We start from the raw sequence: 72,089 nt of genomic DNA, 5'->3' as shown, positions 1-72,089 counted from the left end.
CACGACAAGTCCATGGTTCGGGGCTGTACTGGGGTGTCTTACTGGGTGTCAGGAAAATTCTGTTGAAGATGATGCCAGGGGCCATTGTCACAAGGAACCGGCTCTGTAATGGAAGCTGGAGTTTTCTCACTTCTTGAGGCTCAGGGTGTAGATCCTCAGCCCAGAGTCTTATGCATAAAACTGACACAACCTGTGAAAAAAGAGACTAAAAAAAAAGTTTGCTTAGGTGTTCTGGAGTCAAAACACCCCTGAATTAGATGCGGTTCAAGAAACATCCTCAGGATTTTTGCATCTATGACCATCAGTGATACTGGGCCTGTCATTTTCTGTTCTTGAGATATCTTTGTCTGGTTTTGGTATCAGGGTGATAGTGGCCTCATAGAATGAGTTTGGGAGTGTTCCTTTGCAATTTTTCAGAATAGTTTCAGAAGTTTAGGTGTTAACTCTTCTCTAAATGTTTGATAGAATTCGCCTGTGAAGTCATCTGGTCCTGGGCTTTTGTTTGTTGGGAGGTTTTTAATCACAGAAGAGACATCCTCAGGCCAGCAGGACATGTTAGGCATTAATTACTGGGGAAAGTGATAAAGGGAGAAGGTGGATGGGATATATTGGGTGTGAAGAGTCTTGAATGCATCCTTCTGCTCAAGTATCTAATTTCCCTTACTATGTATGGCTCAGGGAATGCTGCAGAGATGATCATTCTACAAGCCTTCCCTTTGTATTGTACATGCAGGTGAAAAGGACCATTGGGAGTGAATGTCAGAAACATAGGGAGTGTATCAGGATGGGCCTTTTAGGCATCACCTGGTACTTGGCAGAGCTGACCGAGCTGAGATCCTGACCTCAGTCTTGCTGTCTCCTTACCTGCACTAACTCTGGACTTTAATTCTGTTGGCTAGTTTTGGGCTACTAGTAGTGCATGGAGGTAGCTTATGAGTGTGTGTGTATATGTGTGTGTGAGTGTGAGTGTGTATGAGTATGTGTGGGTGAGCAGGGCTGTAATCCCCTTTCTTCCATAATTACTATGTTCTGTGATATGGAAAACTGTTATCTTATCAACTTTATGTAAAATTCTATGTAAACACAGCCTCAAACTTCCCCTTCCAACAAGATTGCCTTCCCCAAATGCACTTTATATAAGAATTCTGGAGGAGTGATGTTCCCTGCACCTGGGTGTCTTTCTCCATAGACCTCCTGCCTCTTACCCCCATCTCTGGCTTACAGTTGCCAGTGTTCCTTCTGTAAAGTAAAAATCTGAGCTGGAGCTGCTTACTGAGGGACATCCATGGTGGTCCTTGCCCGTTTGGGTTTCCGTGTATCTGCCATTTCTGCTTGTACTGTTCTATCCCATGAGGACCTTCCTGGTAAACTCTCTGAAATTGACTATTGGCCTGGCTTCTTGCCTCTCTCTTAGAAGCTAAACTCTGCCTGCTGGGCTGGACTTCCTCCAAGCATCAGTAACTGGGCTAAGCTGCCCACCACCTGTCCCACTGCAGGAGGGAAGGGCTGGTTTTAAAGCCCCAGCCCTAAGTCTGACTGTCTTCAGGCCCCTCAGTCCACTCAACAAATTGAGTCCTGCCTGACTGTATTTCAAGATATAACCCAGACAGAGGAATAAGTTGCAATTCATTTGCAGGTGGATGGTTCTGTAACCAGCCTTGCATGACAAGGAACCTTGTCATGATCTAGCTACCATTCCAAGAATGTTATTTGACACCTCAAAAAAACTCCTCATAAATGAATTCATACATATTACTGCCGTTATACCCTCCCCTAGTCTCGATGATGTAATAATTATCAGTATTTCCAATTTGTAGGTAGGGGAATGATCTCAAATTTTTCTACCACTAATACTGCCTTAAGTTTATTTTACTGCATCTCAGTTGTCAGATTAATCTTGTCCAAGCAAAGAAATAGTCATATTTACTAGTGGGAGACACCCATGCCGAGATCTTTTCCCAACCCTGGGCATACATCGTGTAATTAATAGCGAACTTTGTGTATGCACGGTCCTTTTCATTCCAAAGATTCCCAAAGCACTTTTACAAGCTTCATTTGGGCTAAATATCCCCATTACCTCATCCAGCTCTGAAATGTAGCAACCTCTGGGGGAAATTGTGGCAGCTGTGTAACAATGCACAGACATACTGCATGCTACATGAATGCAGTTGGCTGCCGGGTTCGCAGCTCTCTTTTATTTTGTATGGCAAAAGACACAGATCGGGAGAAGAGAACCAGGAAACTGCCTGGGAGAACTACAGTGGTCCTTATGAATGTGCTCTTCTTAGAATCTCAGAGCAACAAAGCAATTTCACCCAAGGCTTGCATTCAGCCAAACAACCCTTCTAGAGCTAGGTCAAGGAGAGAAAGGATTAGGCAAAAAGATGTTTCCAAAAGGTAGCCTAGAAGGGTAGCACTTTGTAAAATTTCCTGGTCGTTGAGCGTTTAAACTTGGAAAATTGGTTCGTGTGTTATGGGTGCCGGACAGTTTGCATATTCCCCTCCAGATCTATTTTACACCTCTCCACTCTGTCTCTTTCCCTGAAAGGTTGGCCGTTATGGAGCACCTCACTGGGGTTCCCTTGCCCTCTGGTTTCTGGGCTCAGCCAGTAGTTGGAGAGGAGTGATGTTAGGGTCTATATGCCTTTGCCCTATGATGGGGTCCATTCCCCAAAGTCTGCCCCTCTTGTTATTCAGCCCTCTCTTTCCTTTGCTGGTTTCCCTTAAAACTTCTCCACCTAAAGTTGCCTTTTGTAAAAAAAACCCATTTATTACTCTCCTCAAATACCCTGTTTGAGTGTGCCATCTGCTGGGACCTGACAATTCATGATCGGAACATATATGAGAAAGCACAATGAAGAATACATATTTATATTAAGAGTTAGTTTTAATGAACATCTATCTTGTGCCATATAAGGCTTACATGCTTTTCATGTACAATCTCATTTAGTTTATTCTTCATTCAACATACAATTTGATCATATCTCCATATCAGGTATACCTCTAGGCTTTGGGAACTAGTATTGAAAGCAGAAGACTTTGAACTTGTGGAGATTAAATTGTACTGGACAGGCTCAGAAAGTATGAATTCATACTGAAGTGTCATGGAAAAAATCTGGGAGTAAGGGAGTGAGAGAAGAGCCTCATTTCATGGGTGGTCAAGGAAGGCTTCTGTAAGATGGTTCCAGGAGAATAGAACTGAAAGAAATGAGCCCTGTGGGAATCTAGGATAAGGCAAGTATAATTATTGTTTCTGTTTGATGTTTTGTTTTTTTAAAAAATGAAGCTTTGAAAAGTGAAATGACTTGCTGAAGGTCATATAGCTAAAAACTTATAGAGTCAGGACTATCTCATTAGAAAACCAAGCACAGATCTTCCTAACCACCTAATTCAGGAGAATAGTAGGTCTCAATAAATGCTTGTTGAAGAACTGAATGAATAATACTCAAAGCTTGTATATATGTGCCACACCTTCAGAAACTAACACAGTATTGTGAAGCAATTATACTCCAATAAAGATCTATTTAAAAAAACCTCAAAGCTTGTATGATAAATCATTACTAATCATAACTGATTATGTGTTCTAACTAATTTGAATGTCGAGGCTTTTTAGCTTAAGCAACAGGCTGGGAATCCCTGATATGCAAGGTTCAACATTAGAAAACCAAGCCATGTAATTCACCATATCAACAGACTAAAAGAGAAAATCCATATGATAATCTGAATAAATGCACAAAAGGCATTTTACAGACTTTAAGATCCATTCATGATAAAACTCTCAGCAAATTGGGCATAAACAGGAACTTTCCTAACATGATGAAAGACATGTAGGAAAAAAACTTATAGCTGACATTTCTAATTATTTTGTCTTAATGAAAGGTTGAATGCTTTCACTCTAAGACTGTAAACAAAGCAAAGCTGTTGGCTCTCACCACTCCTATTCAACCTTTTTAGTGGAGTTACTAGCCAATGCAACAAGAGAAGAAAAAGGAGGGAAGCATACAGACTGGAAAGGAAGAAATAAATATGTGTTTAGTTGCAGATCAAATGATGGTCTACGTAGATGCAATGGACTGAATGTTTGTGTCCCCCCCGCCCAAATTCAGATGTTCAAACTCTAATCCCAATGTGACAGTGTTTAGAGATGGGGCCTTTGGGAGGTAATTAAGTTATGAAGGTGTAGCCCTCATGAATGGGATCAGAGTCCTTATAAATATAATCTAGAGAGCTAGCTAACACTTTTTCTACCATGTGAGAATATGAGATGTCAGCTGTCTGCAACCCCAGAAGAGGGCTTGTACCAAAACCTGACAATGCTGGTACTCTGATCTTGGACTTCCAGCCTCCAGAACTGTGAAAAATAAGTTTCTATTGTTTATAAACCACCTAGTCTATAGTACTTTGTCATAGCAGCTCAAACTGACTAAGCCAGTGGAAAATCCTGAAGCATCTCCAAAAAAAGCTCCTAAAATTAACTGGTAACATTAGCAAGGTCATAGGATACAAAGCCAATATTTAAAAAGTGTTTTAAAAATTAAAATTAAAAAATTTAAAGTACCATTTATAATAACAAAACATGAAATACTTAATACAAAATCCTTAACTCTTAAAATACCTAATACAAAATACGTGCAAGATATGTATGTTAAAGCTATAAAACATTTATGAGAGAAGTCAAAGTAGATTTAAATAAAAGTGGGGCTATATCATGTTCATGGATTGTAAATCTCTGTATTGATAAGATGTTGGTTCATCACAAATTGATCTATAGATTCAGTGTCATCTCAGTCAACATCGTTTTTTTTTTTCTTTTTATTGGTAGAAATCAGTAAGTTGATTCTACACAGAAAAGCAAAGGACCAAATATGATCAAAACCATACCGAGGGCTTCCCTGGTGGCACAGTGGTTGAGAGTCTGCCTGCCGATGCAGGGGACACAGGTTTGTGCCCTGGTCTGGGAAGATCCCACATGCCGCGGAGCGGCTGGGCCTGTGAGCCATGGCCGCTGAGCCTGCACGTCCGGAGCCTGTGCTCCGCAACGGGAGAGGCCACAACAGTGAGAGGCCCGCGTACCGCAAAAAAAAAAAAAAACATACTGAAAGAGAAGGAAAAGTTGGAGGACTTATATTAGCTGATTTCAAGATTTAATATAAAATCACAATAATCGAGATAGCATGGTATTAATGAATTAATAGACAAATAGATCAATGAGATAGAACATATATACCAGACATAGACCTACACATGTACGGTCAATTGATGTTTGACAAGGACCCCAAGGTAATTAAATGAAAGAAATAGTCTTTTCAACAAATGGTTTTAGGACAATGGATATCCATATAATATCTTTCACTAATAACTCACACCATATTAAAACAAGGAAAAGTTAATATTAAGAAGTATTGACTTTATATTCTTTATATTCAGGGATTAAAGTAACAATGGATTGGCTTGTGAGAAATAAAGACACTAAACAATAGAGACATAGCAGATATCAAGATCAGCCACTGTCTCCAGGGCTGAGATATAGATGTTGTTAGGACATGGCTGTGGGTGCCTGATGATAAAGAGTCACTGTGTGCTGTGCTGGTGGGACATGCTGGAAAACTGCCCTCTAGGACCTGTTCATAGGGAGGCACTGACCTACACAATGGCCCTAGGGGTTGCCAGGGGATGTTGTTGGCTGCTGGGTGCCCTGACCACAGAGCACTGCAGGAGCTAGCCCTGGAGATGTTGTGTGTGTTGCAGGAGCCTGTGGTGTGAGCACTCTAGAAGCAGGAAGCAAACTCTTCTTTCCTACTGGATTTCAGAGGGAAGAAAATGTCAAGAGGCCAGTGAGCAAGGAGCCAGCCTGGTGCCAGGCAGATGAAGGGGAGTAGCAAGATCTCCACCCGTTGGCCTCCTGCTACTATAAATACAGCTAGTAAATACTCTCTAGTACCCTCTATTGACAAGCCTTCAGTGCCAAAAAGGCAAAGAAAAAATATGCAATGGGCCCAGATCCATTTTCACAGAGCAGGCAAAGAGGATGAATTTGGAGCTGAGAGGTAATTAACTGGCAAAGGCACAGACCTAAAATTGGTTATCACCTCCAAAAGAAAACACAGAAGAAAAAAAAATTTTTAAACATCTTTATTGGAGTATAATTGCTTTGCAATGGTGTGTTAGTTTCTGCTTTAGAAGAAAGTGAATCAGCTATACATATACATACATCCCCATATCTCCCTCCTGTGTCTCCCTCCCACCCTCCCTATCCCACCCCTCTAGGTGGTCACAAAGCACTGAGCTGATCTCCCTGTGCCATGCAGCTGCTTCCCACTAGCTATCTATTTTACATTTGGTAGTGTATATATGTCCATGACACTCTCTCACTTAGTCCCAGCTTATCCTTCCCCCTCCCCGTGTCCTCAAGTGCATTCTCTATGTCTGCGTCTTTATTCCTGTCCTGTCCCTAGGTTCTTCAGAACCATTTTTTTTTTTTTTTTTAGATTCCACATACATGTGTTAGCATAGGGTATTTGTCTTTCTTTCTGACTTACTTCACTCTGTATGACAGACTCTAGGTCCATCTACCTCACTACAAATAACTCAATTTCGTTTCTTTTCATGGCTGAGTAATATTCCATTGTATATATGTGCCACATCTTCTTTATCCATTCATCTGTTGATGGACACTTAGGTTGCTTCCATGTCCTGGCTATTGTAAATAGAGCTGCAATGAACATTGTGGTACATGACTCTTTTTGAATTATGGTTTTCTCAGGGTATATGCCCAGTAGTGGGATTGCTGGGTCATATGGTAGTTCTATTTTTAGTTTTTTAAGGAACCTCCATACTGTTCTCCATAGTGGCTGTATCAATTTACATTCCCACCAACAGTGCAAGAGGGTTCCCTTTTCTCCACACCCTCTCCAGCATTTATTGTTTGTAGACTTTTTGATGATGGCCATTCTGACTGGTGTGAGGTGATACCTCATTGTAGTTTTGATTTGCATTCACAGAAGAAATTTGCATGACTTTGGGTTAAGCAAGTATTTCTTAGGATACAGAAAACAGAAATCATTTTAAAAAATGATAAATTGGACCTCATTGAAATTAAAATCCTTTGTCCTTTGAAAGACACCGGTAAGGAAATAAAAAGGCAAGTGCAGATTGAGAAAGATTATTTGCAAAACACATGTCAGAAAAAGGGCTTGTTTACAAAACATGTAACTTTTACATACTGTTTGCTAGAAATGCAACAACCCAACGAATAATGGGCAAACGATTTGAACAGTCACTTTGCAAAAAAAGATTTACAGATGGCAAATAAACGTGTAGATGATGGTCAACATCATTATTTAGGTAAGGCAAATTAAAATCAAAATGATAGTACACATCATTTGGAAAGGCTAAATTATGTAAATGTTTACAGCAGTTTTATTCGTAATTGACCTAACCTGGAAACAACTCTAACATCCATCAACTAGTGAATGGATAAACAAAGAGTGCTAAATCCATAACAAAGGAATAGTACTAAACAGTGAAAAGGAATGAAGTACTGATATATGCATTACAAATTAATCTGAAAAGAATTCCGCTGAGTGAAAGATGCCAGACACAAAAATTCTACATAAAGTATGATTCCATTTATATGACAACCTAGAAAACACATAACTTTAGAACTCAGATCAGTGGTTGCTAGGGGCTGGAAGGAGGAAACTGACTACAAATAGCCATTAAGCATCTTTTTGGAGTGATGGAAATATATTGATTATAGTGGTATATACATTTGTCAAAACTTATGAAACTGAACAAAAAGGGGAAATTTTACCTCAATTCTTCCTCAAGAAACCTGATGTTTAAAAAATTCAGATCTAAAAATACTTACATACAGTTAAAATGCACAAAACTTCAGTGTAGGTACCACCCAGATCAGTTAGCCCATTTTAGTTAGCCAATTCTCTTACTAATGTACATTTTAAAAATCCCAGCTATAAATATAGCTCTATGGAAACTCAGAAACAAGGCTCTTAGTGGATATACACCTTTGATTCTTTTGGAATTGGAATCCACTCAATTCCTGAGTTGGAAATTGGTGGATTACAGTTTAGATATATAGGTTTGGTAGAGACTGGCAAAACATTTTTGTAAAGTGGTTGTAATGCTTTATGACCTGCCAACACATACGAGAATTCCAATTGCTCCATATTCTCTCCAATAGTTGGTATTTCCAGTTTTTTAAAAATAAGAATTGAAAATTCAACTATCACCATTCTGATGGCTCTATGCTGGATCTCATTTGGCTTTTAATATGGATTTCTCTGATGATGTTAGGCACCATTTTGATGACTTCTGTGAAATGCCTTTTCTTGTCCTTTGAACATTAAAAAAAAAAAAAGTTGTTTTTTCAGAAACAGACTCACAGACATAGAAAACAAACTTATGGTTACCAAAGGGGAAAGGTGGGGGGCAAGGGATAAATTAGGAGTTTGGGATTAACAGATGCACACTACTATATTTAAAATAGGGAAACAACAAGGACCTACTGTATAGCACAGGGAACTCTATTCAATATTCTGTAATAACCTAAATGGGAAAAGAATTTGAAAAAGAATAGATACATGTATGTATATAACTGAATCACTTTGCTGTACACCTGAAACTCACACAACATTGTTAATCAACTGTATTCCAAAATAAAATAAAAATTTAAAAAGTTGTTTTTCTTTTTTTCTTATTGATTTTAGAAATTGTTAATGTATTCAAGATGAGAATTCTTGTCAGATACATATGAATTGCAATTATTTTCTTGGTGGAAGTTTTGACTAATTATGGCTTAGATAAGAAGAGTATGCTGACCTAAGTGTCCATCGACAGATGAATGGATAAAGAAGATGTGGCACATATATACAATGGAATATTACTCAGCCATAAAAAGAAACGAAATTGAGTTATCTGTAGTGAGGTGGAGGGACCTAGAGTCTGTCATACAGAGTGAAGTAAGTCAGAAAGAGAAAAACAAATACCATATGCTAACACATATATATGGAGTCTAAAAAAAAAAAAAGGTTCTGAAGAACCTAGGGGCAGGAGAGGAATAAAGACGCAGATGTAGAGAATGGACTTGAGGACACAGGGAGGGGGAAGGGTAAGCTGGGACGAAGTGAGAGAGTGGCGTGGACATATATACACTACCAAATGTAAAATAGCTAGCTAGTGGGAAGCAGCCTCATAGCAAAGGGAGATCAGCTCAGTGCTTTGTGACCACCTAGAGGGGTGGGATAGGGAGGTGGGAGGGAGACGTAGAGGGAGGGGATATGGGGCTATATGTATACATATAGCTGATTCACTTTGCTATACAGCAGAAACTAACACACCATTGCAAAGCAATTATACTCCAATAAAGACGTTAAAAATAAATATTAGGACATTAATAAAAAACAGAAGAGTATGCTGAAAAACACAATCTGTGGCTAATGCACATTAATCCTTTAAAACACAGTCACTAATGTAGGAAGCAAAGACTTGTCAGTCTTGTCTACCCTTATCTTGGTATAAAAGAAGTTGACTAGGTGTTCACCAAACCCAATGCTTATCTTCTCATTTACTGCAAGACTTCATTCCTCGGCATCCCTTTCAGCTAGCTGTGGCCATATGACCAGGTATCGTGGATCCTGTCTACCAGCCGGGCTCATAAAACCTCCTGCATGATTCTCCACTTTGTCTTCTGACTGTGTGGAGAGGGTTCTGAGGCTCCAGAGGATGGAAGAACCACGAGACGGAGGAGCCTGGCTCCATGAATGACCTCATGGAGCAGAGCTTCCCTCCCTATTCCCTGCTCAGTTAACTGCCAAATGGACTTAATGTGAGTGAGAAACACACTTCTACTGTGTTAATTTGATCTGCAGTTTATCTCTGGAAGAAGCTGGTAGGACTCTAATGAATACATCTGGGTATTTATCCTCACTTCTATAAAATCAGTACCTGTTCTTACCGTGAAAATTCTGCTTTCCAAAGCAATGGGTGTCACCCTAACCCTTCACTCCCAAGCCATGGCTGTCATCAGCACCTCCATTTCTACAGTTACCCTGAGCTTCTACTTTTCATCAATGCAATCAGTTGCGGGAAAAGTGGAGCAAATAAAGAAACAGAGGATGGACGGAATCTGCCCACACTTCCTTAGTGCAGCCTCTAGTGGAGCTGGGGAAAGTGAGGGGTGGAATCCACCTCTACTTAGTTGTTGTTTTTTTTTAAATACATTTATTTATTTATTTTTGGCTGCGTTGTGTCTTCGTTGCTGTGCACGGGCTTTCTGTAGTTGCGGTTGCGGTGCGCGAGCTTCTCATCGTCATGGCTTCTCTTGTTGTGGAGCACAGGCTTGAGGCGCATAGGCTTCAGTAGTTGTGGCACGCAGGCTCTTCCTGGACCAGGGATCGAACCGTGTCCCCTGCCTTGACAGGCGGATTCTTAACCGCTGCGCCACCAGGGAAGCCCTCTACTTAGTTTCGTTTTGCTCCTGCAAAGGAGGCCTGCTTCCTTTTGGGAGACTGTGTAGGTACTGTGACCAGGGAAGCACTTTGATCACTTCCACTTGAGGGCATTACCTGCCAACCTGGAGGATATCGCGTCTGTCAGAAGAGCACCCTACCCTGTGGCTTCCCATGAAAGGGAAAATTGCGATCATAGAATGAAAATCGGTAGGTATCTGCCCTCAGTGATCAACTCAAAAACTTGTACCAGAAAACATAGCATCCACAGGAAAATTGTTCTAAGAATAAAAGCAGAAAAAAGCCAACTATTAATATGTTAAACAAGTAGTTTAATTTTGCTTATCAATATAATCTGAATTAAAAAACCAGCATTGGATTTCCAGTTTCCAATTTCCAATCTGGCATGGAAAGAGCTTGGAAGTTGTCACTCTATCATAGCATCAAGTAAAAAGCTGAAAAATTAAAAATCAACTACTCTTTCTACATCTGCTGGAGAATTGGAGTCACAGGGCGAAACCCCTGCCCCCAAATTGGAGACCCAGACAGGTGGATACAAAGAATCACAATTTACTAGAGTGGGGACCCATGAACAGAAACCCCCATGGGAACCAGCACCCGGGTAGGAAAATCTGAGATGTCATTGATGAACTGATGGAGGCTCAGTGTGGACAAGTCTGGGAAAACAAGGCCTGAGGGCACATCTATAAGATAACTGTTGTTGTGAGGCAAGGACTTCAGTATTTGTAAGTCTGAAACAATAGCGGTGTATTCTTTTTCATGGCCCTGTGGGTTGGCAGGGCTCCACTAAATGGTCTCTCTGCTTCTGTGGTTTCTGCTGGACTTCTCCCATTCTTGCTGGTTCAGCCAGCTGGTGCCTGGGCTGGGCTGGAAGTTTCTGGAAGGCCTCTCTCACACACCTGAGGCCTCAGTGCTGCTTGTGGGCTGGGATGCCTTAGTTCTTCTCCCCGTGGCCCCTCTCTCACAACAGAAGAGCAAGAACTTCCCTATCTATAACATGGCAGCTGAATTCCAACAGGGAACAGTTCGAGAGGACAGGACCCAGTGGGCAGGTGCTCATCAAACCCGTGCTTGCCTTACTCTTGCTAATGTCCCACCGGTCCAAGCAAGTCACATGGTCAAGCCCAGAATCAATGGGAGAAGGAATTACATAGGGATGAGGGTACCAGAAAGCATGATTCACTGGGGGTCACCAATGTAACAGTCCAGCACAAGCTGCTCTGTGGTAGAGCAGTGGACTCAGAGAACCAGATAAAAGTGCTTCTGACAGTGGGACTCATGGCTGAGTGTCTATATACAAGAGCAGAAGAGGAAGTAACATTCCATGACTAAACGTGGAGGCTGAAGGCATGTCTATTACCATCGCCCACGGTGTCCATCTGTGGCCCTTCTGTGCCATCCCATGCCATGACTCCCAGGAAGGCAGGCTCTGATTTAGAATATTCAAGTGTACAGTAAGTTCCCTACATACGAACCTTCAAGTTGCGAACTTTCAAAGATGTGAACGTGCCCCTGGATGCCAGCCGTTGTACTGGACTGATGTGCTTTTCAAGGTACTGTACTGTAAGATTGAAAATGTTTATTTTTTTGTGTTTGTTTTTTATGTATTATTTGTGTGAAGAGTATTATAAACCTATTATAGTAAGGTACTATATAGCCCATTGTGTTTGTTGGGTACCTAGACTAACTTTGCTGGACTTACAAACAAATTGGACTTGGGAACGTGCTGTCGGAACAGAACTCATTCGTACGTAGGGGACTTACCGTACTGCCAATGCCTGGTTTTTTCATCAGTTTGGGAACACAGGAGCCCACTGTGGTAGAGAGTGGCAAACCTACTGTTGAGGCCACAGCAGTAGGAGATGTTGCTTTGTCACACCAATATTCAGGACGGTATCCAGCTTGGCCGGTGCACAAGTGTTGGTGCCAGGGTAGCTGTCAGCAGCCTGGCTGAACCTCAGTGACTGGGGAACGGGGACTGCTCTGCAAGGACAGGGGGTGGGAGTGTTTGGGGGTGGGGCACATTCCCTATTCATGTTTCAAATCCCATCCTACCCTTTACATCCCAGGGAAGTCCCCTAGACTCAGTTATTTTTAATTCACATTGGAATTCCCTTCCTCTCCTTTTTATGCTAGCATGCATCGCTCTTCCCGATTTAATGTCTGTGTTCCTGCTGGCTTCTCTGCTCTGGGAATAGAGGACTCAAGTGTCTTGCTCATTACGGCATTTCCAGTGTTGGCACCGTGGGTATTGAAATTGAAAATTGAAAACTGCTTTTCCTTCTCATCTTCCACCACCTCTCCCTCCCCCTGAATCGAAATTTACCTTTGAAACCGATGACTGAGATGCAGAAGGCCATTGACCTAGATCTCTTTGACCCCAGGTGAAAATGGTTATAAAGAGCAGCGGCTCCAAAATGCAGCACTTGGTTGGAATGACGGGACCGCTGCCCTTTGACATAGTCATGTAACTCAGGTGTCAGTCAGGCTCTAACAGCCTCCAAAAGTCCAATGACACTGTCTCAAATCCCCCGCTTCCCTGTGTGCTGGGACCTTAAGCCAAATTCCAAATCTCAGTGACGAGTCTTGAAGGTCATATTTCACTGGTTCATTTCAGACTGATTCTGTGCTCCCAGTGAATCCTGCATCTTTCTCTCATGTTGCATATTTCAGCTGTCCCTCCTCACTATCCTGAATCGGGGATTCAGCTCCTTTATATCCCCTAAACGGCGCTCATCCAAGGCCATTTCGTATTGAAGACGTAGGGTGTACGTATGAAGGTTACATCAGAGCACACCGCAGCAGATAAAGTAGACTGTCAGATATCATTCGTCTGGCAGGATTTTGGTACCCTCTCTCCAGGGGCCCCAGCCCAACTGGGGAATGGGCACTGGTCTTCTTCTGCTTCTTCTTGGGCCCCTTCACTCCCCCTTCAACCTCCTCCTCTTTACCCTGGCTCAAACTACTCCAGTCCCCACCTCTCCAAAAAAAAAACCTCACTTATTTTTATTTTTTAGAAGTCATCCAACTTTTTTGTGGTCTAATTGAAGTGCACAAAACTACATATATTTAAACTGTACAATTCTGTTAGGTTTGACATACATACCCCACAAAACTATCACCTCTCAAACATTTCCCTCATTCTCCAAAGTTTCCTTGTGCCCCTTTTCATCCATTCTTTTTTCTAGCTCTCTCCCCAGGCAATTGCTCATCTACATTCCTTCTGTATATAGATTAGCTTGTATTTTCTTGAGTTTTATATGAGTGGAATCATACAGTTTGTTCTCTTTCTTAGCCTGGCTTCTTGCCCTCAGTGTAATGATTCTGAGATTAATTCACATTGTCGTGTACGTCAATAGCTATGTGTCTCTATTGCTGAGTAGCATTCCATTGCATGGATACACCACAGCGTGTTTATTCATTTGTGTGCTGATGGATTTGGATTCTTTCTGGGTTTGGGGCTATTACAAATGTAGCTCCAACGAACATTCACGTACAAATCTTTGGGTTTTGTGACTTCAGTTTTCTTTGGCAAATACCAGTAGGTACCATCTCATTCCGCTAGCAATGTGTGAGCGTTTCATATGCTCCATGGGTTCACCAATGTTTGGTATGGTCAGTCATTTAGTCATATCATCGTGCTTTTTTTTTTTTTTTTGGCACAACAGTTTAGTTACCTCTTGGCTTCATTTCTTCAGAAGGGGAGCATATGCTTAGTTTATAGGGAACGATGCCAGATGATACCTGTTTTCCAGTGAAGTGATTAATAGTACTCCCTCTTACCCTCCAAAGTGTCCTGATTTGATAATAAAATACGTGTTTCTTCTAGCCCAACTGGCCATGACCCCAGTGCGTCTTTCTATATCCACAAATCCTCCTCAAGGTGTTCTGCCCAGCAAAGACTTTTCTCTCCTCTGAAAGGAGTTTTCTGCTTTTTTTAAACAGTTTTTTTCTTACCACGACAGGATTCCAGGAGGAAAGGACTGGCACAGCATGACCTAATGCTCCCGGGGGCCCAATTTTGCCATCCATGAGACAACACACAGGATGCAGGGAGTCAGATCATGTCTGGATGACATCATTTGAGTCCCTGGATCCCTGGACTTTCCACTCAGTTTTGCTGTGAACCTAAAACTGCTCTGAAAACTAAGGTCTATTAAAACAAATAAGCATTTGCTCAAAAACACTGGGTCTGAGCCAGTTGACCTGGCTGGTTCATAAGAAATATACCCTGCTTGACTGAAAAAAAATTTTTTTAATATGGTTGGAAGTGGCATTGCTGGAAATATCCTCCACCAAATCCAAGCCAGTGTGGGAGCCCCATCTCAATCTGGATTGAATGGTTGGCCTCGAGCATCCAAAAAAGACATGTTCATTGGTCTTTTATTGGGTCACTTGCTCCTCTCACTGCCACTCACTTATTGAATCTGTCTGCACTGATCCAGAGTTGGCTGTAGACAAGCTCTCAAGTCTTCTAATGCTTAACATTCGGGGTTTTGCATTTGTTGTAATGCTCAGAAAATCTGTCTCCATCCAAGGTTAATATTAATATTCTCTTTTTTATTTTAGTGATTTAAAAATATTTAAGTATTTACTGCATCTGAAATTTACATTGATATATTTTTGAGGTATAGCTATAACATTTTTAAGTCAATATAATTTTAAAATTCTTATCTATATGTCTCTCTATCCTCATTCTCGTGCCTAATGTTGTATATACTTTTGTATTCTTCTGTATTTTCCTGATTAGACATGATGGCATTTTGTCAATTTATGAATGTAGAAATTATAGTTACCGAATCCTTTCTTTAGTTTTCAATGTTTATTCTTTTTCTAGTCCTTGAGTTTTGAATAATACATTCATTTACATCATTATGTATTGAGATTAATAAAGCCATCAGGATACATAATCCCTTCTGAGCAAAACTTTAACATCTTGTTGAAGTTTCTTGAATTGGCATGTTAATTTTTACAAAATTTTTATATATGCAGTTTTTATTTCCACTTTAACTTAGAAGTCATTTAGAATACCATTGTAAAATTTCTAATTGGAGGAATTCTTTATTTAAACCCTTACCACTACCTCTAATTTTATTTTATTGAAGACAGAGAATGTGTTTTTCCAAATAAATTGAAATTTAATATGTGGCTTAAAATAAGATCATTTTCTAAAAACTATTCGTGGACACAGCAAACAAAATGATACTTTCTGCTTATAAGGCAAAAAATAAAAATAAAAACATTTAAAAAATAATAGTTATTCATTGCCTTAATAAAATTTCTTATACGTTCTTAAAACATTTGTCTGCTCCCTTGAAAAAAGCTGGGAGATATGTTCACATCTTCTACTATTATGTTTTTGTCATGTTTCATTTTCATTTTTAATTTAAATATTCAGACATATTGTTTATCACATGAATCTTTATGATTGATATATATTTATTGTGAATTGTACTTTTAATAACTTAAAATGTCCCCTATGTCTCATTACTACCTGTAACATGAATTATTCTTATTATTTTTTTAAGATTTTATTTATTTTTTTTTTGGCTGCATTGGGCCTTCATTGCTGCACCTGGGCTTTCTCTGTTTGCCGCGAGTGGGGGCTACTCTTCGTTGCGGTGCGCAGGCTTCTCATTGCGGTGGCTTCTCTTGTTGCAGAGCACTGGCTCTAAGCACATGCGCTTCAGTAGTTGTGGCACGTGGGCTCAGTAGTTGTGGCTCACAGGATGTAGAGCGCAGGCTCAGTAGTTGTGGCGCACAGGCTTAGTTGCTCCATGGCATGTGGGATCTTCCCGGACCAGGGCTCGAACCCGAGTCTCCTGCATTGGCAGGCAGATTCTTAACCACTGTGCCACCAGGGAAGTCCCCCGAATTATTATTTTTGACCTCAGGCTTTTATATTGCTGTTTGTATTTGTATTGTATATGTGCTTGACTTTTTTCTTTGGCTCATTTTATTTACTTGTTTTAGGATATCAATGCTTTTTGATGCTGAAATTGTCCCACTTTTAGCCAGGGAAACCTCTTCAAATGCTCTGTGTCTTTTTGACACAATCTTGAGATAATCCAGGCTTATCTTGTACATTTCCAGCTATAGGAATCAGATGTGGAATTGGAGATTTCTCCAAGATTGCCTGGTTCCCTTTCATGGGAAATAGTATTTAGGGAAAACCGTCCAAGCACATCACGATATTATGGCTTCAGATAATTAACTAAATTTGGCTAAATTGCTTTGGTAAGAAATTATGCTTACTTTACCTAAGATTGCCTATTAAGACACAAATAAATATGCAGACAGAAATGGCTTTATAAAAATGGACTGTGAAACACTAGACATTTTCGCAGCAGTGCTTTAAATAAGTAGGTAGAACTTTGGAGCATTTAACAACTGAAAATAGAAATCAATAAATTTGACAGCATATGAAATGACTGTCTTGTTACAGAAACAAAGAGGAGAAACCAATATGGTTGCCATATAGCCAATAAGGTGCATGTGCTGGAAAGGATGTATTTTCTCCCCGGGCACCATGTTTATAATATACACCAGTTATGCACCACTGCATTAGTGGACCTTGACCATGGGACCATGTCCTATTTGTCATTTATTCATTTATCAGACACATATCGTGCGCTAAATATTTTAATTACCAAATAAACTTAAAGATGTTAGTAAAGTTTCGCTTTTATTTTTGGTAAAGTAACTAGCCACTTAGGAAAAATGTATAGTTTGCTTAAGTCCATACTCTTTTCAGTTTTACATAGTTAAGACTTGCCTTCCTCAAGAAACATTTGCATGTGTGATTTTGAAAAACAAAAACCAAGAAAACAAAGCATAAAGTAGGTCATATTTAGTTGCTAGATTAAATATTAAAATCATTCAAAGACAAATTATCTGAAACAATGATTACTCCTCAGGAAATCCATAACAAATATAAAGAACAGTAGGGGAACTACTTTTAATATATTATCTTCTTCTTTTTTCCTAATTCTCCAAGCCTTTGTTCTGAAGGAAGCAAACTGCTGTTTCGCTTCCCCGAAGCCACTGATAAAACCATGCAAGAACAACAGAGAAAAAACAAATCCAAGATAGGTGCCATCCCCAAGGGAACAGAGCGCTTCTTTGTTTTATATTTCCACTGGAAATCTGTAGATTTTGCATGCAAACGTCTTATTTCATGGCACTGCTTCTCAAACTGAGAGATTAAATCTAGCTCCGCATAAAGGTTTTTTCAATAAAGTAGGTTGCACAGTCTTCTGTTTATGGGAAATTGATGCATCATCTGATATGCTTTCAATTGCTAACTTTTGTTTCGCCAAAGCTGGAAAGAATTTCCACTAACCACTATCTAATCAAGAAAATATTTCCTACTATCTTGTCTTCAACATAACTTGTTGCCAAATGCAGTTTTGACTATTGTAAATCACTGTGCATTTTAACAAGCAAAACAGACTCTAGTTCTGTTAGAAAAGGTACAAATTATTGAAACTCTCCATCATTATCAGTGGAATGCCTTCAAATTTTGTGTGTGTAGAAGAATGATTATGACGTAACTTAATGTTATGTAGGTTATATGTACTACTTTATTTAAGCAGAATTTTTATAATCTTGAAATACAAACAGGTATTATAATAATTCCACTAAAGCTTCTCATGTTTACACCTAACCCTGACTACACAGTAAAGCCTGCAATTGGGGTGTTTATTTAGCTATAAAATTTACAATGACTTGAAATATCAAAATTCCACTGAATGCAACATAATATAAAGTGCAGGAAAAAGCAAACTAAGTAGGAGGTGTGGGGTTCTTTCGTGTGTGTGGTTTTCAAAGAAAAAGAGAGTTATCTCAATCCAGCCAACCACCAATTCCTCACCAGCACAAAACATGCTGGAGGAAACATGCCTTAGCGTAGAAGGTGGCTTCTGTCTCTGGAAATATTTGTACCTGGTTTTCCAGTTTGATTCAGGGGGACATCCATATGTGCTCATGAAAGGGGGACTGGCTGAGGAAGACTTTCAGAAACGCCCTCGAATCCCTTGGTATATGTGTTCAGGGAGCCAAGGGGGAGGTGGCCAAACACCCAGATGCTGTAACTGACTGCTGAGGTTCAGCCCCTTCCTCAGCCCCTGCCTCTAGGACTTTGAGTGAGTTTCTTCATCTCTGTGCCTGCGCTTCTGTCGAATGGGAAACTTTTTTTTTTTTAAATCAAAGATTTAATTTAAAAGAGAAAAATAATAAAATCAAAGATTTTATTGAGTCTTATATGGAAAATGTTTGGAACAGGACCTGGTGCGTGAAAAGTACGATCTACAGGACAGCTATTTTTCTTTATTATAGAAAGTTCATTGCAGACCATGAACTGCCACGTGTTGTTCCTTCATTCCTCCAACAAACATTTATTTGTGTCCACAGTGGAGACGTGTAATGTGTGCTTTTCGCTTCCGTGAATGTAACCACACAAGGACAGAGAGAGAACATCTAGCCAGCACAGTCCTGGCCACTCACTCACTCCACCAGCAATTGCTCCAGAGAAAATGGAAAACCAGAGAAGGGTACCCTGACTCTGACCTTACGTGGGTCTTGGTTTCTGTGACTCTCTTCTCATGTAAGCAACAGGCTGTGACTTTGGTGTTTAAAGCACCCCATCACTTCTGGGGAGCAGTGTCCAAGCAAAAGCAGGGGTCTATTCCAGAGCCAAAGAGGACTCAGGTGGTGCTGAGATGACACGCGCGTGCACGCACACACACACACAATTTGCAAGCATCATGTCACTATACCTATGATTGTCCCCCACCCCATCCCCACTGTGGAACCCAGTCCTCTGTACGGCGACTCCTGCACATGCTGTGTGCCACGTGGTGAAAATATGCTGGTCAACAGCACAGTTTCTAGCCCTCAGTTTCTGTAGCTATTAGCCTAGTACAGATGTCCTCAAATTGAGTGTACATAGAATTATCTGGGGTGCCCGTTCAAGTGCAGCTTCTCGCGTCCCATCCCTGGAGTTTCTGATTCGGTAAGTCTGGGTTGTGGCCTGAGAGCCTGTGGCTCAGCTAGCAGCACAGGTGATCCAGCTGCCCGCACCCCCAACCACACCCTGGTCTGATGATCAGGCAAGAGGCACTTCACAGAAAGGATTCAGGAATATGTCATAACACCTGCAAGTCAGAAGTGAGCCACCTTGGGAAATTCCCTGGTGGTCCAGTGGTTAAGACTTCGCCTTCCAATGCAGCAGTCAGGGAGCTAAGATCCCACATGCTTCGCAGCCAAAAAACCAAAACATAAAACAGAAGCAATATGGTAACAAAGACTTTAAAAATGGTCCACATCATCAAAAAAAAAAAAAAAGAAAAAGAAAAAGGGAGCCACCTCTAAGGAGGGCAGCTAAGCAGAAAAGAGAGCAGAGAAGGAGCGTGATTGCTGTAAGGGAGAGCGGAGGTTGTGCTTGAGAAACTGGGACCCCGCCTCCCAGCCCTGGCTTCTGCCGGTTCCTCCATCTGAGAGTCCTGGAGTCGCTGAGGGCGTTTCCCTCTCGTCCAGTGGTTCTTTATCATCAGAGGGCGCTCTCATCCCTCTGCTCCAGGATGCAAAGCCTGGAGGGACCTTGGGGCACGGGGACCTTGCTGTCCTCCTGTTAGAGGCAGAGCTAGAAGGGGAGAGCAGCGTGGTCCAACACAGAGAGGCTGTGATGCTGAGTCCATCAGCCCCATGGGCTGGCCATGGGGCCCGTCGAGGGGGGGGGACAAAGTGACCCTCCGCAAACAAAGGCAGGGTCAGTTCCGGCAGGGTATGTAGGACCGGTGAGAGCTGAAGGGCCACCGGGCTCCAGGTGAGCCCAGGACAGATCCCAATTTCAACACTGGTAACACAAGCCTGATAGCAGCAATGGGAGCAGAGTGGTAGTCGCAGATCCCGGGGACCCAGTGGAGGGGAGAGCCCTCCCTAGTGCACAGATCCTAAAATCCCACCTTCTGCAGAAGACTGGAATCTGAAAGACTAGTGGGCAAAGTAAATCTCAAAGGTAGATGAAAATGATTGAAAACTAAGTTTTTTAAATATCTAGGTCAGTGGTTCTCCAAGTGTGGTCCCCAGACCGGCAGCAGCTGCATCACCTGAGAACTTGTTAGAAATGCAGATTCTCAGGCCCCATCCCAGCTCTGCAGAATCAGAAACCAGCAGTTGGTGTGTTAAGCCCTTCAGGGGATTTGGATGTTGCTAAACTTTGAGAACCACCGGTTTACACGTGAGGTTCTCAAACTTGTTCTCAAATACCGGGAATGGGAAATAAGGATTGAAAAGGGAATCAGAGAAAATATTCTGGAATTAGATGGTGGCGGTGGTTTCAGAACTCTGTGAATATGCTGAAAACAACCCCACTAAATTGTACACTTTAAGATGGTGAATTTCATTCTAGTTTATTTTATTATTTTTTTATTAGACTATACTTGCTTTACAATGTTGTGTTAGTTTCTGCTGTACAGCAAAGTGTATCAGCTATGCATGTACATAGATCCCCTCTTTTTTGGATCTCCTTCCCATTTAAGTCACCACAGAGCATTGAGTAGAGCTCCCTGTGCTATACAGTATGTTCTCGTTAATTACCTGTTATATACATTGTATCAATAGTGTATATACGTCAATCCCAATCTCCCAATTCATCCCACCCCCGCAAGATGGTGAATTTTAGTGTGTGAGTTTTATCTCAGTAAAAACAAACTAATTTTTAAAATGTTTTAAATGTGAATCATGGAATGGGATAAGGGGAGGGGGAGTCTCTCTTTAGGAGTTTCCTGGAGGTTGGGCTGAGGATCTGAGGCAAGGAGACTCCCAAAGCTCTCCCAGGGCTCAGGTCAAGAGGGGTCCCCAGCCTGGGGAGGTGATCAGGTTACAAAGTGAGGTTGCTCTTTGAGGACCCACCCCCCAACCAAGCCTTGTAGGTGGGTTCTTTGCATGGCCATGTCTAGCCTTAACCTTTGTGATATTACCTTTACTTATCCATGAAATGTAACTAATGTCTCATAGAAAGTTACAGCCTAACCCTTTCTATTGATCTAGGTAATGGAGTAGAGTCTGTGCCCACAATGGGGACACAGACGAGAGCAGGGAGCAGTAAGCATGAGGCAAGGAGTCTTGAGACTGCTGAAGGCCCTTGTGGGGGGGGGCAAGCGATGTCCCAGGGGACAACAGAACCATACAGGAAACCAGACCACTGGCTGAGATGCTGGCACCAACCACCAGGAACCCCCAGAAACACCGAGTGAGAGGACCTGTGGAAAGGGCAGACATGACCAGGTATTTTGCGCAGTCCATTTGAACCACTTCTCCGTCGTTACTGAATATGAAAAAGCAGTATCCCCTTAATTTTTAGTTGCATGCTGGTGAAACCAGATCATTTGCAGGCTATATTTATAATTTAAATGTAAATTTAATTCACATCATATTTATCATTTTTTGAAATACGTATTTTTCCATAATAATAGAGATTATATAGTAACTGATTCTCCATATTATTAAATAATCTTCTCTAATGTAATTTAAATGCCTAGATATTTTACTATAATTTAGACAATACATTTAGACATTGTATGACATATATTATTTTTATAAACAAGTTTTTGGGTACATCTTTGTACAATCCATGATTATTTCTTTAGCCTACTACAAAAGTTTCCCATTACTCCTCTATTTCCCTTCTTAGAGGCTCTTCTCACATCCCCTCCTCAGAGAGTTTATCCTAGGGTAAAGAGAAAGATGGGATGAGAGCTGCCTGTGTTCTTGAGGCCTCCAGTTCACCGGTCTGTCTCAAACTTGACCTCAAATGTTTCTCTTAGGTTCTGACTTAATAATGTCTCCCTCCTGTTGAGTCAATAAGTTTCTGGGTTGTTTATTTGTTCTTTGGTGTTTGTTTGTTTTGACACTGAAATGATTATTATTTAGACACATGATACAGTCCCATAGGAAGAATTACTGGATCCAAGTGAATACAAACATTAATAAAGAGTATATCCATATATACATACACACATACACAACCGACACTTACGTATGCACAACCATCCATATATATTTGGATTCTGCCATCCAAAAGATTTTATCATTTTTAGTTTCTATATTCACTTTCTAAATAGTGGGTTAAAAGACTGAATTCAAAAACAGGTTCTTAATAATAACTGAACTTTCTATGCACTGGGATCATCTAAGAGCTTTGTGTATATTAGGTAATTTAATCTTCTTGCTGATGTAGGTGCTATAAGCCTCATCACTTTACAAATTATGTACTGAGTCCCAGAGACACTGAGAAATTGGCCCCAGGTCACACTTCCTGAGTGTTGAAGCAAGGATAGAATTCAGGTGGTCTGGCCGCAGAATCAGTTCTCTTAAACCTCTAAACCAGTCTACACAGTCTACTGTGATAACTTCATATTTTGAGAAAAATTACCAATAGTGATCACTTCTTCTTTATCAGAAGAAGACTGAATGAACAGCTACAAAGAAAAGTTTCTGAACTCAGTACAATATTGTGGTACATATTTACATCATTACGCCAGAGTTCCGTAATTCTACAAATATCCGGAATGTGATTGCACTAAATAAAAAAAGCATTGTACAAAGATTCTGTTAGGTTCGGAACTTCCTAAATTTGTGAGCAGCTGTTTTCTCTCATGAAATATGAAACCATATAAAATTAAATATTGCACCCAGTTAAAGAATTCAAGGTTGAATTCTGTCCTACACATTACAATGGAAATATAAAGCTTGATATTGATATTTTTATGCAAAATGTGTCATTTTTTCAGGCTTAAAACAGCATCCCCAAGTGAGAAAAAAATATATAAAATAAAATTGTTCTGATTTCTCCATTCATATTTTTTCTCCTTCAAATTTAAAATATAATCTTCAGTATCACAGATGTTTATATCACTTGTTTAAACCACAATTCAATAAAATTAAAAAAATTGTATTACCTTCCTAACAGTTTATTTTCTTTCATCCATTTTCATTAGGTGAAAATGCTGTAAGCATTTGAACTGTGCCCCCAGTTATAGATCAGTGTGGGTTTATTGATTAACTGACAATCTTACTAAACTCTCAGTAGTTCTAATATTTTTTTCAATGAGTTTTTGGGGATTCCAGAGAAAATGCGATAAGAGCAATGAAATATAATATTATATCTTTTTTCTGAATATTTATAATTCTTATTTAGTTTTAGAACTTATTTTAATTGCTAGTTTTCCAGCTCAGTGTTCAATAGCAGTAAAATAAGGGTGATGGTAGTAGATGTCCCGTCTTTCCTAGGTATTGTGTTCTTACAGTGGGATGCACAGGTCTCAAGTGTACAGTTCAATGTGTTTGACAGATGTACACCCCAGGTAAGCCACACTTCAATCAAGATATGGAACCTCAAGAGGATTTTACATTTGGCTGTTGCCCGTCCCATTCAGCTGGAAGATTGTTGCAGGTTGCCATAGTATACCACACATTGACAGGGAAATATCAGAGCTTCATAGAAGCCCCGCAGAGCTGAGGAAATCAGATGTGGCAACAAGCCCAGGCCTTTAACATCCACCACTCCCATCACCCTCCTAAATCCCAGAGCTGTTTCTTTGGATGAGTTTATAGATGGCTTCCTGGCCCAACAGTTGCCTGGTGGCATGACAGCCAAGAGATGGTGATCAGTGGAGTTCTATGGGTTCACCCCTACTTTCCCCTAAACTATCTAGTAGGATGAGAACTAGCGTGTGTGTTCTGACCCTTCGCTATGCACGTTACAGGATAAGGTAGCTGATATTCCTAAGGAAACTTAAAGTCACAGGTCAAAAGAACAGACAAGAGAAAAACACAACCACTTAAAAAACATCAACAAAAGGGAAAAACATATTGCCAAAAGGAGAATTATTAGATTACGTCAACAACAAATTTATAATAAGCATAATAATATGTCCAAGATATGAGGGGGATATTATTAATATAAAGCAGGAAAAAATCATAAAAAGAACCGAGTATCATATTTCATAAAATATGGGAGCTGAAATAATAAACATAATTCAACACAATCCCACACAAAATTCTGACTGGAAGTTTTATAAAGAACTTGATTTACTAAACATCCTTTGAGGGATAAAAATCTGTGATTAGCTAAGTTAACAAGGAGATAACTTTGAGAAGAACTCACTCTCCCTGATATTAAGACAAAGCCACAGAATGGCAAGAGTGTAGGACTGGCATGAAAACAAATAGAATAGACTTGGGAACTCAGATCCATGTATGAGTGGAAATTAATGCATAAAAAAGAAGAAAATTATTTCAACAAGCAAAGAAGATCACTATACAAAAAAAAAAAAAAAAGAAAGAAAAGAAACTGAATCCTTACCTAAAATGGTATAGGAGGGTGGGATGAACTGGGAGATTGGGACTGACATATATACACTACTATGTATAAAATAGGTAACTAATGAGAACCTACTGTATAGCACACAGGGAACTCTACTCAATGCTCTGTGGTGAGCTAAATGGGAGGGAAATCTAAGAAAGAGTGGATATATGTATATGTATGACTGATTCACTTTGCTGTACAGCAAGAAACTAACACAACATCGTAAAGCAACTAGACTCCAATAAAAGTTTTAAAAAATAGGAACATAGCCTCCAGATAGATAAAAGACCAAAACTGAAATGTTAATAGAAATTGCTATAAGAAAATATCTTCATGACATAGGCATAGAAAAATAGTTTTTTTTTTAATATCACTGATTGGTACTTAAAATTTATAAGTGTACAATCATTGGCCACAATTGTGCGATAGGATCAAGTCTTTTTCTTTGTGTATGCTTCTGCTGAGTGGCGTTCTATGTGCTTTCCTAAATAGATCACAATTATTTTTACATTGTCAAAAATTAATTGCCTTAGAGTATGAAATTAGAAAAATCTGAGTATAAAAGGCTTTTATATTTTGCTTTGTATTTCTTGAGATGTAACTCATATAAAGTGCAAAATCATAAGTATACATCTTGGTGAATTTTTGCACATGTATGCAACTTTGTAACTGCCAGAAAGATCAAAATATAGATATTTACCTCACCCCAGAAAGTTCCCTTCTGCTCTTTCCCAGGAAAAAAGAAATCCCCGACCATGACTTTTCTTTTTATTTTCAGAATGAAGTTATATAAGATTGATGTTATTTTGTACGTTTTTTCCCATAGAATCGGTTCATCTCATCTAAATTTTCAAATTTATTAGCACAAAGTTGTTTATAGTAGCTTTGCATAATTCTTTAAATAAATAATAACTGTAGGGCCTGTAGTAATGTTTCTCTTTTCATGAATGATACAGATAATTTGTGTTTTCCCTCTTTTTTTCTTGAGCAGTCTTACTAGTGATTTATCAAATTTATTTTTTTCAAAGAATCAACTTTTGGCCTGGTTGATTTTCTCTATTATATGCTGTTTTTTTATCTCATTTATTTCTACTCTTAATTTTATTATCCCTTTTCTTATACTTTCTTTGGGTTAAATTGGCTCTCCTTGTCTAGCTTGTTGGATTGAATGCTTAGGTCACTTTTTAAGACTTTCTTTTTTAAAAAATACATGCATTTAAACTTTTAAATTCCTGCTAAGTAACTGCATCTCACAATTTCTGAATATATTTCATAATCTTTTAGCTCAGAATACTTATTAATTTCCATTATTATTGCTTCTTTGACCTAGCAGTCATTTAGAAGTGTGCATATGTGTTTTAATGTCTAAGAGATTTTCTATTTATCTTTCTTTTTTTAGTTCTAATTTAATTCCTCAGTTTCTCTCTTTTCTTTTTTGGTGACTCCAAAGTGTAGCATAATTACACTTATGTTAGATTTCTGACTATGTCCCATATGGCTCTTATCTTCTAAGTTTGGTTTTCTTTTTCTTTCCTTTTTTTCCTCTCTATACTTCCATTTGGCTATCTTTATATCAACCTGGTTTTGAATTCACTAATTATGACTTCTGCTCTGCCCCTCTAGTTGTTAGTTCATTCACTAATTTTTAATGATTTTATTTAGGTATTTTAATTCTCAAATATTGATATTGTTTTTTCATGAGAATTTAAATTCTGTATTAAAATGTCCTCCCTTTGAATCATTTTATACATCCTTTTGTTGTGTGTGTGTGTGTGTGTGTGTGTGTGTGTGTTTTAAAGCATATTAATGACAGTGATGTTGAAGTCCTTGTCTGCACGGCCAAAACTAGGATGAGGCAAGTGAGTTGCCCAGAGCACTAAATGAACCATTCACTCTCAGGGGCATGAAAGTTTGCACCCTGGGAACCTCACCTCACCCCTGTTTCAGCATTTGTTTTAGTCCTGGGGCATAGTCCTTTCTCCTGGGGTGTGGTCTTTCTGTGCTCTCTGAGATGTTCACCAAGATCCTTCCACTCTGACTGAGCTGGAATTGTTTTAATATATACCCACTCTGACCCCCTAAAATCCCTGTTAAGCTTTTAGCCTCCCAGCAGCTACTGATTCAAGCCTTCTAGACACCCATCTTGGGCATGCACAGCTTAGAAGTTGGCTTAGGAAAAAACAATACTTTTAAACAGACTTTTTGAACTTCCTTTCTGCAGCTTCCTCTTCTCTGGTGTCCTGACACCCAAATACCAGCCACCTTAGCAATCCCAAACTCCCATCTTCATTTCTCCCATCCTGTGAGATTTCTGCTCATTTCTTGGGCTCTATTTTCCTGTTGCCATGGTTTGGAAAATGCCTTGAGAGGTAAAGCCTTAGTGAATGTGGCACTCACTTCACATGCTTCTCATTTTTTAAGGATTATATCTAGCCCTGAGTTGGTTGGCTGAGACATAGAAGGATGACCATAAGAGATCAGGTGGCAGTAATAGACATTTAATTTGCTTTGCAAAGTGGCCCCCGAGGGTTAGCAAGGAACAATACCCTGTGGTTTGATTGAATCTTTTTTTAGGTCTTTGAATAAGTAGATACATTAAGGTAAGAGAGACAGGGAAAGAAACAGTACAGGAACTAGAGAGGTCAACTCCCAGATCAGCATGTTGGAGGCAGAAGAACGATGATACCATTTCCTTTCTGGTACAAACCCTAAATCCTTGCTTCCTTGGATACATGTTTGGGGAGATGCAAAGCATCTCTTCCCTTTGCTCAGGTGGTTTTGATTTCATGAAGAAAAGTCAAGATATTTCATGAGATAAGCCCTCGTTGTCTCTTTTCTCAATCCTGTGTTATCTGACGTATAATTAATGTCAATTCTAAAATTAGGTCAACTGCCTGTCTTAGTTTTCAGTTTTGTTTTATGTTTTCAACTTTTCTTGTGTCTTCATGGGTATTTTGGGGAGACATCAAGAGAGAATACACTGGTGGCTGCTAGCCAATTGCCTATTCAAACAGATGTCTCATTGGAATCATTTATTATGGTTTCAAAGGATTTAATTTTTGAAATCTTCCCAAACTCTTGTGAGTCATATTTCCTTCTACAGACTCATAGCATTGAATCATTAATACTTTTAAAGTTTCTCTGAAAGCTAAAGTATAATTAAGTGTATTTTAATAAGTAGGGGGATTTGATTCACTAAACAACAAGTAATATAAAATATGTAAAAACAGCTCTAATAAGAAATATAAAGAAAACTAAATAAGAACTTGAGATCTGAGTTCAGACTTGTCTAAATAGATCAGCCTTGTTCCTAAAGCCTAAAGATGGTGATGGCCTCTAAGTTAGAGTATGTTATCTGAGTAACACCACTGTAATCAAAATTGTGAAGTTTGAAACTATTATTCCAAAGTTCACCTCAATAAGCACAATATAATTTCCTATATCTTCTTTTTTAAAAGATGAAAGGAGAGAAGAGAGGAAGAACTTATCCTACCAATTTGAAATTATTAAAATTTGTTATAAAAATAGCCGGCTCACTGGATCCTAATGAGACATTAGTAGGCCCTAAAATACATAAGAATTTTGAATATAATTAAAGTGCTATTATGCTTGATTCAAAAGCTGTTTTAATAAACGGTGCTAAGAAGTTTCTCAGTGCTTCAGAAAAAAAGAAAGTAAATTTTCACTTAACACCTTATACAAAAAATGAATTCCAGTTGATAAAATAAATAAATGTTAAGAAATACGCTATCAAAGAGAGCTGAGCATGCTTTAATTTAAAAAAAACCCAAAAATTAATAGAAAAAACACATTAAATCTATAAATTAGTGTAAAATAGGGATATATTTGTGTTTTGATGACAGATTAAAGTTTAATCTCCATATTTAAAAAGTAGCTTTTTATATTGATAATGAATAGAGAAAACTCAAATTAAAAATGGACAAAGAATATGAATAGACACTTCATAGAAAAGTAAATCCCAAACAAGCAAATAATCCAAACGATACATTCAAAAAACATAGGAAAATACTCTTCACATCCCTCACAGTCAGGGAAATTACAAATTAAGGTAACAGTCAGATATCATTCCTAATCACCAGATTGGTAAAAATTCATGAGTGATAACACGTAATACTGGCAGGGAAAGAAAGAGGGTTTTCATCCACGACACTTGGAACGTACACTGTTTCAGCACATTTTGAAAAGCAATTTGACAACGTCTATTAAACTTGAAAATAGGCGTACCTTTTGACTCAGTACTTGACGGCTAGGAATCTATCCCCCAGAAATATAAGCATAAATATGGTAAACAATATGGGAAGAAGAAGATGCTGACTACAGATCTGTTTCCAACAACAAAAATCTTGGAAATGTTATGAACTAATGAAGAGTTGAATGTATTTTGGAATATCAGCAAAATAGAATATTATACAGACAACTTGGAGGAACTTACAAAATATACTGTTAGTGACTTGGATGGGGGTAGGAATGGGCAGGAATTTCTCTCTTAAACCTGGAAGGTGCTAGGAAGTTGCAAATGGAAGAAGTGCAGCAAAAGGAGAAGGCAAATCTATCCCATAATGAATTATGTATGTATTTATCATGCCTTGAGAAAGGAGTCAGAATTCAGAGCAAGGGAGAAGGCACAGGGGAAAAGATGATTTCAGTGTCAAATATATTTATTAATCTTAACTCAATAAAGGGATTGGGTGGGAAGCTCCAGCTGGCAGTGGTGGGGTGAAATAAGAGGCTGGGTGCGTGTTGTAAGCACTTTTGATTCCTGGGGGACCAAGGCATTTCGGGGTGAGATCTGCGGCTCAGGAGGAATGCCAGCATGTGAAACTCAGGGAAATGGAGGTACTCACAGTTTGTATTCTTTTTACATGACTTTGACATGAACGTGGTCTTCTTAACTTCACAGGCCTACAGAGCATTGGAGATCAGATATCTTTATAACATAGGGATGCTTCCGTTTGGGGGTCTCAAGAAAGTTCTTACATTCTCCCCACGTCCCACTCCTACCTCACCAGGAAGATTGAGCCATTGGCATAAAGAAGGTCATTTAATCCATCCAGCTGGTGGCCTCCCTGCTGGCTGCCATTAGCCACAACTCTGGGGGCCGAGATTCCACTTTAGGTAATAGCTCACTCCACTACAAACGTGACTTGTGATTAAAATCTCTTTTCTCAGGCAGGGGTCCATGTGTCATTGGTGTTATTTTAACTGTATTTATGTATTTACTTAAGCTGTAGTAGCAGCATAGAATAAGGAGCGTCTGGATCTGTATAATGGATCAAGTTCTCTTATCCTCTGTAATGAGGTTAACACTAAAGGATTGCTAGGAAGGTAGAATGAAATTATTCACCTGAAACCATGTTGTAAATGCTAAAGAATAGGCAAATAGAAGATGTTGGTATTAAGTATTAGTTTTAAACTTAAAGAAATATTAAGCCAAATGAGTGAGAAAAAAATCAAAGAATGAATCAATCTATTAAACACTCAGATTATTTTAAGTTTTGGGAGATTTCCAATTGACCCCATTCATTTAGTATGTTTTGAATAAATAATAACCCTTAGTTCTGAATGAGCAGATGAGACTTAGAAAATACTATGTGTATGTGTGTATTACATTTGTAGAAATGAAAACCTGCCCAGTTAGCCTGGAGCCCTAGGGCAGTAAAGAGCTGATCATCTAAGCATGATCTGGAAAGGAGGTGGCCAAGAGCTAATTTTGTGACCCTGAACTCAACACCCTTCTGATGCTTATAAATGTTTGAAGCTGGAAATTCCAGAGTGGATTTCTATACAAAATGTTGTCTGGTGTGTGTGTGTCGTGTGGGGTGGAGAGAGGGTGGTGGTGCTGTGACCTCTGTCCCCACCCATGGAGGAAGTGCTTCTCTTTTTTTTTTTTTTTAACATCTTTATTGGAGTATAATTGCTTTACAATGGTGTGTTAGTTTCTGCTTCATAACAAAGTGAATCAGTTATACATATACATATGTTCCCATATCTCTTCCCTCTTGCGTCGTCTCCCTCCCTCCCTCCCACCCTCCCTATCCCACCCCTCCAGGTGGTCACAAAGCACCGAGCTGATCTCCTTGTGCTATGTGGCTGCTTCCCACTAGCTATCTACCTTACGTTTGGTAGTGTATATATGTCCATGCCTCTCGCTTTGTCACAGCTTACCCTTCCCCCTCCCCATATCCTCAAGTCCATTCTCTAGTAGGTCTCTATTCCTGTCTTAACCCTAGGTTCTTCATGACATTTTTTTCTTAAATTCCATATATATGTGTTAGCATACGGTATTTGTCTTTCTCTTTCTGACTTACTTCACTCTGTATGACAGACTCTAGGTCTATCCACCTGATTACAAATAGCTCAATTTCGTTTCTTTTTATGGCTGAGTAATATTCCATTGTATATATGTGCCACATCTTCTTTATCCATTCATCTGATGATGGACACTTAGGTTGTTTCCATCTCTGGGCTACTGTAAATAGAGCTGCAATGAACATTGTGGTACATGACTCTTTTTGAATTATGGTTTTCTCAGGGTATATGCCCAGTAGTGGGATTGCTGGGTCATATGGTAGTTCTATTTGTAGGGAAGTGCTTCTCTTAATCTCAAGTCTAGTGAGAGAAGCTTCAAGGACCACCTCCCCAGATACACCCCTTCCCTTGTGGAAGGCACAAGTGTCCTACGATCAGATGTGGGCCAGGTGTGTGTGAGAAAAAGGGCCACCTCCTTAAGGGGATGACTCTACCCCAAGCGAGGTGATGGGACTTCAACAGAGAGGACCTGAATGGGTGTGGGCACCAGAGAACCAGGAGCCCAGGTGGAGGGTCAGTGAGTTGGCAACGATGAGTCCTTTTGGAAGTTGCCCCATGTCACCTCTGAGAGAAAACAGCCGCCTTAAAATGTGACATGGCCAGAAGCCAACACCAGGTTGGTCCCCCTAATATGTGGCTGGGATGTCTCCCAGCAACCAAGGCAGGACGTGCACAGGGCCATGGAGGATGAGATTCAGGGACCAAAGGGCTGCAGGTAACCTGGGGGCTCAGGCAGGCTTCTCCCTCTCCCTGCTACTCCACCCTCTCTCGCCCCTTGCCTTCTCTTGCTTTAGAATACATACATTTACATATATTTGCACCTCTTTTTCATTTTGTTCCTTCTCCCCAGTTTCCACTATGAATGGTGCAAACATGTAAACACAGCTCAAGCTTACAGATTTTCTTACTTCTAGTAAGAACCCCAAATTGACTAGTGCATGTAAGATCCCAATTCCAAATCCCCAGGGGAGAGATTTTGATCAGCCCAGTTAGAGTCAAACATCTACCCTTAGTTCATTCATGTCAGGCCAGTGTTCTAGGGTCATATTGTACTAATACGGTTGCCAAGGGCTCCCCCACAGAGGTGTGAGAAGAATTCTTAGGCAAAGGGGCATGGCCTGAGAAGAAGTCGTATAGGTTGTCTACCATAGATATGCTCCAAGACACTGAATAACAAAAATGCAAAGTATAGTCCATATAGCAAAACACAGGAAAAGAAAACAAAAATATAATGAGCAAAAAAGAAAGAAAGAAAAAAAAAGAAAGAAACAGGATACTTATCAAATAGGTCACTGAACATAAATGGTCTAGACTTCTTATTCAGAGACAAAAGCTCTTAGATGAATTTATAGAGAAATAAAATAAAATCCAACCCTAGTTCAGAGTGAAGTTTGTAGAAGAATTCCAGCTAATAAAAGCAGAAGGAATAATGGAATTAGGTGATCATTTTGTAGCCCCTCATGAGAAAGTGAACATAGGCAACCACTTAGCAACTGCCTGCTAAAATCATTAGGTGAAGGTCGATGGGAACTCTAATAGCTGGACCAGGCTGACAGCACTGGAGCCTACTGACTCAATACTAACATCTAGCATCACTCAGAATGCGACACTCATCACACATTCTTGGACAAACAAGCAAACCTCTAGCATCTAATCAAGACTTTTCATCTGATTATCAGTTTAGAGGAAATATAAAGAGTAGGGGAATGTGTTAAATAACACCACGAGGAAGCAAAGAACCTAATGTAGAAAATGCAAGGAGACAAATGTCCTGGTTATTTTAACAAACAAATGACATAAAAGAAAATGAGGGGCAGGGAGACTGTTAGAGATGAAAAGAATCCTTAGAGACTGGTCAATCAAATGCAATGTATGGAACTTATTTGGACCCTGATTTCAATAAACTAACCATACAATGTTATGTTTGAGACAATCAGGGGAATATAAACCCAAACTGGGTATTAGATGATATTGAGGAACCGTTCATCTTGTTAAGAGGTCGTTATACCACGGTTATCTTTAAAAAATATGGGATTTGCTTTAAAATGCTTTAGCCATCCTTCCAAAAAAGTGCGTGAGTGAATGATTAAACCAGATTGCTTTAATGTTGATAATTGTTTAACTTAGCTGATTATGGCTTACATGTCTATTATCTCTGTTTTTGAGTATGTTTTAAAAATCTCCAGAATAAAATGCTTACAAAACTTATCAGGTGTTATGTAAGCAAAAGTAAACATTAAATTATTAACAGATACACACTACTATATATGAATACAGATAACCAACAAGGACCTACTGTATAACACAGGGAACACTACTCAGTACTCTGTAATAACCTACATGGGAAAAGAATCTGAAAAAGAGTATATATATATATATATATATATATATATATATATATATCTGAATCACTGTGCTGATACCTAAACTAAATACCTAAACTAAACTAATACCTAAATACCTAAACTAAACTAATACCTAAATACCTAAACTAAATACCTAAACTAAAATGACATTGTAAATCAACTATACTTCAATGAAATGTTTAACATTTTTTTAAAAAGTAAAAAAATAAATTTAGGGCTTCCCTGATGGCGCAGTGGTTGAGAGTCTGCCTGCCGATGCAGGGGTCACGGGTTCGTGCCTCGGTCCGGGAGGATCCCACATGCCGCGGAGCGGCTGGGCCCGTGAGCCATGGCCGCTGAGCCTGCGCGTACGGAGCCTGTGCTCCGCAACGGGAGAGGCCACAACAGTGAGAGGCCCGCATACCGAAAAAAAAAAAAAAAAGAAAAAAAAAGAAATTTAAAAAGTAAACATTAATTGTATTAAATTCATTTGTTTAATTTCCCTTCTGGTAGGGAGAGTATCTAAAATCCCCCTTTTCTTCCTCTGAGGACTGCTTTGGATTTCTGGGCTTCTGCTCTTGGATACCTTGATTTATCACCCAATGAAGCCACCCTCCAGACACCCAACCAAACCATCCACAGTCACATCCTTAAAAGTGGCTTCAGGAGAAAGGTAGCATGAAAATGAGGGACTGAGTCCAACGACAATGAAAACGTTTCTCCGTTCACTGTGGTGGCTTCAATGGCTGTAAATTTTTCCATTTCTGGAAATCACATCAATAAGAACTGTAGAGCCAAGTGGCTAAAAGCAGGGGCTCTGGGTCCAGAGAGACTGTCTTTTGCTCTGGCTCTGTCACTGACAAACAAGTTAGTGAACTTTCTGAGTAGCTCTGTGAAGAGTAGAGATTGATAGTGCCTAATGCATAGGGTTACTGTAAAAGTTAAAAGAAGTACATTTAGTTTAGAGACTGACACAGAGTAAGAGAGAAATGCAGTAGGATACATACTAAAATAATATATGTGTTTTAATAATTTATAGTGTTTCTGAATTCATTTTTATTTATTTTTAATTTAATTTTTAATTTTATATTGGAGTATAGTTTGAATTCATTTTTATACTCCTTCCAAACTCATCCTCTTCCTTTGTGATCAAATCATTATTCTGTTTTGGAGTTCAAGTTTCTAAATAAGGTCAATGTCTTTATAAGAGAGAGGCTACCAGCTCAAACTGAATTCATAATGCAATACTTTCGACTCAAGAAAACTTGGTGGAAGCACACTATATTAATTAATTTAAAATCAAACTTCTATTCTGGATAATTTTAGATTTACAGAAAAGTTATAAAGATAGCACAGAGAGTTCCCATATAACCCTTGGCAACTTGTATTTTTAAAACACAAGTATGAATTATTTGATGAACAATAGTTATTGGACTACTGTGAGAGAAACAAAGTTGGATTTCCAGTAGAAACCAATAGAACTGTTTTATTCATAAATTTAATTCATGTTCTCTTACTCACTAGACTGTTGTCTGGAACAGAGCCTGGCCCATGGTGAGCAAGCAGAAAGTTTATGCTTGAAGACATTGTTGAGATTATTGACAGCTTTTTGTAACTCTCACTGTAGCATGTTTCTTTGTTGACAGAAAAGATTTCTTGTCTCTAGTTTAGGAAAATTAGCAGATATGGAAGAGCTGAAACCTGAGAGATGGTGAATAAAATATAACTGTATCACTTAAGGCAATGGTTCTCGAAGTGATCTAGGGACCCCTAAAGACTCCTTGTAGAGGTCTGTGACATTAAAACTACTTTCATAATATTTATGAGATAGCTGGTGATTTTAATGAAGGTGGTTTTTTAATATTGTGAATGAAATATATTAATGTTTGGAAGATCTGAAAAACAGTGAACCAATATTTTTTAAGTGTATAAAACCATGCATGCAAGATCCAACCCAATTGTAAGATAGACCAAACATATTTTATTGTTACGGAGTAGAGAGGTACAGCATCATCGTTTCAGATTCCACAGTGTAACCAATCTGTTAAAAACTACCACTTGAGTTCAGGTGTGTTATCAAAGGAGAATATCTATAGTTATCTGAAAAAGCTGCTAAAATATTCCTCCCTTTTCCAACTGCCGATCTGTGTGAGGCTGGATTTTCTTTATATATTTCAACCAAAACAGTATATCATGACAGATTAAATGCAGGAGCGGATATGAGAATTCAGCTGTTTTTCATTAAGTTAGACAAAGATATTTGCAAAAATGTAAAGCAGTGCCACTCTTTATACAAATGTGTTTCTTTTGGAGAGTGTATTTTTAAATAAAAATACATAACTTGTGTTAACGTTTAATGGATTTGTTACTGGTATTTTAAATGAATTATTAAATAAGTATTTTTTGTTTTAATTTCGAATACAGTAACTATTAGCATATATAATCCACCCAAATAAAGGTTTTTGGAGTTGTCAATAAATTTTACAAATTTAAAGGGTTTCCTGAAACCAAAAGGTTTGAGAACGACTGACATTAAGTGTGTCTGAAGCAGAGAGGAGCTGACCGTTAGGACAGGAAGCCGTGAGCAAAGCAGCAACTGTCCCCAGGGTCTAGTGACTCAGTTAGGGCTATGGATTTGAGTTTTAATGCCCATAGAGGGTTCCTATTTCTTGTTCCTGCATAAATGGGAGGTCTCTGTATGAAGTCAAGACTTCAGAGCACCTATAATCCCGGAGAAAGGGGAATATTGTTACTGAACCAAACTTGAGTCCACCCACCCATGCAAAGCAAAGCCAATCTGCTGACTCTGGGTTGTGGTGAAGGAAAGTACAATGTTTTTGCAAGATGCCCAATGTGGTATCAAGTAAGGAGAACAGGTAGCTCATGTTCAAAAGACCTGAACTCCCAGAAAACTTTTGGCGAAAGAGTTTTAAAGGCAAGATGAGGGAGAGGGTCGCAGAGTACATGATCAGCTTGTGGACATTCTTATGATTGGTTGGCGGTGAAGTAACAGGGTAGTATTCCAGAGTTAACATAATCAACCTTCTGGTTCAAACCAGTCTGGGGTCTACATGCTGGTGGTCAGCATGCAGTTACCTTCTTCCACCTGGTGGAGGTTTTAGTAGCTCTAAAATGAGTCAAGGATATGCCTCAGGATATTATCTATAGCCCTTGAGGAGGAACTAAAGGGCTTTGACTTTGTTTTATGGCTCAACTAATATTATTTTGTCTTGCTTGACTGTTTTCCTTTGTTTCTGTATTTTCTCACTTCTCTGATTAAATTGGCTCTTTCAAACTCAGGGAAGGAATTTAGGAGGCTAAAGCTTTTCTACAGACAAGGGGCAGGGGACATGGGAGGGGTCTGTCCCCAGGAAGGTCCCACAGAGTCCTGCATGGTCTCAGTATTAAACTCCCTTTACAGAATTGAGGGATGACAAGGAAGCTCATCTATACCATGAATCTGACATGGAAAACCAAATCCTTCTGAGAAATTGAATCACTGGACCTGCACCTGAATTGGAATCCTAACCCTCAAGGGGTGAAAAATCACAAGCCAAGGCATTAGTAGAAGAATCGGTTCAGAGTAGTGGATACTCTTGGGGCACCAAGAAGAAGCAGATGCAAAACCGATTCAGAGAAACTCTTTAGTAACTCAGTGTCCATGAGATTCGAAATGGGCTTTGGGAAAGCCAGATTTTGCTCAACTGAAATGTTTATATGAGATTTTCTCTTCTTTTCTAACAACTATGATGGGAAGGGAACTTCCCTAACTCGATACAGGGTTAAAAAAACCCACAAATACCCACAACAGATGCACACAAAATCATGCAACCTTAGAGGCAATTGCTTAAATATCTGGAAAAAGATAAGAATACCCGGTATCTCTGCCTTTCCCCCTCATTTAACTGGGGTCCTAGGCAGTGCACTAAGATCAATTTTTTAAAAATGGAAAGAAATAAAGTTTCCTTTTCTCACAAATTATTTGAAATAATGAAATTTCAGCAAGGTTTCTACACGTAAAAATGATTATATGCTTATATGTGAGCAACAAATAATCACAGATGCAAATAAAAAAAGATATAATCAGTATGGCACCACAAACTGTAAGGTAACTAGGAACAAAAGACAATTTTGGAAAAAATTAAAGGAAACCTAAATAGATGGAGAGCTATGCCAAGTTTTATTTTCAGAGAAAGAAAGACTCAATGGCAATTCTCCCCAAATAAATGTATAAATTCAATGTAATTCCAAATAATGTCCCAACGTGATTTTTCACTTTACAAGTAGATGCTGAAATTCATATAAATATTATGTGGTCAAGCACATTTAGGACAGTTTTGGACAAGAATAAAAATAACGAAAGACACATTTTACTAGGTATGAAGATTTATTATAAAATAATAGTAATAGACAGTGTAGTGTCCTTTTCTAGGATAGACCAATGGAATAAGGTAAGGAGCCCAGAACAAACCCTTACATATGCATGTTTGAAAAGGATATGCAGGAGGTGGCATTGTAAACTAGTGAGGAAAAAAAAATGAACTAACCAATAAAATATTGGACTTCCCATTTGGAATAAAGATAAAATTAGATCCTTCCTCATTCCATAAGCAAAACTAAACTCTAGACTGAGCAAAACAACAAAACTTTTAAAATAATGAATAGGAGAATATTTGAATGATATTGAAACCAAATATGATGCGTTCAACTTTGTACAAAGAGCAAAAAGACAAAGGAAAGGTTGGAACATGTTTACCAGGTATCACATAACTCCCAGACTCTGGGTTTAAATGACAAAGGTATGTTTTTGTATCATCTTCCTTCAATTCTGGCAGACAGCTCTGCTCATCTGAGGCGCAAAGGCCTGGGTTGCCAGAGCAGCATCACCTTGAGGTGTCAGGGTCTAGTGAGTGACAGTGAATGGGCGTCTGTAAATTCTACACGCTCCAAACCACCAGTCCATTTACACCATTGTTGGGTGCCCAGGAACCAATGAACACACAGAAATCCTGGTTTGGCTCTTTGAAATTTACAGTAATCAGAGCTACCTCTGCAAACTACTGTACATTAATGACTAATTACTATGCTTCAAAATTATTGTGGGGCTTCCCTGGTGGCGCAGTGGTTGAGAATCTGCCTGCCAATGCAGGGGATATGGGTTCGAGCCCTGGTCCGGGAAGATGCCATACGCTGCGGAGTAACTAAGCCCGTGCGCCACAACTACTGAGCCTGTGCGCTAGAGCCCGTGAGCCACAATTACTGAGCCCGTGAGCCACAACTACTGAAGCCCGCGCGCCTAGAGCCTGTGCTCCGCAATGAGAAGCCACCGCAATGAGAAGCCTGCGCACCGCAACGAAGAGTAGCCTCCACTCGCTGCAACTAGAGAAAGCCTGTGCACAGCAGTGAAGACCCAGCACAGCCAAAAATAAAAAAAATTATTGTGAATATGTTCAAATCAGTGTAAGATTGTTCTTCCTCTACACTTTATTTCATTTTATTCAAAGAGAACTCTATTCTAAAAGTTTCAAGGAATCTTAGAGGGATCAAAGTTTTAGTTCAGTTCTGTTCTGAGACTTTGAGGAAGTGATTTTGACCTCACTTTTTTATTTAGGACCTGAGGACTTTCTAATAATCCTAATAGGTTGTTGATATCCCTAGCTTCATATTTTCACAACTTAGGGAAGCACAGGGTTAAAGACGAGTTTTAGAAGCCCAAGCTGTAAATTCACTGTCTCCCCAAAGCTGGCAGCATGATTTCTTTGATATCCTAAATTCATTTTCTCCCTTTTCAGTAGACTCTGAAAATGGCTTTTGATTAGCTTAACTTTTCTTCTAGCCGGGCAGTGATATCATTCTTTTGAAGGCCGTAATTAGTTGATGGAAGAAACCACCAAATAAAACCATTGGCTAATTATTGAGTGGAAAACTTGGTTTAGGCAGTTTTGGTCTACTGATGAGTTAACAATAGATGTAATAAGGATTGCCCGCCCAGAATCCTCTGAGCTAATTTAGGCATCCTGTAAGTACCACACAAAAGCCCAAACAGAATGTTTTCAGAGATTGCCAATTTTTCTTTTCTTTCCAAGTTGAAGGGTTAATGAGGAGGTGGGAGTGGAAACTAATGGGAAAGAATCCTCCTTCTGAGCCTGAGAGGCAAACCATTCAAGAAAACCAAAATGTAGGCATTAGCAGAGGTAATGGATGTGCTCTCTGGGACCAAGAATGAAGTAATCGTTGAGGCCATCTCTACATGGTTTAAATCTCTTAAAGTCGTCTGCAGCCCTTGCTAAGGTGCATCTAGCAATGCACAAATTGTGTCTTTGGAGCAACCTGTCTTTCTGGAACCCACATTCAATGTCAAAGATTTTGAGAAAAGAGGAAGAAGGGGTCCATACCAGCAGAATTTGACACAACTATTTTAGTCCTATTTATTAAATAAATTCACATCTATGCGTGAGAGGCCCTCAATATTGTATCTCATTTGCAAGAAGATGCAAGTAGACACATCATTAGAGATGGACACGTTTTCACTGTTTTCCCTCGCTTCTTGCAAAATACAGGTGGAAGAATGTGCACATTTTAATATAAAATATACCAAACCTCTAGACCTCCCAGCCATCACATACAAGCCATAATTATACTTGTGTGTTAAATGAAGCCTTTATTAGGCATAAAATTCCCAGCAGTTGCAGGACAGGAGCAGCAGTCTTCCTCTCCAGGGGGTGAATCAACTCCATATGGTGGCCGGAGAAAAAGACTTATTCCAGGAGAAAGCCAAGGGGTATGACTTATTAACGTGCTCCCTGCTTGTTTTGCCGGGCTGGTGTCTGCATCTTCTTAGATACCTGGGCTAGATTACAATTGCGTGGGGGCAGGTATCCAACAGCAAAGCAGAGAATCCTCTAGAGAGATCCCAGCCAGGTGCTATTGGCAAAAGCCTACCCTGAGACAGGTCTTAAGTGATAGTGCTTCTTGCTTTTTTTTTTTTTTTTTAACATCTATATTGGAGTATAACTGCTTTACAATGGTGTGTTAGTTTCTGCTTTATAACAAAGTGAATCAGCTATACGTATACATATGTTCCCATATCTCTTCCCTCTTGCATCTCCCTCCCACCCTCTCTATCCCACCCCTCTAGGTGGTCACAAAGCACCGAGCTGATCTCCCTGTGCTGTGCGGCTGCTTCCCACTAGCTATCTATTTTACGTTTGGTAGTGTATATATGTCCATGCCACTCTCTCGCTTTGTCACAGCTTACCCTTCCCCCTCCCCATATCCTCAAGTCCATTCCGTAGTAGGTCTGTGTCTTTATTCCCGTCTTACCCCTAGGCTCTTCATGACCTTTTTTTTTTTCCCTTAGATTCCATATATATGTGTTAGCGTATGGTATTTGTTTTTCTCTTTCTGACTTACTTCACTCTGTATGACAGACTCTAGGTCCATCCACCTCACTACAAATATCTCAATTTCGTTTCTTTTTATGGCTGAGTAATATTCCATTGTATATATGTGCCACATATTCTTTTTTTTTTTTGTGGTACGCGGGCCTCTCACTGTTGTGGCCTCTCCCGTTGTGGAGCACAGGCTCCGGACGCGCAGGCTCAGCGGCCATGGCTCACGGGCCCAGCCACTCCGCGGCATGTGGGATCCTCCCAGACTGGGGCTCGAACCCATGTCCCCTGCATCGGCAGGCGGACTCTCAACCACTGCGCCACCAGGGAAGCCCTGTGCCACATATTCTTTATCCATTCATCCGATGATAGACACTTAGGTTGCTTCCACGTCCTGGCTATTGTAAATAGAGCTGCAATGAACATTTTAGTACATGACTCTTTTTGAATTATGGTTTTCTTACGGTATATGCCCAGTAGTGGGACTGCAGGATCATATGGTAGTTGTATTTTTAGTTTTTTAAGGAACCTCCATACTGTTCTCCATAGTGGAGGAGAGGGTGTAGAGAAAAGGGAACACTCTTGCACTGTTGGTGGGAATGTAAATTGGTGCTTCTTGCTTTAAGTGTGGCTTGGACAGAGTCAAATGCAGTTTTGATTTTTCCAGCGTTACAGAAGGCAGTTCTGTGTAGTAATTTTTAATAGACTTTATTTTTTAGAGTGGTTTTAAATTCACAGCAAAATGGAGTGGAAGGTACAGAGATTTCCCATACGTCTCCTGCCCCCATACACACACAGCCTTCCCCGTTATCATTACCCCCCATCACAGTGGTACCTTTGTTACAATGAATGAGCCTACGCTGACACATTACTAACACCCAGAGTCCATAGTTTATCTTGGGAATCAGTCTTGGTGTCGTACATCCTGTGGGATTAGACAAATACAGAATGACACGTATCCACCATCATAGTATCATACAGAGTAGTTTCACTACCTTAAAAATTCTCTGTGCCTACTTACAATAATTTTCCAAAAAAGTTAAACATGGATGTAAATTCTCTTTTGCAATGCTGCATATGTATGAAGAGGTGAGGGAAGGAAAGGACTGAACGCTCACCTTTTCCCATGCTGCGGTGAAGAAGGATGCTCTCTGCTTTTGCTTCTCATCCTCACACCAGTCAGGCTTCCTCTTCCTATGCGATGAGGCCCCCTTGCATCAAAGTTCAAAGCGCAGTTTGAATCTTGTGTGTCTGAATCTATATATCCCTTCTGGGAAAACTGCGCCTCCAGCGACCTAGCTGCGTTGCTCTTCTCTCTTCCAACTCTGCCCCACAGGCATTGATGTCCCACCGGAAGCTCTCTTCCAGCCCGGTCCTACTAAAATGCACATTAGTGTAACAGTGGGAACACACTGATGGGAGTCATGTATGTGCAAATCTGTGTACATAGACATGGATTTAGTAGATATTTGCTTATGGTTCATATTAGAGACTGACTCCCTAACTGTATGTACAAGCCTTTCTGCAATGACCGGTTCCAGGAGTGTAATATAGAATGCATAATTCTAAGAAAGTTAGATCTGAAAAGGAATACTCTATTTCTTTATGCCCAAGTACCCGATTTTAAATTTAAAATCAATCTTGAAAGAAGAAGCTTCTTTGAAAGATGTCTATCATCTAAGCAATTATAACCTTGCTCTTCCCAAGGATAAACACAAAAAGCACAGTCATTGAATGCAATCCAGGGGACTTGCCAAGAAGGGATTAGAAAAGCAAAGATGGGCTTTCCAGGGGGAGTTTTTTTTTTTTAGTATCTAGAAGTACCTTGTTATTTGCTAAGGCAAAGCAAACAACAACAACAAAACCAACCTAACCCAAATAAAACAAAGAAAAAACATATCAGAGCATTTGAGTGGGATTTTCCCTGTTGATGGGAACTGCAGTTAAAGCCCCAAATTATAGGTAAATGGTACTAAGTTCCTAAATTCTAAGTTCAGAGTTCTGCCAACAGTTTTGGCCAGCCATCTCGCCAGAAGGTTGCCAGACAGTTGGCAGGAGAGAGAGGGAGACCTACCACCAACTCCCCATCATTACTGTAAGGGGGGCCTTGAGAAGGGAGGTATTGCGGAGAGGCTGAGCCTGGGAAGAGAGCTTACTTTCTCCTCTAGAGCCTTGCATTGGGAATGGGCTTTGAGTTGTTGCCAATTCGTCTCCCATAAACTTGGCAGGAACTCTTCAGAAAGAGAGTCCTGCAACACAGGGAGACAGGACATTCATCCCTGGTAGGACTGCTTAGCCTGTCTATTTCCTGACCTGACCCTGGACTGTTAAGGCTGTGAGAACCTAAAAGAAACTGAGGAGAGATGTCATTTTGATAGAGTTCCAGGTGCAGAAAAGGCCGGCACTGTGCCAGTTCTGGAGAGGTATAGAAGCTGGATTGTATTAAAATGAGCAGGGGGTGACAGAAAAGTTTGGGATTCCAGGGACCAGTCCCAGACATGGCGTGATGACTCCCGCTGGAAATGCAGCCCCATCTCCAGGGATGCCCAGTGCATGGGAAGGAGCCCTTTGTCAATGGGCTCTTTCCTCCAGCATAAAAGAGGGACATATGCCTTTCCTCTTTCCGTCTTCTGCTTCTTTCAGTTAGAGGGCCTTGGGCCCAGAAGAGGCTGAGGGAGAGCTTGGTCCTGCCCTGACTCTGACCATAGCTCCAGCCTGCATTAGGGAGAGGTGAAGAGGAGAGCCCTGAATTCCAAAACTGAATATTGTTCCAATGACTGAGGGTAGCTGGGAAAGATAGAGTTGGGCCCAACTGTCATTATAAGGGTCAAGAAATGAGGATTTGGTGGTGAGAAACAGGACAGTATTTAGAAGAATTAAAACTTGCAGGTTTTTGTTCTTCAATATGTCATTCAAGGACCAGACTTCAAATCTGGTCCATCTTCTTGTAATAGAGAAGAACAAATCTGACACCATATTGGATCTGTTTCTTTTATCTTAATCTTTGTATTCTATTACTTTTGCTACAAGTTAATCACTAAAGGGATATTGCCTATAGCTTAAAGTATACATAATGGCCCATCCCCAGGAACCCTTCCTGAGCCTTAAGCTAAAATATCTTTAGCTCACAAGAAACATCCTGACCAGGCCCACCTCTGAATGGCTGCAAGAAGGAAGAAATTAACACATCCACTCTGGAGTCTGACTGGAACCAGGAAATATTTGGAACAACTTATTGCCTTTTTTTACTTTACCTCCTCACCTCCCCCTCTTTTTTCTATAAAAGAAATTAGCATCCAAACCTGCGCAAGATGGTTCTTTGGGACACTAGTCCACCATCTTCTCTGTCTACCGGCTTTCCAAATAAAGTCACTATTCCTTGCCCCAATGACTTATCTCTCCATTTATTGACCTGTGCAGTGAGCAGTACAAGCTTGGTCTTGGTAGCATTCTTAGAACATGTGAAAACTCCACCACCACTCCTGGCACAGAGCTAGAGACTCATGAGACTCATGAGACTAATGAGGTTGAATGTGAAGGCAGCCATAAATACTCAGCAGTGCCCCCTACTCCCTTGAGTTGAGACTTGAAAAGATGACAGCCCCAAAGAACAGACTTCATTTGTTAGTGTACTATAGAGAACTGAGCTCCATTTGTATGTCACTTTCAGGGACTGTACCCTGGAAATAATAATGGAATTTTCTTGTAATCAAAACATGGCCACCTGTGGAATCAGTTATAGTGGAATGGTTCTAGTCATTGGAATGGAATGGGTCTGTGCTCCTCCAGGACTGAGGTGCTTCTTACCCCAGTTGCTACAAGTGTTGTAGATGACAGCTGTCAGCTGCGTTCCTCTCCAGGACTTGTCCTGTGCTGAAAAGGGCCACCTCACCAAGCTCATCCCTTCCTTCCCAAGCACGTGCAACATCCAAGGCCCCAATTTCGGGCAACTTACTGCTGATTCCGGGCAACTCTGCAGAGGCCCATTCCTACTCTTGGGCTCCCCAGCAGATAGGTGGAGGCCCTCTTGTGACTGCATCTCATTTCAACTTCTTCCTCTAAACCAGGGTAGACAGTTACAGCCCACTGGCCACATGTAGCTTGCTGAGTGTTTTTGACTGGTCCATGATCTAAGAATGGCTTTGACATTTTTAGAGGGTTGAAAAAAGTCAAACGGAAGATGATATCTTGTGATGTGTAAAAATTATATGAAATTAAAATTTCAGGGTCCATAGGTGAAATTTTAGTGGAACACAGCCCAGCTCATCTGTTTGTGTATTTTCTGTGGCTGCTTTTATTTTACAACAGTAGCCCTGAATAGTTGGCTCAGGGACCATCTGCAAAGCCCAAAGCGTTTACTATCTGGCCCTTCATAGAAAAAGCTTGCTGACCCCTGCTATATATATATATATATATATATATATATATATATATATATATATATATAAAATTTATTTTTAACATCTTTATTGGAGTATAATTGCTTTACAATAGTGTGTTAGTTTCTGCTGTATAACAAAGTGAATCAGCTATACATATACATATATCCCCATATCTCTTCCCTCTTGCGTCTCCCTCCCACCCTCCCTACCCCACCCCGCCAGGTGGTCACAAAGCACCGAGCTGATTTCCCTGTGCTGTGTGGCTGATTCCCACTAGCTATCTATTTTACAGTTGGTAGTGTATATATGTCCATGCTACTCTCTCACTTCGTCCCAGCTTAGCCTTCCCCCTCCCCGTGTCCTCCACACCCGATCTCGTCTGATCTCAGAAGCTAAGCAGGGTTGAGCCTGGTTAGGACTTGGATGGGTGACCCCTGCTTTAAACCAAACCTGCTTCCTTCACTCCCCACAGGTGTTGGTCCTGAGCTCATGCTCTGATAAGCTTCTGACATGCAAGCTCCATCTGAGAGTCTGCTTCCTGGGGTCTCTGACTGGGGCTGGGGGGCCTCATTCATGGTTATTAAGTTCTCAAAGACAGGACATTGGATTCTATGGTCTTGGACATCTCAACACAAGGAGTACTAAACACATTTTCAATAACAGTGATTTTCTCACTTCCGTCAGCTTCATGGAATCTGCTGTTTACTAATGATATTTAAAAAAAAGCGATTCTCGTACACAATTATTATCATATCATTGAAATGCATTTTAGTGTCCTGATTGGATCAGCATTTGTTCTCCCCTAAGGTAATACATGCTGATTGAATTGGGGGCCTCTCCACTCATGGATCATGTAAACCCACCCATGGCACATGGGCTGGGCACATGATCCAGGTTGACCAATGTGAGTACCACACCCTGCACATCTCCAGAACCACATCCCCAAACCACAGGGTGGATACGTGACCCTAATTAGGCCAGCAAGAACCCAGCCCAGAACTTTGTTCTTGGTGCTTTTGGAAAAGGGGAGTCACTAAGCTGGTGGGATGAAAGCCTGGAATTGCCATGGGCCACCATGATGAAGACCTGCCTGCCAGCAGAGACAGAAGTGTGATCCTAACACAAGTGGGGTCCTTTCAGCTCCGTTCCCAGCCATGATTTGTCCACAAATTCTTTCATTTGCATAAGCCAGTTTTAGCTGGCTTTTGGTCCTTGCAGCTGACAGAGTCCTAACCAATGCAGAGATTTTCTTCTGTCCCCAGGGTTCTCACATGCGATGCTCTTTGATCCTCGAAATATTCTGACCTAAGTATTTTCACATTTCAAGATACCAAGGCTCAGGGAGAAGTAACCTGCCGAACATGCTGAATCCGAAACTTGAACTCCGGCCATCTCACTCTAAATCCCTGTTCTTTCCACTGTAAGATATGCATGATTGTTCATTTCTCAACTGCACCTGATGAAGCAACAGAGAAGATGCTTGCTGAAATTCACAATCAGAAAGAAAAACCCTTTCATTCTATGGCTGACACTGCATGGTGCTGAAACTCATTTACCTTCATTTGTCAGCAGAAATGACAAATTATTTTCAGAAAAAATGTTCAAAGGGTTTCATATGTATCAGAGAACACTTAAAGAAAACATTTTGAAGATTTCATACTGAACAAGTTAGAAATGTACGGAGCTGATTTTCCTGAGAAATCCCTGAGGTCTAGAGGCTAGAAACACAGAGTCCCTGGCGAGAGTTTCCTTTTGCTTTTAAAAAAAAATTTATTATTTTTTTATTGAAGTATAGTTGATTTACAATGTTATGTTAGTTTCAGGTGTACAGCAAAGTGATTCAGTTATATATATATGAATATATATATATATTCTTTTCAGATTCTTTTGTCTTATAGGCTAGTACAAAATATTGATTATAGTTCCTTGTGCTATACAGTAGGTCCTTGTTGGTTATCTATTTTATATATAGTAGTGTGTGTCTGTTAATCCCAAACTCCTAACTTATCTCACGTTTCACTCTGTTTTTGGAGGTCCAACTGCTCATGAAGCCACCACTGGCCTGGGCTTCCTTTCTAGAGAGACAACAAACCCACTTTCCATAGAGACTACTACAGTAGTAGTAGTCAAAATTAAAATAGAGGTATTTATTTTTCTGATTACCTAAATGCTGCATGCTGATTATAAAATATGAAAAAAAACAGAAAATTAAAGAAGTAAGTAAACATTGCTCATCATCTCTGCCACCCAAGGAGAACCGCTGTTAATATGTGGATGACATTTTCCAGACATCGGAACTGGTCACCCCCTTATTTCCTTGGCGGTGGAGCATCAAAGCTCCTAAGTGACATGCGCTTTCTGAGCCACTGCTGTAAGCTCCGTTCTACCTGAAAACACAGGTTTTTGCCCCTTCCTTCTTTTCCTTGCTTATGTTTCTTTTAGAACCATGTGCCTAACCCACATACGCATGTATGTATGTGTACATGTATGTATATGTGCACACACATGCATGTATATATACATGTGTGCATATACTTGTTTTTGTGTCTAAGTTTGTGCATGTATATGTATATAGGGATGTGTGTGCGTGAATATATGTGTTATATATGTATGTTTCTGTATATATTCATGTGCATATATACGTATATATGTACACACATAATACACATGTACAGATATTCTATTTTCCCTCTGCTTCCCAGCTTTCTGGTGATGGAGGACTTTGAATTACAGGCATTTTTCCCTGTGTGTTTATTCATGAAGTCCATGGTAACCTTGTACTTTCCATGATTTTGATATGAGAATTCTCTTTAAACATCAGACTGTCTTGTTGACCCTAATATAGTACAAGTGTCCTGTAAGTAAACACTGATTGAGAAAGTTCTATGAATCTACTAATGTCATACAAATGGTTTTTTTTGATGAATCAAAAATATATCTACATACATTAGAACTGTCAGGGGAGGGTATGTATGGGAAAATATCATTTATTCAATCTATAAAACATATGGCTGCTTACTGATACTAGTGTATCTACTAAATAAAATAGTGTTGTTTTATGCTCAAAGCTCATTCTCCATATCACATATTTTATTGGATTTAAATAAAAACCAAAATGATGATGCTTGTGTGATATAGATTGGAGGGCTCAATTCACTAATTCACAGATTTCTCAGTTATCCAAGGCCCTGAGGTTCAGAATTACCATTCTGAAGGATTTTTTGGTCAAAATCTCAACCCTCCCCTTCTACACACAATAATTAGTTGAGCTGTGGGGAGCAGGGGAAAGGGCTATATACGTGCTACATGACACAAGCTTAGAATTTAAATTTGTTTTTTACATATATCCCCTCTTTTTTGGATTTCCTTCCCATTTAGGTCACCACAGAGCATTGAGTAGAGTTCCCTGTGCCATACAGTAGGTTCTCATTAGTTATCTATTTTATACATAGTAGTGTATATATGTCAATCCCAATCTCCCAATTCATCCTGCCCCCTCTTCCCCCCTTGGTATCCATACATTTGTTCTCTACATCTGTGTTGCTATTTCTGCTTTGCAAATAAGTTCATTGGTACCATTTTCCTAGATTCCACATATAAGTGATATTATACGATATTTGTTTTTCTTATTCTGACTTACTTCACTCTTTATGACAGTCTTTAGGTCCATCCATGTCTCTGCAAAGGACACAATTTTGTTCCTTTTTATGGCTGAGTAATATTCCATTGTTTATATGTACCATGTCTTCTTTATCCATTCCTTTGTTGATGGACATTTTGGTTGCTTCCATATCCTGGCTATTGTAAATAGTGCTGCAATGAACATTGGGGTACATGTGTCCTTTTGAATTATGGTTTTCTCCAGGTATATGCCCAGGAGTGGGATTGCTGGGTCATTTGGTAATTCTATTTTTAGTTTTTTAAGGAACTTCCATACTGTTCTCCATAGTGGCTGTACCAATTTACATTCCCACCAACAGTGTAGGAGGGTTTCCCCTTCTGCATACCCTCTCTAGCATTTATTGTTTTTAGATTTTTTGATGATGGCCATTCTGACCAGTGTGAGGTGATACCTCATTGTAGTTTTGATTTGCTTTGTTTCTCTAATAATTAGTGACACTGAGCATCTTCTCATGTGTTTGTTGGCCATCTGTATGTCTTCTTTGGAGAAATGTCTATTTAGGTCTTCTGTCTTTTTTTTGGATTGGGTTGTTTGTTTTTTTGATATTGAGCTACATGTGCTGTTTGTGTATTTTGCAGATTACTCCCTTGTCAGTTGCTTCATTTGCAAATATTTTCCCCCATTCTGAGGGTTGTCTTTTCGTCTTGCTTATGAAGTCCTTTGGACACTGCAAACTTTTCATCCTTAGTGGTCACCACACACAGTGGAAGAAATGATCCATGTTCCTTTTTTGATTTAGACTATGACATACACTCCCTAATACAACAGTGCTACTTTCATAAGTCTGTATAAAAATTGAATGTCAATTTGGAATCGAAAGTAAAATGTAGTAGAACTTAAACCAGATATGCTGTTGTCTCCCCACAGGGGGGCATGGTCCTCTTAAAAAGCCCCCCTCTGCTCTGAGACCCCCTCCACCTCCAGCACGGGTGCTGCCATCTTGGAGATCAAGGCCATGTTGCCCTAGTCCAGGGCCTCATGTTCCCAGCTTCCTGCTCCTGAATCACCTCATTGTGTGAATTCCATAAAGTTGTTCATACTCAAGTTGTAATAATTTTATTGAACAGACTAAAACTTTGTGGGGTTATTAAATTATTAAATGGTTTTATTATATTCTAACCATGGCCTTTAGCCATGGGAATTCCCTTTTCCATTTTCTACGTGTACGCCTCAGGCAGATCCCATGGAGTCAGTCCAGTCCAGACCAATAAAAATTGTTAGACTGGAGTGTCTATCTTTAGCAATAAAGACTGAACTATTTAGAGACAAAATAAAATTATGTCTGGGACTTGGTTCAACCTAACGCTAGGGAGTCATGATAGGGGAAGGTATTGGGTGGGGCGTAAGTGAAAGAAGACTAGCTTGAGCTGATAGTACCTGAAGCTGGGTGACTGGTCTATGGGAGTAGTTACATACTCTCTACTTTAAAAAATTTTTTCCATATATTTTCTCCTTTCCTTTATTATTTTTATTTATTTGTTTATTTTATTGAAGTATACTTGATTTATAATGTTTCAGGTATACAGCAAAGTGATTCAGTTTTATATATATATATATATATATATATATATATATATGACATGTCTTCTTTATCCATTCATCTGTTGATGGGTACTTAGGTTGTTTCCATGTCTTGCCAACTGTAAATAATGTTGCTATGAACACTGGGGTGCATGTATCTTTTTGAATGAGTGTTTTTGTTTTTTTCAGACATATACCCAGGAGTGGAATTGCTGGGTCATATGGTAGTTTCTTACAAACACATAGATAGAAGTATAGTTCTGCCTCGACCCTTAAAGTTTTCATCCCTGTGTGGCCTGTGTCAGCACAGCGAGCCCATTCCTTTTATTCAACCGTGTCTTGGGCAGGAGATGAAGGTCTTTCTCTTGAAATCTATATCTCCAAACAGATTGTTCAAATTCCTCACCAAGTTCCTCAGAATGTCGTCCAAAGCTAAAGTGTAGCTGGGCCCTAAGTCCCTTCTTTCTGCTTCCTGGGCCTTTTGATTTTAGCACCTGCCTTTTTTCCCCACGTCAAGGACTCTGCTTCTCTCCCATCTTCTGTTCTCAACCCTGTGCCCCCCTCCTTCTTCTCTGCATACACAGTCGTTTAGTCCATGGAGGCAAACGTGCATCTGAGAAGCTGTAGGTCCCCCCCTCAACTGAGCTGTTTCTTTAAGTTTGTGTTTTTTTCCGCTATGGAATTGCAGATGGGAGAGGAGATGGGAAATGCACAGAAAGCAAACAGGCAAAACAGGAAGACATTTATCCTTCCCTGGTAAAACTATGAACTAATTCATACTCAAATGATAATGGTTGGGATTTAATATGTCTTCAACACACCAGTATTCTGCAGACTGGCTTTCAGGCCCCCACCTTGGGGCCTGAAAAGGAACCCTAGACCTGGATCATGAGAGGTGGGTCCAGCCCCATGGGCCTGAAAGAAGCAGAAAGACCACCAGCTGAGGAGCACTGCAGAGTGGCAGGACATTAATTTGGGAATCTGAGTGCTGTTGTTTGAGTCCTTCAGTAGTGTTTACTAAGTACCAAATATGTCCATGAACCTCAGTGACCTTATCTGTGAAAGGAGCTAGTAGTTTTCTCCCAGGGTTGTTGTGAGGGGTTAACTGAGATGATGAATATATGCAAAATAGTTCTGGAAACTGTAATGCACTTATACAAATAGCAGTTATAAAAACCACTTGGGGGCCTTGGAGAACATAAGGTATTAGTATACTGTTACTGACCAGGGTTCTTGACCTCCTTAATCAATAGAAATTGATCAGAAGCCACACAAGAAATTCAGGCAAGGCTTTATTGGGGCCCCTGCTGCAGCAGGGGGGAGCGAGAACAAACCACAGGTTCCCTTGCTTGCTGGCTAGCTCCGCAATAGGGGGCGAGCTGGCTCCTTACATGGGGTGAGGGTAGGATGGGTCCAGGGGTCAGGCTGGAGGGGTGACTTAGGTAGTTTGCCCACCCCTTTAGTGCTGTTGTGTGTAGGGGGCATGCACAGCCCCTTGCTTTTGCTCCCAGCTCTTCAGAAGTGGCAGCTGGGTTTTTGGTCTCTGTATCTTGTCTATAATTTGCCCCAACTGCACAGAGACACAGTTATTTTTAGTCCCTTATATTTGACCTTTGTCCAGGTGCAAACATTGCAGCAAAGGGTCCCAGGTCCCAGGTCCCAGCCTGTCTCAGTACCATGGAGCTTATTTTGCTTAGCTAAACCAAGAGGAAAGGCGAAAGTTAGCAAAATATGTAATTTATGGGCTGCCTTCTGTGGCCTTGATCCAACTATTTTATACTTCTCCTAACTGAGACGGTACTTCAAAGTGACATCTATTCGTGAAACGGTGGATGGACGGCGGAAGAATCAGTCCGCTTTTGCCCTGTTATCTCTTCCATATCAGGTCTCCCCTCCCTGCACAGGGATGTGGTGACCGTCCTAAGGGCAAACCAGGACTCTTCCCTGGGAGGGTCTGGAAGCTGAATTCCACTCGGTGCTGGCTTGTGACAAACCGAAGGCAGATCGTTTCTCTTGGCTGGGTCAGGCATCCAGACACTTTTATTCTACTGCTATAATCACCTGGCACTGGGATTTAGAGAGTCCCTCCTTCCCTCCCTGCACGTGTTTACTGCTGTTTTCGCTATTTGCACTTGTGTGGAAGGGCAAACACACAGCATCTCTTTTCTTTGTATTTTATATAGCAATGGGGTAATTATTTCAGAGGTGGGTAAGAGCGGGCTCTGGACAAATCTACCACTTGGCTTGAATCTTAAGGTAATATTACTCTGGTCACTTGGCAGAGAAGTTGACAGGACAATGTTTTCCCAGTGATGTGTGACGACCATGCCTTTCAGAGTTGACCTGCATTCACTCCACAGATTCCTTGTGAACGTGTACCCTGTGCCCACCTTGGGGTAAGTGCTGAGAATAGGATTGCAGCTAAGACCAAGAGAGTCTTAACCACATGGTACTTACAGACTCTACGGAGAAGACAGACCTTAAACACATAATTATACAAAGGCTTAATTCATGACAATTGCAACATGTGTGATGGATAAGAGTGTCAGAAAATATCCAGTTAAATCTAAATTTCAGAAAAATATTTCCAACTTGTTTATACTAAGAAGTTATTTGTTATTTGTCTGAAAATCAAATTTAACTCCACGCCCTATGTATTTAATGGCTAAATCTGGTGACCGCAAATACAAAGGGGTCCAAGATGCTGTAAGGGTATATTTACAGTAAGTCCTAACCTCATCTGACCTGTGGTGGTGATGAAGTGGAAGACTCGGGTTAGTCGTAAAAGAACCATTTATCCGTTCGCTCTAGTTCTTTTCAAAGAGAGAAGTCACACAGCTAAAGAGAGAACACGGAGAAGTTTCATCCGACCAGCACTCCTAGGTGGGAAGCTGATTTTTAAAGTTTAATATTGCTCTACAGGGTGATTTATAGATTATACTGTGGAAAGACTTTATGGGAAGTTTCCATGCAGGGCTCCAGAGCCCAGAGCAGGTGTAGGAAAGACCACGTTCCAAGAAATTCAGAAAATGCCCTCCCTGACAAATTACTGCAAATCCTCTGCTCACAGAGAAGTTTGTGAGAAAGAAAGAAATGCGGATGGAAGCACAGCATTTTCTCCAGGCAAGACCAATAATTAAAGAGTATAAAAACAAAGAGTCCTGGTAAGTTTCGCTTCCGTATAAGAATTGCTCTTTCACAGTACATTTGCTTTTCAGTCTGGAGTGCAAAGCCCCTCAGAGGCAGCTCCGCGGAAGAACAGTCTGAAATGAAGAGAAGGGTAATGGTACAGGTTTGTTCGAGATTTTTCTGTGTGGTCCCCAGACCAATCTCCACTCTGTGTTGCAAGTTCTGAAACACACCCTCTCAAGTCTTATGCTCGCCTTTCTTCTTTTCCACAGAGCTCTCCCATCTCCTTTATCTGCTCTTCAATTTGCCCCTGCTTCTTTGGTTTTCCCTTTCCCCTTGCTGGTAAACATACGAAACAGAAGTATTTAACACAATATCTACTCTTTGATGGAAGAAAGCAGCATTATCCGTTCTTAGCCTTAAAAGAAATTAATTAAATTTCTATCAACAAAACCTAACGTGGCCTTCAGTGACTAGCTGTAGTTTAGTTCTTTCGCTGTGACTGGTCCTCAATAGAAAAATGTTCCTTTTTTTCTTATTATTGATAAAGTCTAAGACCTAATAGAGAGGGACTAAAAACAAGTCTTTCCGATTATATCCCCAAACTTTCACTTTTGGCCCTACCCAAACATTTGTTACTACTTTGTATTCTCAGTGTGACTGTGTTAATGATTAGGGATGAACAATATTCATGCAGTAGTCAATACACATTTCTGTAACAATACCTTAGAGACATATGTTAACTTGGATTTCTAAAACAACAGAAAAGGAGGGTTTGGGAAATATTAAATCTATTCTGTGGGATGCATTATATGCGGTTTACTAAGCCGTTTACCTTTGCACTGAATATATAGATACATGTATATGCATTTATGCATTTATATATGCACACATTTTATATTTATATATATGCACACAATTTATATTTATATATATCATATATATATTTTATATCTGTATATTTTTCCAGCTAAAAATAATTAACTCATAAAACAAAGAGCAATTCTAGTGTTAATACGACGTCCTTTCTCACCAAAGTGTAAGTGAGATCATTAGCCAGTTGGGGCTTGGGAAATACCTCTGTCCGCTGAATTCTCTCCTTCTGTCATTATCCAGCCCAGTGTCATTTGATAATCCCTTTCCACTTTCCATATCTGACTATGTCCCGTATTGTTCCATTCAAGGAGACAATTCTTTCCTTGTATCATGTTGTCCTGACACCAATTTTTTTCTGAAGCACAATTATACTTTCTGCCTCTGGATCTGCCCATTTTTTCAATCCTGGCTCTTCAGCCTTTTATCAATTCTATAAAACCAAATATGCTTCCACTAACCTCCCTTTCCTTTAAGATCAACACCGTTTATTTCTGTTGCTTGCAATTAGGACTCAGATGGACTCACCTGCTTAACATGAAGCCCAGTTTGTTCTTTAAAAGAGAGAAACTTAGGAGATCAGCCCTCTGCAGCATTTCCCCATTTTATTTTTAACGGTTCGTTACTATTTTTATTTTAATTACACAGTTATCTCAAATGATCAGGTAGAGGACGATCTCTTTATCAGCACTCTCTTGATGTTAGTTCTCAGCCATGCGTTGGGGTTGATGTTGAATTCTCAGAAATTTCTCTGAGCTGGTTGTTAAACACAGCCATTGCCGTGGGAGCTGGAGTGTGGGGTATTTACACCACAGAAATTGACAAATGCTAAACATTCCTTTTTTGTTGTTTTTGAGAGCTGGTGTGGTATTAGCTGCCCCACTGTTCTCCACCTCTCTTTCTCACTTAACCACAACTGCGCATGTCGACACACAGAAGTGCTGCTTCCTGTTCATCCCTGTCACTAGAGCAACAGTGCTCATCGTGTGGTCTGTGAGCCCACTGAGGTCACTGAGCATCTCACAGGGGCTGTGAGGTCTTCGCTTTTCCAAGGACACGTCTGTGAGGCAGGGTCTTCTTCACGTACATCAGCTAAACCAATGTCACAACAGATTGACGCAGAAGCACGTGTGAGAATCCGTCTGTTTTCTAACAACCCACACATAAAGAGATTAGCAATGTATAAAGCAACATCAATCTTCTCACTCAATTTTATTTGTATAGTTCTTTTTCATAGGAATATATTATTTATGTTATTAAAAGGTAATGGGTCTATTATTTCTATTTGTAAATGAGTTAATAAACATTTAAAAATTTCCCAGTCTTAATTGTTAATATAGTCACTACTGACAACTATAACCTACGTAAACTAAAGCTCTTTGGGGTCCTCAATCATTTTTAAGCTTGTAAAGGGGGCCGGAGACTAAGACATTTGAAAAGCACTGCCGTGCTATTAGTGTGGTTGGGTTGTCAGAAACTGCAAATGACCTCATCTTCCTGAGGTCGAGTCTCAGTGTAGAGCCAGGTCTGATAGACTGTAAAATTCCACATCACCTTATCGAGGACCTGGGGTTACCAAGAGTCTTGCACGAGTTGAAGGGACTTATAAAAGCTTTGTTCTCTGGCTGTCAGGGCACCTCTCTGTTGGGTTAGGACATTCTCACAAGAGGGGAGAAGGCAGCAGTCGCTCTGAGATGGGGCAGTCCCTCAGGGTGAGACCAGGTGCCATGTGCCTATAGACACAGTGTCTATGTGAAGATGATTTTCAAGGGTGTGGCAATGGCTGAGACCTGAAAAATGATGAGTCGTGCCAAATATGAAAATATAAAAGGAAAGGACCAAATCAAAATAAAAAGTAATCTGAAAATTCAAATCATAAAGATGTGTTCAAATTTGGGACAAAAGACTTACATGGGATTTGTGTGTATTTCCATATATTTACTATGATGTGGACTAGGGACTCTGAACATAAGCAGATCTAAGGGTTACTAAGGTTTTTAGTCTCTGGGTGCAAACTCCAGGTAGCGTGAAATTTTGAAAGATGCTTAAATTTGAACATATGGTTCAAATCACTGCTGTTACTTTGGGATAATGGGGTGGAGAAGCTTACCCAGGGGTTTTACTGACAAACGCCTACCCTTGCAGGATTGCCTAAAAGTTTTTCTAATATTTCCCCAAATCACTTTTGAAGCTTGGTCCTGAGGATGGGAGGTGTAAGGGGTTTAAAAAAGTGAACATGGAAAGGAGAGGACCCACCATGCCTGGGTGGCCCAGGTTTGGGTCACACACATGCAGGTGCTTCTGTCTCCAGACACCCTCTTTCCAACACTGATTCTCTTGCCGATTTCAAATGCCTCCTTGATCTTCCTTGGACATTCCGGACACCTGCTACCTGTGGCCTTTCTACTTGCTATTTCTTCTGCCTGGAATGCTCTTTTGGCCTCAACACTCTATGCTCACTCAGATCTTTACAAAATGCCTCCTCACCTGCCTGGCCACACCACCTAAAATTGACTCTCCTTTCCAACACTCTCTATTTCTTTTCTTTTCCCCCTCATTTTTTCTTGGTGACTCATCACCATATGGGATATGATCTATTTTTTCATTTATCTGACTTATCATCTTCCCTCCCACTAGAATGTTCACCCCAAGAGGGCAGAGATTTCTCCCTTTTTGTTCACTGTTGTATTCCCAGTGCCTAAATACTGCCTAGCACTTAGAAGATGTTCAACAGATGTGCTGAGTAAGTGAATAAAATCACACCTTACTAGTAGGATATCATTTCTTCTGGATGGTGTAGTTCTACCTTTCTTGTCTTAGAGGAAATGGAGAAGACAGAGTGTGAAGGTGCCACCTAGAACATTCTGGTCCCCATACCATTTTGATGTGTCCAAGTTCCATAGTAAATAGGAGCTGGAGGGGGACAGGGTGTGCAAGGATGGAGAGGAGATAAAATCCCTCCACCTTAGAAACTTCTGCAAGTGATTCTTCTCGGGCCGTCCATCAGTGTGTGTCTACAAGGTCAGAGAAAGTGCGGGTTCAAAAAGGGCTCTTGGTGACAAATGCTTGTCAGCCCAGCAGGTGCTGATAGTGGAATGTCTTCATGTTCCTTGTGGAAGGAGGATGGGGAGATGATTTCTACATGTCCCTGTTTTGGGGCAGCAACGGATTATGTCTTAGAGAAATTTGACCTTTAAAAGTGCTTTCTAGGGTCCAAGAAGAAATGGCATAACATTCTTTTTAGAGATGTATTGACAGATTTTAACCCTGCTCCATGCTTAGCTCACTGTTACAGTCGGTGGGGCATCATAAAAGAACTGTTCTTGAAGCCTAACCTCAGACTCAGCAGTTTTCAAACTCATAGATTTTCAGTAATTTTCCGAAGCTCAGTTGAGAGAAACGTTTATGGAGTAATGTTTTAGAAATGTATTTATTTAAAATTAATTTATTTTTATTGAAGTTGTTTCAGGTGTACAGCAAATTGATTCAGTTGTACTTACATAAGTATTTTTTTCTAATTATTTTCCCTTATAGGTTATTATAAATTATTGAGTTCCCTGTGCTATACAGTAGGTCATTGTTGGTTGTCTATTTTATATATAGTAGCGTGTATATGTTCAGCCCAAATTCCTAATTTATCTCCCCTCTTTCCCGTTTGGTAAACATAAACTTGGTTTCTATGGCTGTGAGTCTATTTCTGTTTCGTATATAAACTCATTTGTATCATTTTTTTAGATTCCACATATATTTGTTATATCATATGATATTTGTCTTTTTCTGTCTGGCTTACTTCACTTAGTATGGTAATCTCTAGGTCCATCCAGGTTGCTGCAAATGGCATTATTTCATTCTTTTTTTATGACTGAGTAGTATTCCATTGTATATATGTACCACATCTTCTTTATCTATTCATCTGTTGATGGACATTTAGGTTGCTTCCATGTCTTGGCTATTGTAAATATTTCTGCAATGAACATTGGGATTGTGTGTATCTTTTCAAATTATGGTTTTCTCCAGGTATATGCCCAGGAGTGGGATTGCTGGGTAATATGGTAGTTCTATTTTTAGCTTTTTAAGGAACCTCCATACTGTTCTCCATAGTGGCTGAACCAATGTACATTCCCACCAACAGGAAATTCATTTCTTTTTTTTTTTTTTTTCTTTTTTTTTGCGGTACGTGGGCCTCTCACTGTCGTGGCCTCTCCCGTTGTGGAGCACAGGCTCCGGACGCGCAGGCTCAGCGGCCATGGTTCACGGGGCCCAGCCACTCCGCGGCATGTGGGATCCTCCCGGACCGGGGCACAAACCCGTGTCCCCTGCATCGGCAGGCGGACTCCCAACCACTGCGCCACCAGGGAAGCCCAGGAAATTCATTTCTTTAGATTCACAGTTCTCAACCTTGGCTGGGTATTGGATGATGTGGGGACTTATAAATACACAGATGCCTGAGTCTCATCCATTGCAGAACTCAGTGGGTGAGGCTCAGGCAACTGCAAATTCAGCAGGTCTATAGTAAGACCCAGAAATCTGTATTGTTAAAAACCTCCATGGGTGTTTTGGTTGTAGAGCCAGCGCTGAGAATTACTGCACGATAGTCTGAAAATTGATCACAAGCAAAATACCTAAGTGGACCAAGGAGGTAACATAAATGAGTTATGCAGACTAGTGAGGGTTATGGAAAATCTACTGCCTATCCCCTGTCCAAAAGGGGCTACTGATACTCAGGGCCAACTAACTGTGGCCATGTGAGTCCAGTGTTGCCAAATCTTACAATTCTTCAAGGAATGCTGAAAAATCTGGATTTTTATATGCAGTTGCCCAATTTTTATTAACTCTCCAGCCACTATTGTGGCCAAATCAAATTTATTTTAGGCCAAATTTTAGTTGCCTGTTTGCAACCTCTGCAAAATCTTCTCTTGGTGGAAGCCAGTTTGTTAGAGAGCCATGTTCCTGGGTTGCATTGAATTGGCTCCCCATTTGATAATTTTTAAAGAATTGTGGCATCTACTAAATTAAGAGAAGTTACAAGAACAGCCTCACTAAAATCTGTCACTCTGTTCATTGTGAAGCTGCTGTGAAACATCCCGTGTTTCTTTCTGTCCTTCTTCTGGGGACTCTGGTCCTAGCTTTAGTGTAAGGACAGGCTGAGGATCTCCTGAGAGACTGGTCTGTACTTATCCTAAGACACTGTGAATGATGTAACTGGTCATGCCTCTTGATGTTACCTTGATTGTGATCAAGCCAGATTTCAATAAGGACATAAAATGGCATGATATGTATTTTTTTCTCACTGACCGAACTCCTGTTTTCACCCGATAATTTAGTTTGTCTTCTGTGTCATTATTGTTACTTCTATCTTGTTATATTTCTAGATTAAATATCTTAACATATTTCTTGAGTGGATGGAGAACAGCGGGAAAATAATGAATACTGAAGAAGAGCTTTGCTTTTTTTTGGGTTTTGACAGAATGAAAATATCATTCAGGGTCTTGAGGGAAGATAGTCATGAACAATACCTTAGTGCCAAATAACACTTAAATCATCATATATTAAGCCCATAGTAAAACCAAAGGATCTGCAATATCTATACATTTTCACACTATCTACTTTAATTAGAGTCTGTGGGAGTAGTATGCATTCTGCATGTTATGGGGGCCTACAAAGTATAATCAAACAGAAAAAACCACCGTTACATTTTTTAATGTATCTAAAGGAATGCATATTTAAATATTTAAATGATCCTGCAAAATCGTCCTCCACAATTGTGTGTTCAACTCTCTCACCTCTACAACAAAGCCTGAGGACAACTGTTTCAACTTTGTCTTCTCTAACACTGAATAGTATCAGTCTTTTAAATTTTTGGACCATGTGATAGGTGACAAATTGCTGAAGTTTGTTAGTGAACTTGAATATATTTTCATGAGTTTGTTGGCCATTTCTATTTCATATTCTTAAATTTTTTTCAGAAATTTTTCAATGGGTTGTTCATATTTTTTTCTTATGCTGCTATGCATTGAATTCATATATGAGGTTGGAGAGATTAATATCCATGCAATATTAATTTTCTCTACTCACAAATGTTCTTTTCTGTCTTTCATTACTGTTTTATAATATTCTCCATTAGGGTATGTGGTTCTTTTATAGTATGGAAGCGCTATGTAATTGATATTATGTTGTAAATATTTCTTGGCCACTTGTACTTTATTTTTATATGACAAAAGGGTCCATAAACTTTTATTTTCACGTTGTCAAATCCAACAATATTGCTTTGATTCTGAATATTGGCTCGAGAAAACCTTCCCCACTAAAATAGTTGTAAAAATGACATTCTTGATTTTATCATTATGCTGTACACTTTAAACTTATACAATGCTGTATGTCAATTATATCTCAATAAAACTAGAAGGAAAAAATAAAACAGATTGGAAAGGCAATGGATTGCATTAAACATATGGCAATAGAAACAATTTTATCCAGATTATCTAGATAATCATGAAACAATTATCTTTAGATAGAAGTATTCTGGAAATCTTCCTAGAAAAAAATTATTTGGTCATAGTTGTTGTGTTTAAAATTTAATGCTTTTTGTTCTCTTCTTTTAAGTCCACAGCTTCCTTTTTTGTTTTTGTTTTTCCTTTTTACTCCATGGAATAGAAATTGCTTTACAGGTTTCATTAAAAATCACATAAAACAATATAAACACATGATTATATCTATTACAAAAAACCCACTTTGTTTACAAATACAAAATTACATATTTCTGCTTAGTTTTTAAATTAATTTGTAACTTATTGTTGTGTGGTTGGAATTAGGGATTTTCATTTTTTTCAATTTAATAGCCAATTTTCTAAACAATTTATTGTTCAAGCATCTCCTTCTCTCCTGTCATTTGAACTAGTCCTGTTATTTTTTTCTAAATTTAGATGAATATAAGACTATGTCAATGCATGTTAATATCATAGCTTTAGTTCATTCATTTTAACTTTTGTATAGAGTCCAACGTGTGAATATGACATTATTTATTTATCCATTTCCATTAGGTTGTTCATAATTTTTTACTTTTACAAAATGCTATACATCCTTGTACCTATCTCCTTGAATATTTATGTGAAAAAATTTTCTATCATGTATAGCTAGAAATACACAATGTTGGGTATTAGAGTAGATGTATTTTCATTTTAAATGGGTATTGCTAGTGTGTTCTCTCCTAAGCAGTAGTTGTTACAGCCAAATAATGAATAACTACTCAGCTCTCTAAATCCTTTGTAATTGATGTTTTCAAACATTTTGCTTTTGCCAAACCTCAGTGTGTGAAGTACTACACCACTGTTGTTTTAATGTGTGTGTCCTTAATTGTGTGTGATGTTACATGGGTCTTCTATACAATTAAGAAGACTTTTCCCCTAGGTATCTTTAGTATTTGTTGCTGTTGTGAATAAGGTTCTTTTCCTTTTCCACAGTTTAAGTGGTTATTTCCGACGTGTAAAGATGCTACTGATGCGTGATGTGGCTGTTAAAACAAGAAACCTTACAAATCTTAATTTTAATAGTTTTAACAATTTTAATTTTAATGTAATAAATTTAATAGTTTAATTTTAATAGATTTATATTTGATGCATTCTTAACTCTTGTATGTAGACAATCGTGTTGTCTGCCAATAATGACAACTTTGTGTCTCCCTTTCAAATCTCATAATCCTTATGTCTATTTCTTGTCTGATCACATTGACTGGTACTTGCAATAGTAAGGTTTCCTCAATTTGGAGAGATTGAATCTACCATTTAACCAAGGTCAAAAATAATACTAGATCAGACTTAGTTCAGGTTTGCTTTCACTTTAGTTTCCTAACCATAAAACAAGCCCTCTAAGGAAATAAGTAACCCAATTAAGTGGATGCAGATTGCAAGAACTCCTTTATTGATCAGAGTTCCATGTCCAAATTGGTGGTTACTTTCAGCTGTGAGGAGCGAGAAACCCATCTGTCAAAGGAACTCAGAATCACCAGTTCAGTGTCTTTTACACAAATAGCATGGGAGAGGGGGGTCACACTAGGCCCAGCGTCTATATCCTACCATATAAGAAATTTGTCCTTCTAAGTATTTTGTTACATCCTTCAGCATTTTATTTCTACTATGTCCTCAGGTCTGGAGTACATTTGGTCATGGATTACTATATTAGGTTAGAAGTTTTATTTTATTCATAGTTTGCAAAAATATTAAAAAATAGTTTTTTAAAAAAATAGTGTTTATATTAATTAAAATTTTACTTCTACTGAAATGAACATATAAATTAAAAAATTTATTAATGGAGAAAATTATGTTAACAGATTGTTTAATGTTTAACCTGACTTGCATTCCTTGCATAAACTCTATTTGGTTCTAATGTATTATTTTTCTTCATACTATTGGATTGGATTTGCTAATATTTTTATGCAATGGTTACAGCCTGTGACTTTTAGAAGATAGCTTACCCATCTCTTTTAACTGTTCTCTCTTTTTTTAATGTTTCTATATGCTGATGTTTTTATTGTGTAAAAATATAGCTGGATTTTGCTGTAGCTATTATTTTAATCTTATCTAATTTTATCAGTCTTAAAATAGTCCATCTTTTATTTGTTATTTTTGCCAGTATTTAAATTATTTCCACCATACTAATTAATATGCATTGACTATTTATTGTGCTTTCTCTTTGCACCTTTATTTTTCCTTCATTACCTTCTTATAAATTGATATTTCCTTTATTCATTATTTGTTACTAACTTAAAGGTTATATATTTTACTTCTTTTTTTTAGGATTGACTTAAATTTTGGAAAAATTTTTACATCAATTTTAAATTTTATAACAAAGCCTAAGATTGCTCAATATCTTTATTCTCTTCTCAAAGAAATTAGTACGCTTTAATTTTCCTCCAAATTCCATTTCTATTATTAATATCTGATGTTTTAGTTTTTTTTAAACTGAGAAATATTAACTTTGCCAATACTTCTTAAGATTTACCATCTCTTTATTGGTTTGTTTGTTCACCTTTGTTGTTGTTATTTTGCTCTCCATTCTACTCCTTAGTAGTTTATACAGTAAATAATACCTTCATTTTTATATGTCTATTAATATCTTTATTTCACTCTCAATACTGAGTGATATAATTGCTTTGTATAATATCTTTGAAGATACTCTAATTTCTTGTGCTATTACTGATTACTCAGAGAATTCTTCTCCTTCTCTGTATTCTTTTTTATACAATGTTTTTTTCTTCTAATTACTGAAGAATTTTCTCTTTGACTTTCTACAATTTTATTATAGTTTTTCTAGATGGGATTTAGCTTGTTTGAGAACTAATGTATTTCTTCACTTTTAGAAAATCATTTCTTTTAATATCACGCATCCTCTATTCTAGCTGTTCTTTCTTTTTGGAATGCTTATTTGATACATAGTGGTCCTTCTCTGTATCTTCCATATCATTTAACTTCCTTCATGTGTCCTGATTTACATCTTCACTACATGTATTTGAATTACTCAGCTCTATTTTCACGTTCACTAATTCTATCTGAAGCTGTATCTTTACTGTTTAACTCCTCTATTGTTTGTGCTTTTCACCAAAGAATGTTTATTTTGCATGTTTAGAATTTATAAAATATCTTTCTGGTTACTGTTTTCTCAGTAGAAATTCTTTTCATGTTTCATATTCCCAAATCATAGAATACGTGAATGTAGGAAACATTTACAATTCCTCCCCAAACCCAAATGTAACATTTTTAAACAAAATGATGGATCGGAAAATTCTCAAGTTATATTCTAAATACATTAGGTAGAATGCCAGAATCACATGTGGCTATTTTTGGAACGTGCACCCAATGTCAGCAAAGGGCACCTGTGCTATCTTATTGCATATGAAGCAACTATTTATCAACAATCATTATCTTTTTGGTTATCCGGAAGTGATACTTTAACCACTTCACATTCTAACGTAATTACTTAATGGGCATTTTGCGTTTCAGTTATAGTTTAGGAAATTGATTATATGTTAGCAAAACTTAAAGCATACTAACTCCAAAATGTGCACAAAGTTGGTCAAAAGAGTTGGGATTAAGAAATAGCCATATGAAAGGAAGTAGGGAGCTTCCCTTTTTTTTTGTTTTTTGAGAGCAGTTATAATTTTTCTAAAAGAAATTACTTTTTCTATAGTATCTTGGACAAAAAGAGAGAAAGAGAAGGGAGGAAGGGACACAGAAAAAGAAGAGAGGAAACTTTGGTTAGTCTGACATCTTAATTCAATTTCCATGCCATTTCCTGTAGGATAACAATAATACCAATAATACTTAGCTTTTATTGAGACCGTACTGTCTTTCAGCAAATCTATACACACTTTCTCATTATATACTTAAGAGATAGGTAATATTGATTTATTGATAAGCTTTACAATGAAGGCTTAAAGTTGTGAAATAATTTGTTGAAGGTAATATAGGAAAAAATTACATGTAATAATATATATTTATAATTATTGGTTTAATACCATATACTACTGTGTGTATCATATGTATGATGGGTATATCATAATACCCACCGAATTCTATATTCTAAACAACTAAACTAAATCAATCAATATTCAAGAAAGCGATTGCTTTCCCCTCTGCAGACAATATTCAATTTTTGGAGTCTGAGATAATTTATGACTAATATGCAAAGAAAGAGGGAAAAACCTTACATGTGCTAAAATACTTTAGTGCAGGTGAAGGCATCCAGGTGCTTACTGGGGTCCAGTCATTCTACTTTGGGTTAGAATGAGAACTTACAATGATGCTAAAATCTATAATCATTATTTGTGGTGACAGCTTTTAGTGTCTTACTCCTTACATTTTTTGTAATTCCTTTTATCCCTTTCACACTCCTTGGGTCCCAGGAGAAGGTTGACAGAAAAACAATTACTCTGGAAAAAAAAAAAGGACCTCATAGTCTCTGTTACTAGTTTTATTGATCCTGCCATGATTCTGACCATCGAACATCACAACAACTCATTGCATCCTTGCCCAGAATCTGCCCTCCACTGCTGCCCCCTCCCTGCACTCTGGAGCCCCAGCATCTCCCTGCTGCCACGTGGGGTTGAGGAGATCTGGAGGCTGCTAAGAAGCTCTGCAGTGCAACCCAGGGAGCCCCAACCAGGCACCCCACAGAGCAGCAGAGGAAGCCATAGAACTTAGAGCCTCAGTATCCTTTTCTCCAGTAGCCTTTTCTGATGCAAAGTCAAAAGCTGTTCAAATCACCAAGGCCATCAGTAACATAATATTCCATCTTTAGTCACTTTTGCCCACAGAGAGCCGCCTGACCCTCCATAGCTGCCAGATTTTCTGGTCCATCTTAATCTCTCTTCACCTCCTCCTGCTGTCTAGCTCTGATGAACAGAGGTGTGGGGCAGAACTATGCCAGGCAGGACTCAAAGGTCCCTTCTGGGGAACAAGGCTTGACTTGCACAAATGCCCACCCAGTGAGCACAGTCAGAAATTTGGATGGAAGGAGCTATTACCATGGCAGGTGTCTCTACCCAAGGTAGCAAGAGATTCAGAAACCCAAGGGGACAGACTAAGGCAGAGTCCATCAAGGAACAGAGAGATTCTTAAAGGAGGAAAAAGACCTAAGACATCATGTCTAGAAGGCCATGGGCAGAATCAGTCTGGGACAGGGCATACATCATCTCATGGCAGTCTCGCAGAAATCCTGTGAGTGCAGCTGTATTAGCCTCGTTTGGCAGACGAAGGACCTATTGCCTCATCATAGTCAAAAGCACTTCACATTTCTTTAGGCCTGCATCTCCCCTAGGCTTCAGGCTTGGTACGAACATCTGCACTGGGAAATCCCACACAAACGGCGCACGTAGTATATAAAAACCCAGCATGTCATCTCCCTAACTCTGCTCTTTTTACAGTCATAGTGGAATCTTCCCACTTCCTCAGTGACACAATAAGACGTCACGTTTTGTGACTTAACCTTTTCACATATTTTTGAAAGCTCTATTCTTTTAAGCCTTGCTTTCGTTGACCTTGTTGAGGGCCTCATTTTTGCTCACCAGCCTATTTCAGGAGCTTCCTAACCAGCGTTCCTGAATTGGGCATTTCCTCCACTTGACTGCCAGAGTTATCCATCTGAAACATAGTGAGAACAAGTCAGTCTCTTTTAAAACACCTCTGTCTTCCCTGGACACTCAATCTCATAGTTTCCAGCTCAGCAGAGACCCTCTTCCTTCAGAAACACCTTCCAGGCCCCTTCATGTCTGTAAGCTCTTCCTTCTCTGATTCCTGTATTATACAGGGCATGTAGCTTTTATAGCCAAAATGAGTCCTGAGTAAAAACAGTGGTCCAAAAGGGAAAGAAAGAATTATCTTGGAGATTCAGAGGAATGGTAGATTCCTAAAAAATTTTTAATGTAGAAAACAGGAAAAATAATTAAAAGAGAACAGACTGATTGGGAAAAGGCTGAAATTTTAAGTCTAAGATGAAAAGGGTGCTGGCAGAGAAGAGGAAAGACTTCTGGGAAACTAAAAAGGACATAGAATGAAAATTAAGATTGGAAGCAATATAGAAAAAAATGGACACTACAAAGAAAGGACAATTTCTGAGGATAAACTGGAGTTCCCTTGGGCTGTAGAAGAAAAGGGAGAGGATGATGGATTTAGTTTTTCTGTGTGTTATATTTAACATACAAATAGTAGTAATTCCTTAAGAAACTAGAAAAATGGGAAAAATGTAGTGACTAAAAATGTGCATAATAGAAGAAAATTTTCTGAACTAAATAAAGACCTACATATGTAGATTTAAAGTGTTTTTCTTATATTATAAGGCAAAACTGATAAAAAGGGACTTGCATTTGGACAAATCTTGGCAGAAATTCTTCAATTTCAAAGAAAAAAGTAAAGAAATTTACTCTTTTCATGTAAGAATAATAGTTAGGCTGGTCTTAGACTTATTTGTAACTCTGAATGCCAGAACATACGGAAACAATGATTACAGTGTATTGGGGAAAGTTTGTACTCCATGTTGTATATTCAATCCAAGCCTTATGGTGTTTGAATGATAGCACGGTAACACGAGATTAGCAGTTTTAGGAAGTGTGCAATGCGTATAAGAACAAAGCAACAAACAAGCAGAAACATTGTTACTTAAGAACAATGTCAATATAATTAAGAAGAAAATTATTATTAAGAATTCAAAATGTACAAATCATATATGAATAATGTGACAATGAGCAATGAAATCGTTAAACATTTAAAAGTTTATTCTAAATTATTTATTTTAATAATTTAATTTAAAATATTTATTTTAAATAACCTACAAATTAGATACCAATTAATTTTTGATAAGTGAATATCATGTGATGGAAACAATAATATTTTTGCTTCTAAAACTTCAAATTACGGCAACACCATGAAGTGAGTGAATAAGGAAATAGAGGTGTCATAAATTTATTCATCTTACTAAGGAGGGAATGAAAATATGCATTAGGTTTTGACTTGGCCGATTGGATAAATATATGTCCATACGTATTTTTGAAAAGATAATTACTACAACAATGAAAATATAGAACCTATACCTAAAAATCACAATATATAGGGCAAATGCAACAAATATAGGAGACTAAAATGTGTTTAAAAAGAGACAAAATTTGGACTTCCTTGGTGGCACAGTGGTTAAGAATCCGCCTGCCAATGCAGGGGACACGGGTTCAAGCCCTGGTCTGGGAAGATCCCACATGCCGCAGAGCAACTAAGCCCGTGTGCCACAACTACTGAGCCTGCGCTCTAGAGCCCACAAGCCACAACTACTGAGCCCGTGTGCCACAACAACTGAAGCCCACGCGCCTAGAGCCCGTGCTCTGCAATAAGAGAAGCCACTGCAATGAGAAGCCTGCACACCACAACGAAGAGTAGCCCCCGCTCCCTGCAACTAGAGAAAGCCCGCACGCAGCAACGAAGACCCAACCAGCCAAAACCAAATTAATTAATTAATTAATTAAAGAAAGAGACAAAATTCAAGCACAAGAGTTCTACAGCAAGGTTATTTGTTTAAATGCGACAATTAAGAACAACAGATGTGTACAGGTTCAATATGTTGCCATGTCAGAATCAGGACCATGATAGGAAGTGAGTGGGACTTGGAGACGTGGGATGGAACAGCTGAGTGGATGAGCCTAAGAATCTTGAATCCCAAACTCCCCCTTGAACTCTGCCAGCTGGCGGATGTGACCTCTTCCTGTTGCTGGAAAAGACCACTTTCTCCTTGAAAAGACCTCAGCTGAGGCAGAGGTGTCACAAAGGGAGGTCTGGTCCCTCAAGATGAGCCCGTCTCTTAGGGGAAGGTTGATTCCATCAAATCCCTTCTACCAAGGGTGTGACTGTGTCTTCTACCCCACCTGTGGGTATGTCTTCTGCCTCTGCCATCACTGCAATCCAATGGCTTACAGAATACCAGATGTATCAACATGGGATCACACAATGCTCTGGACCAAGAGACTGATTTCATGCCAAAGAGTTGCAAAAACCAGTACATGACCACAGGATCCACTCATGGCCTATTATCACCCAGATTCAGCAAGAATAACAGGATATTAGAGTAGCCTGTTAAAGCTCAGCTAATGGGTCTGCTTGAGGACAAGAGCCTGCAGATGGGACACTTTTCTCCACGTGCAGTGTATGCAGTAAACCAATGGTTGATCTAAGGTGCTACAACCCTGTTAGTTAGAACACAGGAGTCCGGGAACTGACAGGTAGAAATAGAATTGGCTCTTCCCACTTGCAGAATATTATATTGCTAGATTAGATATACTACATCCTCTCGTTGGGGAGTGGGGTGGACACTTCCACGAGAACACAAAGTATAGGGTTCCTTTGAACTTGAAGCTATGACTACCATTGGGTCACTCTGGGCTACAGGTGGCTGACCCTGATTGCCATGTAGAGCTAGCTATGCTGCTACAATGAATCAGGGATATTCACTGGGATGTGTCTTGATGCTCTTGTGCCTGGTGATCTAATTGAGTGAACATTTACAGCAACCAGAGCCTGACACGGACAAGGGTACAGATTTATCAGTGATGAAGGTCTGGGTCACCCCACCTGACCAGCCATGTAGACCAGCCCAAGTGCTCGCTAAAGGTAAGGGAGCTGTAGACTGGAGGGTGGATGAGGGAGATGGTGAAGAGCAATTATGGCCTTGGGACCAGATGCAGCAGAGGGACTGCAGTCCATAGCTTATTCTACTAATTCCCTGTCATCAACTTTTGAAGTGATTAACTTGAACCACCACCGTGAAGGGGACTCGACTGAACGAAGGCATGAAGAGATCCGAGTAGTGCAAGGAAGTGGATTATGTTGGAAACTTTGTGTATTATTTCATATTTTCTTGCCCTGTCTTCTAATTCTGGCCACCTCTGGACCAATCAGGCCTGTGCAGGCTCCAACCAGTTTCACGCAGGTACGCTCTGTGCCTTAGCATATCTGCAATGGGCCTCTTGCTTCCTGCCCTGGGATTTTCAGAGGACCTGGATTAGCATTCATGCTCTGACAGCCATCGGACAACCAGGAAATTCAGGAGGGTAAAGTCTGTGGAGACAACTTTGACGCATAGGGGAAGGAAGCTGGCGGACTGATGCCTTCTGCCTTTCATGGTCTAGGCTGATGGTTCTGAGAACTATTCCATACAGCTCAGTAGAGGGTCCCATGGTCCCATGGGCATACTTGACTTGATAACACATTGGTTTTCTTTCCTTTTATGTCCACTTTCTCTGCATTCCTGAGATCTCATTACCAAATAAGCTATCTGCACATGAGTCCTTACCCAAGGCTCTGCTTTCAAACAGACACTGAACTGTAATAATTTTATTCAGAGATAATCATAGTATGCAATATAGCGGTTCTCAAGCTTTTTGGTTTCAGGGTATCTTTTACTCTTTTTTTAAAATTTAAAAAAATTTTTATTGAAGTAGTGTTGATTTATAATATTGTATTAGTTTCAGGTGTACAGCAAAGTGATTCAGTTATATATATATAATATATATATATTCCTTTTCATATTTTTTTCCATTATAGGTCATTACAAGATATTTAATATAGTTCCCTGTGCTATGCAGTAGGACCTTGTTGCTTATTTATTTTATATCTGTTTTGTATCTGTTAATCCCATACTCCTAATTTATCCTTCTCCTGCCTTTCTGCTTTGGTAACCATAAATTTGTTCTCCATGTCTGTGAGCCTGTTTCTTTTTTTTTTAATCAATCAATACTTTTTTGTTGAAGTATAGTTGATTTACAATGTTGTGTTAACTTCTGCTGTATAGCCAAGTGATTAGTTATACATATGCATACATTCTTTCATATTCTTTTCCATTATGGTTTATCACAGGATATCGAATATAGTTCTCTGTGCTATACAGTAGGACCTTGTTGTTTATCCATTCTATATATAAAAGCTCACATCTGCTAACCCCAATGTCCCACTCCACCCCTCCCCCAACCCCCTCCCCCTTGGCAACCATCAGTCTTTTCTCTATAGGACAGCTTCTACTCTTAAAAAATGACAATCCCGAAAAGCTTCTTAATATGGGTGACATCTACTGATTTACAACATTAGCAATGAAAACTTGAAAAGTTTACGTTTACTTTTAACATTAATAAGTCCATTCTATGTTAATATAAATCACATTTTTTTAATGGAATACTAACTATATTTTCCAAAACAAAACAAAATACTTAGTGGCATTGTTTTACATTTTTGCAAATCTCTTTAATGTCTGGTTAAATAAAAGACGGCTGGAGTCTCAGAGCTGCAGCTGCATTCAGTCTTTGTGCTAAGCTGTTCTAGTTCAAGTATTTGAAAAAAATCTAGCCTCACAGAGGCTATGTAGTTGGAAAAGGGAGGAGTATTTAGTAGTTTTTTTCGGGTAATTGTGGCTATTCTGTGATATATCACCCAAACTAGACAAGTGGTAGTTTCTTAAAGGTTAGTTGTAATTCTGTACTTTTATCGATAAAACTTTTGTTCTCGCTTTTACATTAAAATCCATTTGGACTGTCTTCAATTTAGGTGGATTTTTTACTCATGTGTGATTTTATACATCATATATTGATCATTTGGACAATATTGGTTCACTGGGTTATACAAATCTTTCCAATATTGACACATTTCACTGTACAGTATAATAACACACATTTGTTAAAAGTCCACTGATCACATGAGAAAAATCTTTCATTATTGGGAAGCTTTCAAGCTCAATGTGATGGGGACAAGTTTTTTTTTTTTAATTTAAACCTTTCAAAACTTCAGTTCAATCAATGGCAATACAGACTGTCACTGTTTTTCTTAAAGCGACAGGCTCACCTCATTCATTTGCAAGAAAATATTTGACAAATACCCAAGTCTGGATAATTATAGTTTTCTAGTTCTTCTTTCAAGTAAAAAATGTTGCTTCATGAATAAAGTGGCTCGTTCAGCTCACAGCTGAAACAATCATACAAGGTTTTCGTTGAGACGATCTTCCTGCGTCTGTGGGCAGCAGAAGTGCTTTCTGTGTTCTTCCCCCATCGTCACAGAGA

Source organism: Monodon monoceros, unplaced genomic scaffold, assembly GCF_005190385.1.
Source record: "Monodon monoceros isolate NGI ecotype Baffin Bay Population unplaced genomic scaffold, NGI_Narwhal_1 Super_Scaffold_2, whole genome shotgun sequence".
Taxonomy (NCBI): domain Eukaryota; kingdom Metazoa; phylum Chordata; class Mammalia; order Artiodactyla; family Monodontidae; genus Monodon; species Monodon monoceros.
The sequence above is the reverse complement of the archived record's forward strand: the minus strand, read 5'-3'. Positions refer to the sequence as shown.